General features: G+C 40.6%; 2 protein-coding genes across 6 annotated transcripts in view; both read left to right on the forward strand.

The window, feature by feature from the left end:
- Positions 1-10,101: 10,101 nt before the first annotated feature.
- spg21 (SPG21 abhydrolase domain containing, maspardin) lies at positions 10,102-40,976 on the forward strand. 3 transcript variants are annotated; one of them, XM_062391374.1, is made up of 9 exons: positions 10,102-10,287; positions 11,178-11,240; positions 14,444-14,605; positions 22,831-22,911; positions 26,082-26,227; positions 26,311-26,419; positions 34,750-34,857; positions 34,940-35,080; positions 40,385-40,976. In XM_062391374.1, the coding sequence occupies exons 2-9, from the start codon at positions 11,178-11,180 to the stop codon at positions 40,508-40,510; spliced, it is 936 nt and encodes a 311-aa protein (XP_062247358.1). In that variant the 5' UTR covers positions 10,102-10,287; the 3' UTR covers positions 40,511-40,976. The 3 variants fall into 3 exon arrangements, with proteins under 3 accessions (XP_062247358.1, XP_062247367.1, XP_062247349.1); XM_062391383.1 differs by lacking the exon at positions 22,831-22,911 and having other exon boundaries at positions 10,106-10,287; XM_062391365.1 differs by lacking the exons at positions 10,102-10,287; positions 11,178-11,240; positions 22,831-22,911; ... (3 more) ...; positions 34,940-35,080; positions 40,385-40,976 and adding an exon at positions 14,676-20,280 and having other exon boundaries at positions 14,465-14,605.
- Positions 40,977-57,872: 16,896 nt separating this feature from the next.
- The window catches only part of shcbp1 (SHC SH2-domain binding protein 1), an 18,877-nt gene continuing 4,660 nt past the window's right edge, over positions 57,873-72,089 (forward strand). The window contains exons 1-10 of one of the 3 annotated variants that reach the window (XM_062391405.1): positions 57,873-58,156; positions 59,387-59,590; positions 59,702-59,817; positions 63,352-63,560; positions 64,000-64,095; positions 64,194-64,424; positions 64,540-64,717; positions 65,146-65,188; positions 66,095-66,226; positions 71,060-71,178. In XM_062391405.1, coding sequence (XP_062247389.1) covers positions 58,024-58,156; positions 59,387-59,590; positions 59,702-59,817; positions 63,352-63,560; positions 64,000-64,095; positions 64,194-64,424; positions 64,540-64,717; positions 65,146-65,188; positions 66,095-66,226; positions 71,060-71,178 — 1,461 coding nt within the window. In that variant the 5' untranslated portion in view covers positions 57,873-58,023. The other 2 variants (XM_062391396.1, XM_062391414.1) reach the window with 2 other exon arrangements.

Consider the following 72,089-nt stretch of genomic DNA (forward strand, 5'->3'; position numbering starts at 1 on the left):
TGGCGCACTAATTAGCTCTAACTATAAGCTTTATCAAAAAGGAAGGTTTTGAGCCTACTTTTAAACGAACAGATGGTGACTGCCTCCCGAACTGAAAGTGGTAAATAAAAAAGCCACCTGTTATTTCCTGTGACAATGGTGAAGACAAAGGGGCTGTCTGAGGACATCAGAAGGGCTATTACTAGCATACACAAGACCTCCAAAGGGTATAAGGCCATCTCCAAAGACCTTGGTATCCCTGTTTCAACAGTGCGTAATGTTATAAGAAGTTTGCCAAGCATGGAACTGTCAAGAAGCTCCCTTGGCATGGGAGTAAGAGAAAAAATGAAGAGAGAAGTCTTCCGAGGTCGGTGCGAGTGGTGGGAAAAACCTCACATCAATCATCTAAAGACCTGAAGGCCAACCACGAACAGTCTGGAGTCGTGGTTTCAACAAGTACCATACGCCACACACTAAACCAAATGCGGCTTTATGGGCGAAGGCCAAGGAAGACACCATTGCTGAGGAAAAGACATAAAAAGGAATGACTGATCTTTTTATGTAAATACCAGCTGAAAAGTGCAAGAAGCTCATAGATGGCTACAAGGAACGTTTGTATGCTGTCGTTCACTGTCAAAGGGTGTTCAACCAAATGTTAAAGTGGGTTGACGTTATCTCTGCACGTGATGTTTTTTCTGTTTCTTCTTTGAAATTACAATATGCAAGTTGAAAAAACTATCTTTTTTAAAGACCTCCAATTAAAATATCCTGATGATATAAATTTGGTACATTTCCATTTATTTCTGAAGATATTGCACAGGTTATGCAAAAAATGTAAGGGTGCCAATAGTGGTGAGCAGGACTTCAACCACAATAAACGGGACGGGAGGCTGATGATTCCAGAAATAGACAATTTATACAAGTCTGACACATGATTTAAAGAGACTGATCCAACAGCATAGGATCATGTGTAAAGTATAGAGTACTGGCATGTACTTGATATAAATAACAGATTAAAGAGAAAAGTTAAAAGCGCAAGACCCAATTTAACAAAGTTAAATTATCATGTGTAAAACGAGAACAGCACACTATAAGAATCCTAACACTGGTGTGATTGCACCAGTAGATTTTCACTGGAAGCGATATTATATAATGAAATAACAGAAGAGGGCCTCTAGTTTACAGAGCCAATAAGTCCAATATTCAAGCCATTACACCAAGATTGCACAGTACCCGTCAACCATATTCTACGTTGCCCATAGAATAAAGGACAAAATAAAATAAATGAAAGAATCCAGAAATTAAACAAATAAATCAGAAATAAATTCTAAATAGAGAAAAAAAATTCAAGACAGCCCTTCAATTCATTACAATAAAGCAGAGATCCACGCCGTCCTTATTGTCTTGACAATAAGTAAAGAATTTTTCCCATTATTTTGTGTGTACACACTGACTGGAGGAGATTACAGCGTGCATTTAAAGTAACGGTGATACACACAGACACACAGCTGTACTCCGGGCTCACAGCAAACAGTTGGCGTCCACACCTGCTGTGCCCACGCTACACTTCCTTACAGGACCGGCAGTGGTGAGAGAGAAATAGGGAGAGAACTACTACAGTGTCCCTAAATAAACTTTACAGACTCCCTGCAGTTTTGGGCATCGCAGTTGTCAGGTAAATTAGAGGTATGATTTTATCGCTACAATTAAGATACATTTATTAGTCCCAAACACATGCACAGACATGCAAAGGCACACTCATGCAGGTAGGGAAATTTAATCTCTGCTTTTGACCCATCTGGTGCAGGACACACAGAGCAGTGAGCAGCCATGTACAGCGCTCGGGGAGCAGATGTTGGGGGAGTAAGGTGCCTTGCTTAGGGGCACTAGACAGGGTAGGGAGACTCTTGGATTTTTGGACAGATCAATCCAGGTTCGTCTTTTGTTGTCTCTCCGTGGAGTCGAACCAGAGACGAACCAGAGACCTTCCCTGCCCATAGTCCAAGTTTCTGCCACTAGACCACCGCCTCTCCTCTGGCATAATAACATAAGTGGTAAAGTAACGCTGCTAAAATTATCCTGTTTTAGCTAAAGCTTTTTTTAAGGATTAACGCCACACACAAACAAGCTCAGAAGACCCGTTTCTTTAGCCTGACATCTGGCCTGACCGGTGATGTCCATGTTTTTAGTATGCCACCTCAACAGGCATGACCTTCAGACCACAGCTCCCACCTGCCCTCCCTGTCTGTTTCCGCCTCACTTCCCCTCTGACCTTCGCTCACTTTACACTTTGATAATAAACACCAGCAATGAAGCAGAGTATCAAATAAAAAGTGTCATTTTAATGATAAATGTATTTAACAGGTAAATAAAATAAACAGAAAGGATCTCAAAAAGACTAAACTGAAAAAACAAAAAGCAAACAATTCATATACAAACAAACACAAAGATGTAAAAGAAACACAAGGTAATAATTAAACAAAAATCACATTTCATTAAGAGGCGGACAAATAAACACTTAAAATACAAAACCATTACAGGTTGGCGTGTCTCTGTAACACATTTTGTTAAAACATGAATAAAATATACCACTCGCAACCAAAACAAGAGATGAAATGAACTCTCTAGTCCCGTTAACAAATATAGCTCTAAAATAAATTTGTAATATTTGGCACAGCATATATGTTACCATCTCAGTAACTGTGATTGAATAATTAGATTAGTATTCCAGCTTTTCCTCTATCTAGTTTGTTTGTGTTAATTAATTGCCTCGCAGGATCAGATCAAACTGTCTTGCCAGATGTTCTCCACCCAGGCTCTAATTGAACCTTTAAAAGCCAAACACTCAATCTTGTATAGTTACTAAATTATTGGAGAAATTACCAGTTGACCCGGGGCTTTAGACCTTCACAACCCTGGTATAAGAAACTTTTAATAATAACATAAAGTAGGAACACTAACACCATTTTTAAACAAAAGACGAGCTCAAACATAAAGTTAATCTCGGAATTAAATATTTGAATTGAATAAAAATTGTTAAATGTAAGTAATCCCCAAAAGATAACCGTCCTGTAAATCATTTAGAATATGTTAATTTTCTCAGAAATTAAAGCAACAAAGGAGAACTTATTAGGCTAAAAATCCACTGACTGATTACTAGAACTCACACTTGTAACAGAAATCAAGGAAAGCAATAGGGATTTTTCTCAGGTAGAAAATGAACGGATTGCCTCACCCACATGGTGAAGTCCTGCTGTCTCCATTTCCTTCTCAGAAAGATTACTTTAAATTTACTTTTACCTATGAAATGTCTAATCAGTTTCAGGCTTTGGGTCAGGTATCACATCAGCCACACTTATATACTTGGAGGTCTGTAATCAGCCTCATATTAAATATCAATCAATCAATCAAATTTTATTTGTATAGCCCATATTCACAAATTACAATTCATCTCATAGGGCTTTAACAGGGTGTGACATCCTCTGTCCTTAACCCTCAGCAAGAGTAAGGAAAAACTACAAAAAACCCTTTTAACAGAGTAAAAATATGTAGAAACCTCAGAGAGAGCCACATGTGAGGGATCCCTCTCCCAGGACGGACAGAAGTGCAATAGATGCCACGTGCAGGAGAACATCATCAATAATCAAAGTCTCTAGCAGCATTGATGAAGCACAGTCCATGCTCAGCAACCATCTAGACCACGATCCACCATCCAGACCAGACGCCACTTCAGTCCTCAGTCACCGTCCACCGCCGCCCACCAGGAGGACCCATCACAAGCCACCACTGCGGTCCTGGTCCACCACCCGTGCCCAATGCCAACGCGACACAGGGTCCGCCACCAGCACCACGATCAGCCCACATGACTCAGAATCCGCCACACTGGATCCAACACCGCGACCCCCGGTGCGCAATCCACAAACCGTAATCCATGGTGCGGCCACAGAGGCCCTGGATCTGCGGGTGATAAAGCAAAGGGATTCCGGGGAAGGGGGATAGGGATGGAGAAGAGGAAGGAGAAGCTGGAAAGAGAAGCTCCGTGTGTCATGTGTCATAAAATAGAACAAGTAACGTTCTGGCGCACTAATTAGCTCTAACTATAAGCTTTATCAAAAAGGAAGGTTTTGAGCCTACTTTTAAACGAACAGATGGTGACTGCCTCCCGAACTGAAAGTGGTAGATTATTCCACAGCCGAGGGGCTTGATGGCTAAAAGCTCTGGCTCCTACTCTACTTTTAGAGAATTTAGGGACGACAAGTAGGCTTGAATTCTGGGAGCGGAGTGCTCTAGTGGGTTTATAAGGTATTAACAGCTCTTTAAGGTATAAAGGCGCTATATTATTAAGGGCCTTGAAGGTGAGGAGGAGAATTTTAAATTCTATTCTAGATTTAACTGGAAGCCAGTGTAGCGATGCTAATATTGGAGAAATGTGCTCTCTTCTCTTTGTTCTCGTCAGGACACGTGCTGCAGCATTTTGGACAAGCTGTAGAGTCTTTAACGACTTCCTGCTGGAGCCTGATAATAATGAATTACAATAGTCCAGTCTCGATGTAACAAAGGCGTGGACTAGTTTTTCTGCATCTTTTTGTGAAAGGACATGTCTAATTTTTGAAATATTACGCAAGTGGAAAAAAGCGGTCCTAGAAATTTGTTTTAAGTGACTATTAAAGGATAAATCAGGATCGAAGATCACTCCCAAGTTCCTGACTGTTTCATTGGAAGCAAGGGCAATGTCGTCTAGCGCAGCTATATCATTAGATAATGCATCTCTAAGGTGTTTGGGGCCAAGTATTATAACCTCTGTTTTGTCTGAGTTTAATAAGAGAAAATTGCGGGTCATCCAGGTTTTTATGTCCTTGAGACATGTTCGAAGTTTAGTTAATTGATTACTTTGTTCAGGTTTTATTGACAAATATAACTGGGTGTCATCCGCATAGCAGTGGAAATTTACCGAGTGTGTCCTGATAATGTTTCCTAGTGGAAGCATATATAATGAGAATAAAATTGGGCCGAGCACAGAGCCCTGTGGAACACCATGATTAACTTTGGTGCGCACAGATGACTCATCATTAATTTGCACAAATTGGGAGCGATCAGAAAAATACGATTTAAACCAGTTAAGGGCGGTTCCATTAATGTTAATTAACTGTTTTAGTCTTTGTAATAAAATTTGATGGTCAATTGTGTCGAATGCTGCACTGAGATCTAACAGAACGAGGACAGACACAAGTCCCTGATCTGAGGCTATTAAAAGGTCATTAGTGACTTTTGCCAAGGCTGTCTCTGTACTGTGATTGGCTCTAAACCCCGATTGAAAGTCTTCATATATATTATTTTCCTTGAGAAACTCACACAGCTGATTGGCTACCACTTTTTCTAAGATTTTAGAAATGAAGGAGAGGTTAGATATTGGTCTGTAATTGGCTAAAACCTCTGGGTCTAGGGTGGGTTTTTTGAGTAGGGGTTTGATGACAGCTATTTTAAAAGACTGTGGTACATAACCTGATGATAATGACAGATTGATAATGTTAAGTAACGAACTATCAATTAGGGGCAGAATGTCTTTAAGTAAGTTGGTAGGAATGGGATCTAAGATACAGGTTGTTGGTTTAGAACCTGAGATTAATTTGGTAAACTGATCACGGGTGATCAGAGAGAAGCTGTCTAAGTAATGGGTAGGATTCTCAGCCGTTTCTGAGATCTCTGTTGTTGGGAGGGTATTAGTGCCAATTGAGGGCAGGAGATGGTTGATTTTATTTCTAATGGTTTGAATTTTATCATTAAAAAAGGTCATAAAGATATTGCTATTTAGGGATGGAGGAATACTGGGTTCGGTGGAGGTGTGACTCTCTGTCAGCCTGGCTACAGTGCAGAAGAGAAACCTGGGGTTATTTTTATTCTCTTCTATTAGTTTTGAATAGTAGGCGGCTCTTACTTTGTGGAGAGCCTTTTTATATTCTTTAACACTATTCTTCCAGTCTATGAGGTTTTCAACATTGTTGCTGGAGCGCCACTTCCTTTCTAGTTTTCTTGATAATTGTTTTAACTCATTTGTCTGGGAATTATACCACGGAGCTAATTTACTATGTTTGACATTTTTCTTTTTTAGAGGCGCTATTGAGTCTAATGTTAATCGTAATGAGTCTGCAGAGCTATCGACGAGGTGGTCGATCTCAATGGAGCTCAGGGTTTTAAAGAATTTGTTGTTTATATCTACTGCTAATACGGGTTTAAATGTAATTGGGATTATTTCCTTAAATTTAGCTACAGCACTATCAGGTAGACATCTAGAAAATGAATTTTTTATTAGTGGCATATATTCAGTTATTGAAAAATCAAAGGTAATTAAATTATGGTCTGATAGAACTGGATTGCGCGGAAGTACTGTTAAATTTTCAATTGCGACACCGTACGATAATACAAGGTCAAGTGTGTGGTTACCACAATGAGTAGGTTTGTGCACACACTGACTGAAACCAATAGAGTCTAGTATTGAAATAAATGCTACACTAAGGCAATCTTTATTATTATCAACATGAATATTAAAGTCACCAACAATAATAATTTTATCGGTCTTTAGGACTAAGTTTGATAAAAACTCAGGGAATTCCTTTAAAAATTCAGTATAAGCCCTGGGAGCACGGTAAACTACGGCAAATATGATTGGCTGTTGGTGGTTCCTGGATTGGCGTGGAAGACTAAGAACCAGACATTCAAATGACTTGTAGCTGAGTTTAGGTTTAGGATTAATTGATAGACTGGAGTTAAAAATAGCAGCAACTCCACCTCCTCGCCCAATTTCTCTAGGAACCTGTGAATTGATATGACTGGGGGGAGTAGATGCATTTAGACTGACATAATCATCAGGATGCAGCCACGTCTCAGTGAGGGACAATAAATCTATGTTGTAATCAGAGACTATTTCATTAACTAAAAGAGCCTTTTTTTCCAGTGATCTAATGTTTAAAAGACCACATTTAAAAGTCTGGGTTTCCTGTATTGTTTCAGAGGTTGTTTTAATTTGTATTAAATTTTTGTGTGGAGTTCTCGCTCTATTATTGTTTAATTTCAATAATTTAATCGGACGGTGAACAGACACAATCTCTATGGGGTTTTGTGACTGATCCAGAGGGAGCGCAGAGAAGTGTTTAGCACTGCAGCTCTGCTTCCTGGTCCCAACTATGGGTTGTCATGTTATAGACTTAGTAATATTCCTAGATAAGAGAGCTGCTCCATCCCAAGTGGGATGAACGCCGTCTCTCCTAACAAGACCAGGTTTTCTCAAAAAAGTTAGCCAATTATCTATAAAGCCCACGCCGTTTACAGGACACCACCTCGACAGCCAGCGGTTAAAAGACAACATGCGGCTAAACATGTCATCACCTGTTGTATTAGGGAGCGGGCCAGAGAAAACTACTGTGTCCGACATCGTTTTAGCAAAAGCACACACCGACTCAACATTCAATTTAGTGACCTCCGACATACGAAGCCGGGAGTCGTTGCTGCCGACGTGAATTACGATTTTATTGTATTTACCTTTTTTAGATTTAGCCATTAACTTAAGTTTAGATTCGATGTCGCCGGCTCTGGCCCCTGGGATACAATTAACTATGGTCGCTGGTGTCGCTAACCTGACGTTTCTCAGAACCGAGTCGCCAATAATCAGAGTTTGTTTATCAGCGGGTGCTTCGCTGAGTGGAGAGAATCTATTTGAAACGTGAGCTGGTGGCTCTTTAATCGTGGGCTTTCTAAGTCTAGCACTATGCTATTCAACATTTGAGAATGCATCAAACCCATTACATTTTAACTGTTTCAGTCAAAGGGGTTTATCTGCGTGTTTATCTTTGCTCATAGGAACTCAAAAGTGCATGCCTTTAGTCAAGTCTGCTATGTTAGTCTCTCGCCCCTTTTAACCATGTCAGTGTGATTGTCATCAGTCATTCTGCTTAGCAGTTCTTTTAGCTCTTTTATTTTATTTGTTTTTACTTCGATAGTGAAGACGACTTTAGAGAAGCCTCCTTTGTGTGTGACAGTTGTCGTCGACTGTTTATTTACATCTAATGATGGCCATCAGGCACAGTCACAGAGCAGAGAGCGGACTGGAGATCACTCAAAAAATAAAAATAAATAACTATTCAAACTTTCATTTCCCAGAGTGGACGTTAGGATCAACTAATATGTGAAGTAATCGGTCCGATTGCTCTTAATATATAAATACTGTGGTTACATTTGTGCATACTGAATGGACCGGCACTGATAGAGGAGTGCGTGAACGGAGGGATTAAGAGGAAACAAGTGTTCAGCGATCACAATTTAGCTTTCTATGTAAAGCCTCTTTTTATAATTTTAAAAATATAATTCTGTTAAATTTTATAGATTGGGGAATTCACAGCTGTCTCTGAATATAATAATCCTGCAGTTTGGGATTAATAAAACACGTATAGGTGATAAAAGTTCCCTCATATTCGGTGTAGTTTTTTTGCTTTCACCTTTGAATTCTTTCTATCGTAGTCTCTGTTTTAAAAGCAGCAGCAGTGTATCAGTGTATTTTCTTGATTAGTGACACCCCTGCTGTGGCCACTAAACAATCTGTCTTCCTCTCATCGTGATTCACTGTAAAAGCACCATAATTTAATATGCATTGGCCGTTTTTTATTGACCATTTATGGATGAATTTGGGGTTGTACAGGGCAGACTTTGAGGCAGATTAACGTACAGTTGCAATCAGAAATATTCAACCCCCCAAAAAATTATTTTTGGATTTATCAATTACAGTTTTTTCAAAGAGTAAGATTCTGCTTCGGAGTGATACATAAAATCAACAAAGAAAATGCATGATTTATTATTCGTGTTTAACAGCATATTTTGTTAAGATAGCCATGCATAATTATTCAACCCCTATATAATATTGTTGTTTTTAAAGCTATTTGACAGTTTCTATGGCCTAAAGTGGAGTTGAAATATAATTAAGCCTTTGGGAACTCTATAATGATCCTTCATTTGATTCAGCTGTGATGCATATATAAACCCCACCCTTGAAGGTATTCAAGGTGAGTTGCAATCATGGGAAAGACAAATGGCTTCCTTAAAAGCTGAGAGAGGAGATTATTTCATCAAACCTGAAGGGCCTTGGGTATAAGAAGATTTCCCAAAAATGTATATTCCAAGAGATACCATTGGGAGCATTAGAAGGAAGTTTAAAACTTATGCAGCAGCATCAAACCTGCGTGGTCATCGATCACTCTCTCCACCGACCGCAAAAGGCTTCAACGTACGGGTGATCGGGCCCGTCAGTGCTACGTATCTTTCAACCACATTACTATAACGTCTTTTGAGGTGAGTGGGTTGAATATTTCTGATTGCAACTGTGTGTACGTGTCCAGGTGGACTGTGATTAACAAAGGGAAAATGACCTTCAGGTGTGCAAGCACACGGTTTTATAAATTTTACAATTTTTTTGCATACGCCATTTTAAGGTTTTAGTTAATTTTAAGTGTGAACTGGCTCAACACTGCAAACAGCTTCTGGACACGAGTCAGCATTGAAAGGCAGAAGTAGAAGGGCTGGATCCTTATACGCAAGTGACCAATCCTGCATGAGACTTCGGTTAGGCCCGCATTTCTCATGAGCATATGAACACAGAAATGTGGAAATGAAGAAATGTGGAAATATATTTAAGACATTTCTGTGTTTATTTCTGTATTTTTATATTTCTGTATTTTTGTATTTATTTCCTTATTTCCTTATTTATTTATTTCTGTATTTATTTATACGAGCCCTACTCCTAAAATACAAATAATTATAAATATAGCTGCAAGCAGCAATGAGCGGGTTCAAATGTTAATGTGTCCCTCAAAATAATTTGTTGAAATTATCCCAACATTTGGCCTTGATTTGGCTCCACAAAAAAATTGTATTTTTCCCTCATCTCTAGTCGAGTACAGTTTACATGCAATACCGGAGGCTAACCAGGTGGCGGTAATGCGCATGATTCATTGCTGTCTGTGAAGAGAATATTCACAATAACACCGTCGTTGTTGCTTTAAGGCAGGTTACACGTTGTAGTAAATGACATCGTAATGTTTAACAGATTGGCGTTCGACATCGTGTGGTCCTATTGCCACTGGCTGGAGTTAAAACGGAGGCTTCGCATCTGTTATTTAGACGGTGGATCTGTGGGCGGCGTCAGATGCTACGCGGAAGTGTGTGAAACCGAAGTCATATGACCAGGAAGCAGGAGACGGAGAATGGTACCGAGACAAGGATAAGGTCCTCTGTTCGCGGTGACTAACAGCCACAACCACCACGGTAAAAGCACGGTTAAGACATATTAATACACGGCTACTTTATTTAATCACCAAGTTCTCAACCGAGTCTCTTCGTAGCAGATGTCCACTAACGTTCTCCACACAACAACTCTAATCGTGTCAGACAGTTCATATTTGAGTGTCTCTCCTGTGTGTTTGTCTGTGACTTGATGTCTTTAACGGATTGTGTCTGACCATCTACATTTCTGTCGGTGACTTGTTTGGTTTACTGTCTTTTGTGACATGATGACACTACTGCTAATAATGATTTTTCAGCAACAACTTAAAAACCAAAGATCAAACTTTCTGGACGTCTTGAAGACCTGAAGTTACTTTGTTGAAAATTTCTCCAATTTCATATATCTTTTTTAATAGTTATTTATATGGTGTTTTATGTGGTTCTTTGAATATCGAAAGTAGCAGACTGTTCAGATATATATCTCTGTATTGAGGGAGATGTGAACAGTCAAAGTCCAGATTGCCCCCAAAAAGCTCTGACGTTGCAGCCAAAAGTGTGAGGATTTTACATGGAATTGTCTTTGTGACTTTTCCCCTTTGTTTTTCTCTGTCTCTTGCTGTATGTTGCTGACTATGCTTTCTGCTTGTTTGCGACTGTGTTTGGCTCTTAATATCTGTTTATTACCGACTTCTGTTCTTTGTTTGTCATCGCCTTTCCATTTCATCTGTTTGTGTTTGATTGTTTCTGTGACTGTCTTTTTCTCTGACTTTGTGTGTCTTACTGTCTTTTTGTCTGTCTGTCTCTGACAGTTGCGTGTCTGACTGACTGTTCCTGTTTGTCTTTAGGTTTCTGTCTCTCTCATTGATTATCTTTATGTTTCCGTCTCTCTCTGACTATGAATTTGTCTGTCCTTTCTCTGCTTTTGTCATCAGATGGAGGATATCAAAGTTTCTCCTGACTACAACTGGTTCAGAAGCACAGTGCCCTTGAGGAGAGTAAGTATCTAATGATTTATTGTGTCGAACAATAGTGATGCATGTAATCACTGAGCACACTGCAAGTACACATCAACACATGAACACTGTCCAAGTAACATACTGAGTGATTTTTAATAGATGGTGTAACCTGAAATTTTAATTAAACGAGACATGCATTAAAAAGTAGAGTACGCTCTATTCAGACTATTCTAATAGCTATGTATGAAGAATCCTTCTCATGGGGAGACTGCCAAAATCATACAACAAAGCTCTGTTATCCTTAATTGTTCAAATAGATAAAGAACCCACTAATCCAAGAAACTGATTAATAAACACATTTCTAACTATAAAACAATTTTATCCATGAGACTAGAATAGGATTCATCAAGGGAAGGCCATCTACTGACAATGTCAGATGCCTGTTACATCTTATACAACCTAATAGAGATGAAACCACAATGATAGCTACCGACTCCTTGAATGCTAAAAGAGGCATTTGATAGATTGGACTGGGGGCTTCCAATGCATGCCCTAAACATATTTGGGTTTGGAGAAGTTTTATGAAATGGATAAATGTAATATATTCAGATCCAAGGGCTGCAGTAATACAAATTCAATGATATCGCTCTTCTTTAACCCATAGCTCAAGGGACCAAACAGGACCAACCCTCTCAGCCATCATCTCTTTACTAGGGCTGCAACAACTAATCGATTCAATAAATTATAATGGATTATCAAAATAGCTGGCAACTAATGTAGTAATCGATTAGTCTGGTCTAACAATACATGGCACACACTGTGGCAGCATCTCCTGAGGTAGGGCCAGTAAACCAGCCAATCCCATGCTTTGTGTAGCCTACATGACGACGCGGTCTCATCTCAGGAGTAAAAGCTTGAAAAATGGCTAGACCACCACTGCTAACGCTGGAAACTAGTCGTCACAAGTCTGAGAACACTTTATATATAAGCCTTTAGATAAGATCGAAAACAGAAAAACGTACAAAGCTGATTTCCCATGGCACAGCATCACAACATGTTGTATAAAACTACATCATATTTGTTAAAGGCTGAATGTACAATAAATAAATATACACAAAGAGAGGCAGTTGTGCAACTTTTTTTATTCAATGCACAATATTCATATTCATATCTATTCATATTTACAATGCAAGATATGTAGCTTCTCAGTTCCACATCATGTTCTGCAGAGGAGCTGCTACTGCAGCATAAAGTTTTTACATATAGGCTTTGATTTGAATATGGCCACAAATATGATGCCATTTATGAAAGAAGTCCCTTGTACTCAAATTACTACCAGTACTACTCAGTATAAAGTTGTGCATCTTCCGCTCTAACCTTTTTAAAACAAGGGAATGAATTTCCTTAACAGATACGCTGGAGGGCTTTTATTTTGAAAAGGCATAAAGTGTTGCAAACATTTGTTCGAGACATAAATTCATCAGAAAAACATAAAAGATAATTTTCTCTGTTTATTCTGCTGTGAACCTCAATGTTTATCTGTTTGTGACATGGATGTATTTACAAAATTTTTCTGAACCCGTTTCAAAGTAAAAGCAATCCAGCATTTCAAATTCTGAATCCATTCATATGTTCCAACGGGGCTTTGATTGTTATTGACAGACTGAAAGATGCGCATTATCATACCGTAGAGTACTGACATTTAGTTTAGTACATGAACCAACTTGTTCTTGAAGGAAATGCAAGAGATAAACCTGCAACTCCACCGCCATTAACGGACACACAGCGCGTGTGAAAAACAGACAACGGACACACAGCTGATCTGCAGCACAACGACAGCAAGAGAGTTCAGAGTGTTGGGGGATTGACGGTGAAGACTGGGAGATCAACCGGTAGATCGCGATCGACGGGTTGGCGACCACTGATGGATAGGATGCAAGTCATCATTGGTAATGGAACTGGCTCACCTATCAGCCGACTGGACCATTTCCCTATCTGACTCAGTCTGTTTCTTTCCTAAAAAGACAGGTTACCAAACCATGACACCAAAGAATACACAGTCAATAAAAGCATGACAAATAGTATCAGCAGGGTTTGGTCAATATTAAAATAGGACAAAGGTACAAACACTGGTGACCATTTTTTTCACATTCACTGCTTCAAACTTAAATTTGGAGTCAAAAATAGTCCCAAGGTATTTATACGATTCTTTGATGGAAGTGTCTTCGTTTGTGGGCAAGTTTTTTCTAACATCAATGACGATATCCTTGGTTTTTGAAATGTTAAGTTGGAGGAATGACTCCTCGCACCACTCAACAACAGGTCCATGTCTGTTGTCATTTGCCTGAAGCCGACTCACAATCACCGAGTCAACTGCGTACTTTAAAATGAACCTATCTTTGACACATAGGATAAATATACGAAGGAGAGAGCGCACACCCTTGTGGTGAGCCAGTCGAATAGCAAACTTTATCTGATAAAAATCCATTCGCTCTCACGCTTTGTGGCCGTTTGTTAGAAAATCTAAAATCCAGCCCACAAGATTTAAACTTAGGTTAACACGTTTTAAAAGCCTACGGGTTAAAATGTAAGTTTGAATTGCATTAAAGGCAAATTAAAAATAAATAAAAACAGAAGGACAGCCCTTTCACTCTAAGGGTTTGAAAAGCAAATTGAGCAGAGTGAGTGAAGCATCTTCAACTCCTCTGGGAGGCCTGTAGGCCAACTTCAGCAGGTCAAAGGCGTGATCCGCGTGTCTTAAAATCGAGGACTGCACAATGTTTTCAAAATTCTTAATTAAAATAGAAGTTATGGCCACAGGTCTGGAATCATTACCTTTGTCTACCTTGTTCTACCTTCTCTGTATTTTCACTCCTGCTTCTTAGAAAGCATATTTTCTCCATTAACCAACCGTTACTATTTTAGGAAGTAGAATCCATGACCCATAATGATGCAGTCACACAACACAAAAGTCTGCTGCTTTATAAAGAACCAGGTATTGAAGGTTGTGAATTCTTTCTCTTTGGCTGTGATGAGCACAAAGGTGCAAGGGGCCTTCAATGGCATTTAAAGTTCAAATTAACAGCTCTTCTCATAAATGCATTGTGCAGCACCCTTCTTGTGGAGATGAATACTTGTTGTATGATTTGATTTTGGATGCCATCATGCTTGCAATTTGCACATTTCCAAAAAGTTGGTAAAAAAGTTCTCCACCTCACTGTTTTCTTTTCTGTCTCCTGTAGATTATTGTTGATGATGATGACAGTAAGGTGTGGTCGCTGTATGATGCAGGTCCAAAGAGCATCAGGTGTCCCATTATCTTCCTTCCTCCTGTCAGTGGGACAGCAGAGGTGTTCTTCCAGCAGTTATTGGCACTGACAGGCTGGGGCTACAGAGTAATCTCGGTGAGTTCATAACTAAAAACTCATTGCAGCGTTGGTATGGGCATGATTTCACACTTTCATTGTTTTGCAGTGCCCAAGCACTGACTGGTGCAAGGACCCTATTGTTTTGGCTTGACCACCAGGGTTCTTCTTTTTTTTTTATTGGGTAAATTTGGTGGTCTGTCCATCACTCTGCAGAGATGTTCACAACAGCAACAAATCTTGTGCATTATTCTGGGGAGAGGTGGAGCAGCAGGCAGAGGCAGAGGCAGGAAGTAACTGCCGAGATCATGTGATCATGTCTACAGCACCCCGACACCGTCATCAGTTCATATCATCACAAACTCTCTTGACATCTTGGTCGGTGTCTTCTTTGTGTACTGCTCTGCTTTTTCACCAAGAGATATGTTTTCTTTTTCTTTTTTTTGTGTCAGAAGCATTATCAACCCCCACTCGCTCCTGGTGAATCCAGCGAGGGATCCCCTTCTGTGTTGTCCGATTGAATTCTCATACATTTCTGCAGATTTATACTAGGAGTAGGGATGAAACGGTTACCGGTTTTACAATTAACCACAGTAAAATTCCAGATGGTTAGTTTAACCGTGTGGAATTTACATTATCATTATAACCGCAGGTTGATTACCACAATGTACAGCTTATGGAAAAAAACTGTCCAGCATCCTCCACACAACAGAGTCCCTTACACAGGCGCGCAGGCTCAGCATTCAAATAGTTTTTTTATTTGCATATGAAAAGTTTACTTTGGGTTTGCTTGATTCGCTCTTGAGTTTATGAGACACTATAAGACAATAAAACACACTGAAAAATAGTCCAACATTTTGCATCCATTTAGTTCAGCTTGTAGCAGATAGGAGAAAACTAAAAGGACGGAATGGCCCTTTACTACTCAACACGAAAAGGAGGGGCGAGGGAGATAATAAAGGTGACACGCCTGTGAGGTAAAAGAAGGGGGGAAAATCAAACGAAGGCAGCATGGTGTGGAAGGGTGTGAAGTGAGAGTAATTGTAGGAAGGAGATCACAAAAAGATAACCTTGTTTCTGGGCGTGGTGGCGGCGGTTACCATCACATACGTAATTTAAATGCATTTAATTGAGGCGTCATTAGAAGTGAGGCAGTGTACCTCATGCCTAGTGAGTGGCTCAGTCCTTCCTTCATTTTTCAGCATGTGGCCCTCGAGAAAATCCCTTTACCTGGAGATTAATCGACCACAAAAAATACACACATTTCCCTCACTTTAGTTTTTTTATTGGACCCTAACTCCCCTCTTCCACACACTAACACACACACACACACAATCCCTATTTTCTTATCAAACTATGAACTGAATGGAACTTCATATACAATTTTGTTTTTCTTCTGAAGACACTCACACCACACAATCTTGCACTTCATCTGAACTCTGACGGGTAATTTCTCTTATTTGGAAATGATTGAGTTTGCTATTACTTTCTGGGTATTTTGGTGAATATGAGTTATTTGTCTGTTTATTAATCATAACTCTTCGATCTGATTGTTAACTTGATTGAATAATTCAATTGAATACATAGTGATTAAAAGAATTGTTGCTTGTATTTTCCTTTTCTTTGATGCCTTTTGTAATTAGGTAAATCAGCTATCCAGGTTAAATCTCTTACAGGGAGATATTCAAATTTGACAGTTGAAGAAGCACTGTCTGGTATCAAACTCTTATTTTTGTCAATTTATAAAACCTACACTACAATCTTATAGTTAAGTCTCCCTTACGTTACCTTACGTCTTGCCACTGGTGAAATATGCAAAATAGTTGATGTTGTTGCCTCAATGTCTGGTGCATCTGAATTAGATATGAAAGTCTCTAAGCCTAACAAACTACAATATAGTTAGCACATTGATCAGCCCATCCCCACTGCTTGCTGCTCTTGACTAATCAACTGTAACAGACAACAGTGAAAACTGCAGAGGGAAAAGAGATTACATTTTAAATACTCTCTTTTAAGTAAAATAAATCTTTTTACGTATAAAATACATATGACAAATACATTTTAGTTCTCCTTTAACTCAGTTCAGTATTCTTTAATTTAGTTCACTCTTAAATTTTCACAAATAAAAATAAAAAAGTCCCCTCCTTTGGAGATTCCTGAGGAAAATGTATTCAACCCAGTTCAAAATATAAGGTGGTAAACTCTCTCAATCTCTAAATAAATCGTTTGATTCTTTACTCACTGAGCAGGATCAGTTTCTTGAGTTTCTTGGTACAGCCAGTGTCTTTTCTTAATCTACTTTCATCCCAGCTGCGCACACTATATGGTCAAGGAAGGTCACAGAAGATGTGAATAAGTGTCACTTCTTCATATTGGCATTCAGTATTTACTTGAAATGGTGTCATTCACACCATGTTTCTAGCCTAAATGTCAATGTTGACATTTGCATGCACATACAAACACATACACCGCACACAATGTCACGACTTGAGGAAAGGAGATGGACCCAGTAGCAGAGGTATATAACAAAAAGTGTATTTAATACAAAAGAGACTTCAACTTAACAAAACGCAAAACAAACACTAAAGGAAATTGAAACACTGAAAAGACATGAACTAGAACAAGAACACAAAAACACAAGAAAGTTTACTAGACTCAGGAGAACAGGACATGGCAGGAACGCAGGACAGGAAAGCACCAAAAAACACAGCAGGAAAAACAGCAACATGGAACACAGCGAGAACCGCAACATGGAACAAAGCTTGAAAAACAGACAACCCGACAGCGGACAAGGGGAAGGACAGAGGCTTAAATACACACAGGGAAGGCAGGGGTAATTGGCCACAGGTGCAACACATGAGGAGTTAGAAAGACAATCACCAAGACAGGAAGTGAAGACAGAAACAACCCACAAGGAACAGAGACTACAAAATAAAACAGGAAACAGAAAACACAGAGGCAGAAATACACAAACTAAACTGACAGAACATGACAGTATCCCCCCCTCAAGGACCAGATTCAAGACGGTCCAAAATGTGAACCGAGACGGGAGAGAGGAGGGGGGAACCGGAGGAGGGAATCCGGGAGATGCCCATGGTCTTGGGCCGATGGCTCAGTGGCCTCTCAAGGGCAGAGTTCACAGGCACGGGAGGGCGGCACCGTGGACGCTCAGGGGCAGAGTCCAGAGGCTCGGGAGGGCGGCCCGGAGGCCGGTCAGTGGCAAAGCCCGGGAGCTCCTCAGACGGGCGGCCCAGAGACCAATCAGGGACAGAGGACAAGGGCTCCGGCCTCAGCCCCGCACATGGGGCAGGAACTGGAGTCGCAGCCGGAACCAGAATAGGCGTTGTGAGGACTGCCAACGCTGGAACTTGAGTGACGCTAGCCAGGACCCTCCGGCGCGGGACAGGGACTGGAGCAGACTCCGCAGGGGCCTCTGACACCTCAACAGGAGTGTCGTCTGCAGGGACCCTCTGGCATGGGACAGGGACTGGAGCATGAACTGGAGCAGGGACTGGAGCTGGCACCGGGAGGACCTCCGACGCCGAAATACAGGGGACGTCAGCCGAGAGCCTCCGGCGCGGAGCAGGCACTGGAGCAGGGTCTGGAGGAAGGGCTGGAACTGGCACCGAGATGACCTCCGATGCCGGAACACAGGGGACGTCAGCCAAGAGCCTCCGGCGTGTAGCAGGCACTGGAGCAGGGACTGGAGCCAACGCCGGTGCGAGGTTCTCAGACACCGAAACACAGGGGACGTCAGCCGAGAACCTCCGGCGTGGAGCAGGCACTGGAGCATGGACTGGAGCCAACGCTGGTGTGAGGATCTCCGACGCCGAAACACAGGGGATGTCAGCCAAGAGCCTCCGGTGCGGAGCAGGCACTGGCGCAGGCACTGGAGCAGGCACTGGAGCAGTCACCGCAAGGACCTCCGACGCCGGAACACAGGGGACGTCAGCCAAGAGCCTCCGGCGCGGAGCAGGCACAGGAGCAGGCACTGGAGCAAGGACTGGAGCTGGCACCGCGAGGACCTCCGATGCCGGAACACAGGGGACGTCAGCCGAGAGCCTCCGGCACTGGAGCAGGCACTGGAGCAGGCACTGGAGCAAGGACTGGAGCTGGCACCGCAAGGACCTCCGACGCCTGAACACAGGGGACGTCAGCCGAGAGCCTCTGGCGCGGAGCAGGCACTGGAGCAGGGGCTGGAGCTGGCACCGCGAGGATCTCCGACGCCAGAACACAGGGGATGTCAGCCGAGAGCCTCCGGCGCGGAGCAGGCACTGGAGCAAGGACTGGAGCTGGCACCGCGAGGACCTTCGACGCCTGAACACAGGGGACGTCAGCCGAGAGCCTCTGGCGCGGAGCAGGCACTGGAGCAGGGGCTGGAGCTGGCACCGCAAGGATCTCCGACGCCAGAACACAGGGGACGTCAGCCGAGAGCCTCCGGCGCGGAGCAGGGACTGGCTGTGCCTGGGACCCAGTCGGGGCCTGGATGTGGCTTGGGCCCAATCAGGGCTGGAGGTGGCTGATGCCTCTGATTAGACTGCTGAACGGAGAGGCTCCTGCTGTGGATGCCCACCCTCCAGCGTCTACCCCCCACACCAGATTCTTTTTGGAGGCTGCGGGGTCCTCCATCGCTAGCTCCGGAAGCAGGCATTTAGGCTAAAAACATGGTGTTAAAAATACAGTTTTATAAAAAATTATTTAATATGTGTCTCTTTACAAGATTTTTTTAATGAACATAACTGTAGCCAGCCACCAGGGGACAATCAAGATACTTTCCATCAATCATCATATACAGTTTATGTTGCAGCCATTAAAAACACACCACAGTTAGATTTTCATTGGTAAATTTGTTTTTTTATATATTATTCATTCATCATCATGTCATATATTATCATTATTAGTATCATCTATTTTTATTCCTTGACCAAGACTGGAGCAGGATGTTTCAGAGTGATAAGTAGCATTGTTAATGTGCAATATCTCTGCATGACATATCTGCTGAATGACTGAATTGAATATTGCGCACAGAGGTGGAAATCATCCGCTGCAAATAAATATATGAAAGGTATCGCTATCTTACAGCTACTACAAGCAGTCTCTAAATTATGTTGCTAACTACCTGGTAACAAGCACATACTGTAAGTAAAGCACAACTTTATTTGTTTTATTAAATCACACTAATTTTGCTTGTGTTTGAAAACACTAGGAAAGTGATTGGGTTTTGTGATTTTGTTTGGATTCTTGACTTGAGCAATTTTACTGACAGTAGAGCAGATTTTTGTTTTAAATGTGAATTATACAGCAACTAAATTTCATCACCAATTTGACAGTAAAACTTATGATTTTTGTTTGATTAATATTTGTGTTAGGCAGTTGGATTGCCTCTTGAGATTCTTGTATTGGCACAATATGATATTCGTATTTTTAACAGTATAGCCTTTTATACTCTTTAATTTTGTATACCATACCTGTCTATATAATTATGCCAGTCTAATATGCATGTGTTATGTTTACCTTTTATTTCAATATCATTTGAAAGTAATGTTTAAATATAATGTAGGCACTCATCCTTTATCTCTGCAAAATAAGAACTTTTCTCCACAAACAATATTTGCATAGTTAAAGTTGTATATTATTTGCATATTTTCTGTATTTAAATTCAAATACCAACACCTTTGTTATTGTCTTGTCTATCTGCTGCTGTAACAACTCAATTTCCCGAAATGTGATCAATAAAGTCTTATCTTAATACTTACAAATGTGATGAAATACAACTGCAAAACTTTTAACTGCAATTATTTTATACCACAGGATGAGTTTACCTCAAAATATCTTCTAACTCTTAATTTTTTCAAATGGAAGAAAATACAGGCATATATACAAAAAATATATTGATAAGAAAGTTTTTATTAGCGACTGTCTTATTCTATTTCCAGGCAGCTCTGAAACATCGCCTTCAACAGATTTTCAACATGTGCTGAGGGTATTTGTGAAATCCCCCTCCACAGTGCTCAATATTCTGACATCAATCGCCATATTTTCCTACAAGATCATGCTAAAGTGGACCTACAGCTGATTGAAGTTAGCAACTATGGCCGCGAAGCAGCACTGAGTGGGCAAGAGTACTATTAAACTTGGGACCTGATGCTGCGAGTAAAGATAACAACAATGAAGTTAGAGGGAAATTGAACAAAGTAAACTGAAGTTACACCAATTTTGTGTATCATTGCGACACAAAACCACGCTTCAACACTAACACGGTGTTGAACGAAAAACCCAGTTTCCATATGACCGTATCATCAATGCCTTGAGACCCTTCTGACAAAGTTTGACATTGTTTCGGTCATGGACGAGGAGGAGTATACCAAAGAGTAAAACGTGCAAAAAACATGACGTTTTCTATTGCCACCAGGTGCAAGACTTTCATAATGTCATAAGGCCGAGACTCTTGTCGTACAGTTAGGAGTAGATTGGACGTTGTTTGTCCGAGAAAGCCCCCCCAAAGGAAATCATAATAATAACTTCAACTTCAATAGGGCCTTCACACATTCGTGCTCCGGCCCTAATAATCAGAATCAGGTTTATTGGCCAAGTAAGTTTGCACAAACAGGGAATTTGACTCGGTAAAGTGGCTCTCAGTTACTTATAAAGAATACACATCGCAAAACAAACATAACAAAAGAAAACGAAGCAAAACAAAACAAAACAGTAAAACAGTCCGAACAGTGCGACGGTCTAAGAAAAGAAGTGCAGGTGGGCATATTACAATTTTCCAGTGAGGGTGAAATAAGTAAACATGATTAAATATAATTATAATATTTATTATATATAATATCATATAATTTCGGGAGTAACTTTACAGTGGTTATTATAAGGTTCCAGAGTTATTGCACAGTGCCACAGTGGGTTGGCTGTTCAGAATTGAGACGGCGAGGGGGAAGAAACTGTTTTTGTGTCTGGTGGTTTTGGTGAACAGAGATCTGTAGCGCCTACCAGAGGGGAGGAGTTTGAAAATGTTGTGACTAGAGTGAGAGGGGTCTGCAGTGATTTTTCCTGCCCGTTTCCTGACTCTGGATGTGTACAGGTCCTGGATGGTGGGCAGGTTGGCACAGGTGATCTTTCCTGCAGACCTGACTGTCCGTTGGAGTCTGTTATTATCCAATTCAGTGGCTGATCCAAACCAGACAGTTATGGATGTGCAGAGAACAGACTCGATGACTGCAGTGTAGAACAGAATTAGCTGCTCCTGAGGCAGGTTGTGCTTGCTAAGCTGGCGCAGGAAGTACAACCTCTGCTGGGCCTTCTTGAGTATTGTGTTGATGTTTGGTTCCCACTTCAGGTTCCTTGAGATTGTGGATCCCAGAAACTTGAATGATTCCACAGCCAACACATTACTGTTGAGTATAGTGAGGTGGTGCAGTGCTGGGGGACTCCTCCTGAAGTCCACTGTCATCTCCATGGTTTTAAGTGTGTTAAGCTCTAGGTTGTTGCGACCGCACCTTAGGACCAGCTGTTCCACCTCCGGCTTATATGCAGACTCATTATTATCCTGGATGAGGCCTATGACTGATGTGTCGTCTGCAAATTTTAGGATTTTAACAGATGTGTCTCCTGAGGTGCAGTCGTTTGTGTAGAGGGAGAAGAGCAGTGGAGAGAGCATGCATCCCTGGAGTGCACATGTGCTGACTGACCGGGTGCTGGAGGTTATTTCACCAAGCCTCACCTGCTGCTTCCTGTCTATCAGAAAGTTTGTGATCCACTGACGGGTGGAGGCAGGCACAGTGAGCTGGATGAGTTTGGTGAGGAGGACTTATGGGATGATGGTGTTGAACGCCGAGCTGAAGTCCACGAACAGCATCCTTGCATAGGTCCCTGGGGAGTCGAGGTGTTGCAGGATGAAGTGCAGCCCCATGTTGACAGCATCATCCACTGACCTGTTTGCCCGGTAGGCAAACTGCATGGGGTCCAGCAGGGGGCCTGCGATGTCCTTCAGATGGGTCAACACCAGTCTTTCAAAGCATTTCATGACCACAGACGTCAGGGACTTCGCACTGACAATGCTCGGGCCCTAAAAGTACTATGAAAGGTACTTGTTGTAGGGCTTTCATCACATCAACTTTAAATTTAGTTTAGATGGAGAGATGGGGATCTAAACTTATTCAAAGATCGATTTGACATCAGTTACCATGTAAATATTCCAACAGAGTCATGGGACCTGACCAGTTTGAATTTTCCAGATGAACAAGTGTTAATTGTGTTTCCAGCTGCAGTATCCTGTCTACTGGGATCTCATGGAGTTCTGTGTAGGCTTCAGGAGGCTCCTGGATCACCTGCAACTTGATAAAGTAAGAGTGCCTTTCTCTCTGTAAGCCAGCATTTATGTGTGTTTATGTGTGTACATTAGAAGGTAAATTATACAATTAGCTGCGACGACCCTTTTAGTTTTGCTCTATTTTAATTTTAAGAATTTGTATTAGGGCCCGAGCACTGAATGGTGAGAGGCCCTATTGAAATTGTAATGATTATTAGGGCCCGGGCACCAAATGGTGAGAGGCCCTATTGAAATTGTAAGGAATACTCTTATTAGCGCCCGCTTCACATAACGGTGGAAGGCCCTATTGAAATGATTATTAGAACTAGGGCTACATTGTAGCACTATCATGCCCGAGCACAGGCAATTTCAAGCCTGTTCCGGTCGGTGGTTCAGCATCTTGCCCAAGGACACATGGGTATGCAGATGGGTGAGACTGGGGATCAAACTGCTGACCTTCAGGTTGGAGGACGACCACTCTGCCCCTCAGCCATACTTCACTTCCTGTAGCCAGCAGATAGCGCTGGGATTTTAAGTCATGATTTCTTTTTAGATGTCATCAGGTCACGAGTATTGTCTTACATGTCTAGTTTGGACTCGATTGGACCAAATATGTCTGAGATACAGAAGCTTGTGGTCTGATGGTGTGTAATCAAACTTTGACGCCACGCCACGGTCCCACGGTATGAAAAGTTGAGATTCAAATAAGTTTAGATCTCCATCTAGTTGTGATGATCAAAGTTCATCAGCTCGCATGAAATCGCTGTAACTTCGGTGTTGAGGGCTTTAACATGCTCAAAAAGTTTGTAAACTTTGCAGGAAATTAGAAAGTGGTGAATTGTACTTATTCTGGAGAATTTGGAAATGGGCGGGGGCAAAATGGCTCAACAGCGCCCCTGGAACCAACCCCCAGGTTTCCCTTTAACCGATCTTCACCAAAATCAGGACACAGGTGTATCGTGACCAGTCATGAAAAAAAGTCTCAAGGAGTATTATGAAAAACTCAACAGGAAGCCCGCCATTTTGCATTTTGTGGCCATTTTGACCATATTCACCATTTTGACTTTGACATACTTGTTCCAGGGCTTACATCAGATCCACTTCAAATTGAGATGAGTGTCATCACAACAAGATTGAGATAAGAAATGATTTAGAGATTGATTTTTCGTCACATCGTGGTGTGGCGTCAAAGTTTGATTAAACGCCATGAAAACCCGAGCTTCTGTATCTCGGACATACAATGTCCAATCGAGTCCAAAATAGACATGTAAGACAAGAGTCCCGGCCTGATGACATCTACACAGACATTTTTACTTGAAATCACAGCGCCTGATGGTGGCTACAGGAAGTGACATGTTTTATACTTTGACAAACTGCTCCTGGCTGCTTTACAACATACAGCACAAAATAACTCAGTCACATTGAGCCCTTGCGTGCCTCTTGCGTTCTTGCATACCCCTTCTGGCGCATTTGTGTGCGACGCCCAATATTTCTAACGATGCGACAAAGCTATGCAAGTCTCACGCAGCCCTCAAGGCAGTGATTCGTCTGATAACTACATCCTTTCTGGAGTCACATTACCGGCTTCATGCCCCATAAAACCGGCAGAAACCAAGGAAGATTTAGAAGGACAAATAAGGACCAAATAGAAGAGCGTTTGGCAGAAGAGATCCGAAAGTATGACCACTTGTAAAACGGAAGATATAGAACAAATTTGTCAGCCAGAAAAAGGCTATGAGGAGCAACATTGGCGATGTAAATAAACAGTCGACGACGAGTGCTCTAGCGAAATTCGCCCAAATCGCTAACGTGCTAATATCATCTTAACAGTGATATAATTTCAAGTCATTAACTAAATTATTTGTATAAGTCAAATGTTGCAACTATTGAAAAGAATATATTTAGATTTTTCATAAAAGTTTTGCTGTTATTTCTTGAAAATCTGATTCTTAGATGGCATCAGCCTTGATATGCACTTATGTACACTGTGATTTCCGTTGACCATAATAGTGCGCAGTTGTGCATTAACTTACTCTACAAGGAGAGAGCCATAAAAGGTGCGGAAATAGTCCACAGAGGTAGAGAGAGAGGCATTCAGTTGAAGAACATAGCACCCGGTCACAACATCCAACAATGGAGGAAACTGCTCTGTTCCTCCAACAAAGCAAGTCTCATCAAAGTCTTGGTCGATGAATGGAAGGGACCCAAACACAGAGAAAAACTCCAGAGCAAGACGTTGTATGTCACATGTGATGAAGTCTGCTACAAACACGACAAAGAACAATTGGAAGAGGTAACAGAGCTCAAATCTTCCCAGGAAGAAGCTGACACTCGCATGCTGTTAAATGCTCTCCATGCAGCGGAGTCTGGCTACAAAGCAGTTGTCATTCCTGCTGAGGACACAGTTTTCCTGTATCATGTGTAGTTTCATCATAATTATTGAGGCCTAGTGGCCTAGGTTGATTATATACAAACTAAGGGACTATTATTTAGTTAAATTTAACTTAATATTGTATTTGAAGAAAAAAACCACTGAATATTATTATTTGAAACTGCAAATATCACAAAAGTAGACTATATATCCTTATAAAATTGATAATGTGAACTGTTCCAGTACATAGGAGGCCATTAAAAGTATTTTTTTGTGGTTTTATTTCAATGGAGACGAGATAATAGTATAATGGTACAGTTATATTATGATGACTGGAGAATTCATGTTTCTGCGTTGGCCTGATAGGGGTCTCTCTGTTCAAGAGGCAATAACCACTAATAGACCTCTAGACCCATCTGCTCAGACCCCTTTGAGTGACACCTGCAGTAAACCATTTGCCCAGAGACACTCAAGGTTTCAGGAAGCCATAACCATTTAAGTTCCTAGAGCAACACTTGTAAAGCTTAAGTTAACTCAGAGCAACTTATCTATTCATCCATTATTCTACATACATGTCTGTTCTTCCATTAATCATTACCCGCGATCAGAATTTCCAAACTCTCACATCCAGCCCTCACCTGGAGCGTGTTTACAAACCCTCATACATTTGCTCAAAGATTTCCCTCTATCAGAAAGCACATCATAAGCTTTAAGGCTAGTTAGCTGATCTTAATGCTCCTTAGCCAAGTGCTCCACTCCCACCTTGACTCTTTCAAATAATGATAAATGTGTTGTTTGGTGATGACAACCCTGTCTTGTCATTGAACTTCAAGGTCCATCTTTTCGGGGCGTCCTTAGGAGGATTCTTGGCTCAGAAGTTTACAGAGTGCACACACAAGTCTCCCCGAGTACACTCACTGATCCTGTGTAATTCATTCAGCGACACCTCCATCTTTAACCAGATGTGGACAGCTAACAGGTGGTGCTTGATGACTACTTCACACAGAGTACTTCTGCATGTTTAGATTCATCATTAATGTCTATTTCTACATTTCTCCTCAGCTTTTGGTTGATGCCAGCTTTCATGTTGAAGAAGATTGTGCTGGGGAATTTTGCTAAAGGACCTGTTGATCCTAAAATGGCAGATGCAATTGACTTCATGGTTGACAGGGTAAGTGGAAATTAATGCCGTCTTGTGTTACTACAGTTTACAGAAACATTAAGCTATATATTAGCATGATCCATGGAAAATGATATTCAATCAGAACTGCAGAATTGTTTTATGCGAGCACACATGCCTCTGATTCAGGCTGCTTCAAGCTTTCATGAATCCTCAGAAGTATGAGTTAATGTGTATGGTGTTGTGATTATTATACCTTAAGCGTGACACCATTAAATATTGTCACGCTAACAGCCTTTGGACATTCAATTAATTCTGTTATCACAAAAATATTGAAAGGCCGGTTCGGAGCGCCCGCCATTTGCCTCAGGTGTGAAGACGGACAGTTTCCTATCAAACTACAGAAGGACAAAAAGTCACATTTATGATAGACGGATAGATAGATAGATAGATAGATAGATAGATAGATAGATAGATAGATTACTTTATTCATCCCCGAAGGGAAATTAAGTCGTCATAGCAGCCGGTATCGAGAACAAACAAATTTAAGCAGTTCTTACATATTTAAACATAAACTAGTTCTTCTCAAGCACTTTATGCTCTCTTCTTCTTTTAGCAACTTTCTCGCTAATCTCACAGTTGTTAACACGCTATTCAGATCTAAGAGTTACTTACCTCTAACCGTAATTTTGGAATTGTGCACCCGTCTTTTCTGCATCGACCCTTCCGCACTGGGCCTGCGGCTCTACTTTTCAACGCATTCATCCTCTCCTCCATGGAACAGTGTTGTGACTACTTCAGCAATTTTTTCATCGAACCACGCAAAACACAAGCCGGTGGTTTCTTGTTTGCGTGAGACAGTCGCTTCATTCACGAGGCTGTGATTGGACAAGCCCTCTAATCTGATGACGTTAACAACTGAATTGACATATTCACAAGCTGAGTGTGACGTTTTCAGAGTAAAACTTACCTTTTCACTTTTAAAGCAGCGGTTATAACAGTTTTTAATCTGTACTTTTCTTTTACATGAGATGAGTATGTGACTGAGGACTAGTTTATTCTGGCTGGTGTTAAGTTAATGTAGTGTATTTACATGATTCTTGTTGTTCTGTGTTTGGACCCTCATAGTTGAATGCATGGAATACTGGGAAAGAATAATCACAACGATAGGACAATTGTAGTGTTTACAAATTATGATGGAATTTCAGAAGAGTCAACAGCTTAGTATGCCATGGACATGTGAATATGAAGCAGAGTTTTTCCCAGCAGTTTTGGTGGACAAATGTTTAGGAATATGTCACGCGATGACACAGCTGATATGCTTTATGTGAAGCACAGTTTTTTGGTGTCAGCAGAAAGACATCTCTTAGATGTATCATCCGATGTACCCTGAAAATTGTATCACTGATAACTCTCATTATAGCATACTAACTTATATATCGCAAATCTATTCAAGCTACAATTTATGATTCTATAATTATAGTAAACCTGATGTATTTATAGGAGAGATTTTCTTAAAAGGGAGTTAATACCTGTGTAACCTCTGCACCACTGAGTGAAACTATTCTGATTTGCATTTGTAAAGATCACAGTTTTGTAACATAAGTGTGTAAGCCATCCCATACACCTAGGAGCAGGGGGGTAAACTGCAAAGCTTCTCAGGCTTGTAAAACTCCCCGAAACTGGAACCTCACGTCAATTCCCGGCCGTTCATGGAAGTTTTGGGTGCTGCCTGCAGATTCGTTAACCTGAAATGATTCACTGCCCACCAATCTCATTAGTGAGTTTAAGAAATGAAAACAATGTTTAGGCTAAAATAAATAACCCTAAAGTTTTTGCACTGGGCAGCAATACGGTGAAATCGTTATGCATACAGACGTGCACAGACATCACCTGCGCAATTTGTTATACTTAAACGATATGCTTACTCAGCCCTGCTGTTTATACTGGGAATTTCCCTGTATTCTGGTTATATTTTATTTCTTAAATTGCTATAAACTAATATAATGGCTGCATAGGGCTAACAGTGCGTGTGCATGGCTGTGCGCAACATTATATAACACATCCAGGGTTGGTGGGGGTTACCAGTCTCTGGCACCGTTATTTTGTAGGGCTCTAGCTGAAAAGTTTTAGCCTGGATGCAAGACGAACTTAGCCCCGCCCACAACATTTGAGGCGTGATATGTGTAGATGCTGCCATTTAGTCTGTTTTAGAAGACATCTACAGCGCATTCATTTTGAAAGAGGAACAGGGAACGTAGAGGCGACGCCAAAGCACTGCGCTAATCCCTATCGCACCGGCGCTTGGCTGTTCACACCGGACACTGAAGCGACGCTGAACCGCCGGGCAGCGCTAATAATATCACCCGTTGATCCAGTAGATTAAAAGCATATACTTACTTGTTGCTCCAACATTAAGCAACAGCGTCCCAACATTTGTCTTTCTTGGTGTTGTCTTTATACAACAGGTTCCGAGGATCATACAACTCACTGTACTTCTCCACTTCAATTATTAATTTAATGTCATCCATGTTGAAGAACTTCGCTGTTTGCTCCGTTAAATGTCGGGTGTCGGGAGAATACGTAGCCCCCTCTCTCTCTCTCTCTTTATCTGTATCACTGCTTGTGTGGCTGTAGTGGATGGGCAGAGGGGGACATTTAATAATGTCATTGGTCAAATTAAAACTCCAGGACAACAGAAGGGGACTTCAAAGTATGGGATGCGTATTTGATCATTTATATCATATAAAATATGTCATCAATATCGTTTTAAATCCTTTTTCAGTGTGTTTCCTGGTGTGATACGCTCGCGTCAAGCGCAAAAAATAGACTCAACGCCGAAACGATCGCTGCACGTTGCGAGGCAGCCTTGGCGCAGCGCGGCGTTTCAGCCTCCGGTGCAGTGTTAATTTTGGCAGCTATTTTTGATTTAGTCTTAGTCTTTTGACGAAAATGCATATTAGTTTTAGTCACATTTTAGTCATTTTAATCCTTCTTAGTTTTAGTCTAGTTTTAGTCGACGAAAACAAATTCCATTTTAGTCTAGTTTTAGTCGACGAAAAGAAATTACATTTTAGTCTAGTTTTAGTCGACGAAAACTAATTCCATTTTAGTCTAGTTTTAGTCACATTTAATAGCCACATTAAACTCCTTTTCTATAAAAACATATAGCTGCAGCCTAATAGCTTAAAAATATATATTTAATTTTAAATGTGAAAACAAAAAGGGAGAGCAGGTCAGACTGGAGCCAGACACAGAAACTGAACATCGGTACAAACCAACTGCAGCTTCTGCTCTGATGAAGAAGCTGAGACCAGAGAAACTCTGTGTTTTCACAGTTTCCATAGTTAAGAAGCAGTCGGTCACTGAGAGGCTGCTCCACGAGAACGCGCTCTGCTTTCACTGTGTCTCTCTGAGCGAGTGCGCGAGGCGGGGGGCGGAGCTACGGACCGGAGCGCTATCTGGGGCGCACACAAACACATACACAGACACACACAGACAGTCACTCGCCCGCTCCTTATACTTCATGACGGCCTGATACGATGATGTTTTAAAAATTATTGTGACTTAGTCAACCACCAACATTTTCGTCTCGACTCGTCTCGTCAACGAAAATTTAAATAGATTTCGTCATAGTTTTTATTTTCAAAGATTTGTTTTCGTTATGTCTTCGTCTCGTCTTCGTCATGGAAAAAAGGTCGTTAACGAATATATTTCGTCATAGTCTTCGTCAACGAAATTAACACTGCTCCGGTGTGACCCGCACAAAGTTTTAACATGGGAGTGGATGGGAGCCAGCGGTTATTTAAGGCTTGATGCTGCGCTGAAGGGTCGCTTCGGCATCGCTTCAGCGTCCAGTGTGAACCCGGCGTTAGTAAGTAACTCACAATGCGTTGCTTAACATACGTCACATACTACGTTGCTCTGATTGGTTGTAGGTCTATCCAATTGAGCGAAGAGGAATTTTATTTCCTGGTCAGTTGAAATCAGCCCCATAATCACAGCCTAATGGAGCGGTCTCAGACTCACATTCTGACTAGAATTGTGAGTCTGACAACGTCAGGCTAGAAAAGTTTGGGAACCCCTGCTTTAAACTAGCTGTAATCAAACCCCTTCTCAACGGTCATTCACTGTGAATAATAGTGTGTGGAAGTTACGTGCGGCGCTACTTGAAAGACTCTCGCTTTAAGTCCTGTCTTTTTCCCCATCATCACTCCAGCCCTGTCCCTAGACACACCAATACAGTTTTCCGAAGATAGTTCGGATACCTAAAAGGGCCGGATTACACTTTCGGACTGAAAAGGCCAAACACTGACTAAACACATGGATAGGTAGGCTATTTGAAATTATTCATGAAGGCCTACACATCAATAAGAAATTGCATTGGCACCAAAATAGCCTCACAATGAGGCCTACAATTACATAGCCTAAAGCAGGAGACAGTTACCCTCTAAAACATAACATTTTCCTATCCATGCAAGTAGCCTAAATTTACAAATTAGAAATGCTGCTGTCCTCGTAATCAAGGGAGAGTTAATTGGCGAAGTAATCTCAGCTGTAACATTCAACTCCGTCGGATAAACTGGAGGTGCTGTCTTAGCCGCCTCCATATATTATTAATAGTAAATAGACTTGCAAGCAGGTATAAGCAGGCCCTTGCCATGTGCCATCGGGGAAGTTACTCGACCGCGCCAAAATGCCCATCAAGAGGCACTTGCGTGGAACTCAAAGGGAAGGATGTTAGTGTGTCCCATTCCAGGTTATTTCATTGAAATTTGAAACAAAAGGACTACTTTCAGTTTACAGTAGGTAGCATTTATGTAGTGTCTCATTGTGCATGTCAAGTTTGAGGCAGATTGGAGCTTATGCAGTGATGTTATAACCAATCCTGTTTGTTAGCATTTCATCAAAGGTCATTCCATTGCCATTCAATGTAAAGGCTTAAGTGTCACAACTTGCCGTCAGTGTCTCAAGGCTTCCCTGACTAATTGTGAGCTGGATCAAATGAAAAAGCTAGGCGTAGCATGTCAAAGAATAAAACATGGTACTTCCTGTCGCAGATAAAGCGTGCTGGGACTATTATTGTATATTTGCAGAAAGATGTAATCAGGGTGGGACCTTTATCACACGTGGAGTTTGACAGTGATTGGAGCAAAAACATGCAAGTTACAGCAACTTGAAGTTGTATGGCAAGATATCGAATTTCTCCATCACGCCATGGACACACCCCTCATGAAAACCCACAAGTTTCATTGAGTGAAATCATCAACTTTTCTAGGCTTGACCAAATTTCACATGCATCGGATAAACGGAGAGTGGCAAGAGGATTTTTTTGTGGGTTTCCTCTAGAAACGTTAAAACTCAGATGAAAGATAATTTTCTCTGTGTATTCTGCTGTGAACCACAATGTTTATCTTTCTATGTCACAAAGGTATTTCCAACACTTCCAAAGTAGTAAAAGCATTCCAGCGTTTTACTCTCTGAATCCATTCATTTTTTCTAAAGGGGCTTTTATTGTTATTGCACAACCAGCATATGCACGTCTTCATACTGTAGTGTCCTGCTGTTTATTTTAGTCCATAACTTGACTTGTATTGAAGGAAAATGCAGTACATATACCAGCTGCTCCGCTGCCAGCAGCAGACACACTGCCAGTGTGAACAACAGACAACCGACACACGGCTGGTATGCCACGCAACCACAGAGAGTTACTGGGATGGACAGAGAAGTTGGCAACTACTGCTCTAAAGTAAATGAAGTGGAAGTCCCTCATTGAACATTTTTGTTCCCAAGAACATTAAAACAAGGACATTTTGAGTATGGTGAGTTCCCCAAACAGGCAATTCATTTATAATAATAAGAACAATCATAGCAACAATAAGAACCTTGCACTGTCATTGCTGTGGAAAGCAGGAAGTGTACACACATTTCAGGGGTGCAATTGGTACACCATTTGAAGCTCTTCGGTACATATACTTACCGAAGAGCTTCGGTTATCCATTAATAATAGTTAAAATAATTAATGAATACAATAAAATTATTAATTAAGAATTATACAAATCTGTAATCATTGCTTATTGTCGCGGGGCACCACCCTGGCTACAGGGACCAACGAGTCAATCTATAAAATATCAGTCTCAATGATATAAGTTATATTAATAATCTCAATATTTAGTATTAATGATTATATAATAAACAATGAAGGGTTTTAAGTTCGAACACAGGCTAAAGTAATCCAGCTGTATACACATACCTATGCACAAATAATCACAGAAATACAAATACTTTAATTACAAAAGTATTTATTAAAAGGGAAATAAAGTTAATGTTATTTCAATGATTCTTCATTTAACAAACTCCAATATTTCAAAGGTGGTAACAACAGCATCAGCACTTATCACAATTGTCACACATGTAATACGGAGTATCTATGTGTGTGTGTGGTCGTGTGTGTCTGCGTGTGTGTGTGTAAGAAAGAGAAAGGGGAGTGGCTATGGCGTAATGACGAGGTCACGTGGTGACGTTGTCTGACCGAATTCAAGGTGATGTTACATTCACGTACTTTCAAGATGGAGGTTGCCTAGTGAAGCCACGTTGCGAAAAGCAAAATGGCTGCCGGTCACTGTACTTAAACAAAGGGGGTCTTTCAAGACAAAGGGATTTCTTATCTCGTGGTTTGAGCGCCGAATGGCGTCGAGATGTATTAAGGCTCTTTAAGTCTAGATTTCTCCATGTAACATGAAACATGTGAAAGGAGGTCGGGACGTGTGTAAAAAACAGGTTTAGGAGAAAAGAGGGAGAGAGAGAGAGAGATCAGGAAACATCAGAAACATCGTCAGAGACAAACTTCCGGCGAAGCGGGCAGTCCAGTTACGTTAGATTTATCTTTTAACAGATGTAAATCTCCGCACAATATCTCTGACGGTAACACGTTAAAAAGAAACGCCGGCTTGTTATGCTCGCTTCTCAAAAACACAGTAAACAAAGGAACCGGATGTGACGTCTCGGCCCGCCGTGTAGCACGGCTAAAACAGATCAGCGATCTACAAACAAACATACAATCAAACAAATGACACGCTAAGTATTTAAACTAGTCTCTGCCCAGACAATAAAGCCTGTTACTGTGACCTCCGCGGTGTCGCTTGCGCGTGGGGCGCGGATTTCCCGGAAGTCCAGTGAATCTGTCGTTAAACCTCAGGATGCGTGCGAACGGGCGGATTCCTGGAAAACAAATCAGTGTCCTGGCCTCTTAAGCGGTGCTCCGGTGGGTCTCGTGGTTGCAACGGAGGTCAGCGCTAGGCCGAAATAGAGCGAACTTCTCTTGCTCTTGGAACGGGATTCAGCTTTGTCTCTTCTGCAGGGATGAACAGCGGTTGACGCAGCTGTGGATTTGGAAAGAAAGTCTCTGAGCTCGGCCAGCGAGCGAGCGAGTTCCTGTGCACGGCCTTTTCAAGTTAAAAACAAAAATAGTCTATCAAAGTAAGATCAAACTTAAGATAAAAGACAATGAAAGAAATGAAAGAAAATAACTCTGGTTGCCCCCTTTAGCAACTAAATCATCTGGAAAGACCCGGAGGGGTCTGTTGACGTCTTCAGAGCAGGGAAAATGGCAGCGATTATTGATGTCTCAGTGATTTTATTCTACCTGAGAGGTTCTGCCTCCTTGAGGTGCTGGTCATAGGATGATGCTGGCTTTAAGCCAATTGAGTGTCAGAGTTGGACCTCAGTGGGCGGGGCTTGGAACTCAGCGGGGGTCCTGAAGGCTCTTCAGGACATTTTCCAACCACCAGGGGGAGATTCTCAGGCCTGCTGGAGAATGTTTTCCCTCCAAAAGTTTTACAATCCTTTGTCCTCACCGTCGGCTCCAGTGTCTGGTGCTCAGCCTCTGGACTGTGGCCCAACATACTTTTTTTTATGAATCCTTGGCACTGTTTTATAAATGACGCCCCAGTTCAGGCAATTTGAGTGCAACAAACATTCCACATAAGGCAAGGTGTATGTATTAATCATCCGCAAGTTCTGATCATCAAATACGAGTGAATGAACAGAATTTAGCTTTTAATGTAAATTATATTGTCTGACTATTTCATAGATTATATTTAGGTGAAAGGAAGTAGCAACTTTTTGCAATGTAGTCATCAGTGAGTCCATTAGTGGGTTGGAGGACACACACATCAGCTAGATGCACCTGAGTGGGTTCAGGTTAACAGTGAAAAACAAAAAAAGTTAAGAAGTCATGACTTAGAATGCTGAATTGGATTATAAATACGTGTTGACATATACTCACATGAAAAACATGTTTGACTGTTGCATTTAGATTATTTTTTAAACACATCACATTTCAGGATCTCTGTCTTTCTCTCTGTCTCTGTGTGTTGTAGTTGGAGAGTCTGAACCAAAGTGAGTTAGCATCACGGCTAACACTCAACTGTCAAAACTCTTATGTGGAGCCTCACAAAATAAAAGAAGTTGCCGTCACCATTATAGATGTAAGTAAAATGAAGCACAAGTTCATGTCTGTTTCTATAACTATAACCTGATTTATACTTTTTCTTTGTGAATGTTGTTCAGGTGTTTGATCAGAGCGCTCTGTCTCTGGAGGCCAAGGAGGAGATGTATAAACTGTATCCCAATGCCAGACGAGCTCATCTGAAAACAGGAGGAAACTTCCCGTACCTGTGTAGGAGCGCCGAGGTCAACCTCTATATACAGGTTGAGTCAATTCCCGTTCAAAGTGTTAAGAAAGTTCCTCTCTACATATTTTTCCTTTATCAGGATGCTTGGTGTTTTATTTAAAGAATTAAAGGGCAAATATTATGAAAATTCCACTTTGTAGGGATTCTACACGCCCTGGTAGGCCCCGGGTTACCCCCTGGGCTACGACTGTCTGAGGGTTGCTTTTCCATCACTCGAAGCCTGCCTGCAAGGCTGGGGCTGTCACAGGCGGCCCGGGGGTCTCCGCCGCAGAGATACAGGGGTGGAAAAGTGATGGAAAAGTGAGGCGTAGCCCCGGCTCCATATTTTAGACATTTCATTAAGACCCCAATTAATTCCCATGTTTAGATCCAAAGTTACAGTGAATGCATTTACTAACCAAAACTGTGTGTCTACATAGCCTCATTCTGGTTTGATGCCTGAAGGGCCAGAACCTAATTGATTTAACTGCAGTTTATTTTTCCTATTATTTGGTGTCTGCTGCCTCGGCACAAATTCCTGTGAGATAGAATGAGCTAGAAAACTTGGCACAATAAGTGGATTGTGTGTTCATCAACTTTTTGTGAAACATTAGCTCAATCGGCCTTATGGTGGCGCCTCAAAAAGACACATTTTGTCAAGCCACGCACCTACACCCTAAGTTCCTTTTGATATTTAATCTTATCAATACCAAACTTAGTAGACAGCATTGTGAGACTAACTTTCACATTTCAATTACACATCTGCAGGATTTGTAAAGAATATGAATGCTATTTAGTAAAACTTTTCTTAAAGGGCATAGCTTAACAGGACATTGACTCATCAACACTTGGTCCAATCATCATTTGGTCCAATCATCATCAAACTTTGTATATAAGTAGGTAAAAATGCTCTAGGGGGAACTAAGAAATAAATCCTAAAGTGCAAAATTGATTGGCAGAAGTGGGCGTGGCCTTTCCAACGTTTGCATATTTTGCAGGATTTCTTTTACACATTTTAAACCAGAAACATACAAATTGGTACATCCATTGGGAATGATATAAAATGATTGCCCAATAAATTTGAGTTCAATCTGCTACATTGTGGCATTACTACATTTGACAGGCCACGTCCTCACATAATTTTTCCAATTGACTTGTAATTTCACTAACAAGTCCAGTTCAATGTCATCTTAAAAGATGGCTCTTGAAGCATAACTGTGCCTCATGATGGATTTTAAATAATTTGCATGAATTCAGCATAAAGCATTGTGAGACTGAAATACATTCTATTGTATTTGATCAAGAATAGTCAAAAAACAAGGCCGTTATCAATAGGGCTGAACGATTTGGGAAAATAATCTAATTGCGATTTCGCCCCCCAAATATTGCGTTTGCGATTTAATATGCGTTTTTTTAAATTTGATCCTCTTTTCCCCCCCAAAAAAAACATAATTAATGATTTAAATATGACCAACACAATATTAGATATTGAACAATATTCTTTCCCACATTTTTATTTAACTGCTCATTACAGAAACAAGAACAACAAATCAGTGTGCACTTAAGTAGTTTAATCAAAGTCATTCTAAGTATAAACACAAGGATTGCACTGTCTTACTGCTCCCAAGTCAGTAACATTTCCAGTGTTGGGAAGGATACTTTCGAAATGTATTCCGTTACAGAATACATGCCCAAAAATGTTATCTGTAACGTATTCCGTTACATTAACTGATTTGAGTAACGTATTCTGAATACTTGGATTGCGTTCCCATTGAATTGCATTTTATAAGTGTAGGAATGCGGCTTTGTCAGTGGAGCAGCAGCAGTTTAAGCTCCGTGTCCGCGGATGCAGCGGGCCAGCTGGATGCGCTGGAAGGGCAGCTTGCGGATCAGCAGCTCCGTAGATTCACGTTCGTGTCGCGGTCGTCGTGCAGCGGTATGGAGGCGCCGGGCCTCAGCAGGAACACCCCCATGCTGAACACCTCCGTCTTGCAGATGTGCATGTAGGTGACCGGGGGGCTCTGGAGCCCCGCCGCCCCAGAGCTTTTCCGGGGAACGATTTTCAGGTCACTCCCGCACCGCGGTCACCGGCGAGATGTGATCGCTCTGTGTGTCCGCCACGTCGGCCGAAGACTTTAGGACCCTGTAGGTGATGCAGGCTTGCTTGGCTATCTTTTTGATCAGAGGAGTTTTGTGGTCCCGCGGCATTTTTGCTGCGGGTGAGGACAGCAGCCCAGTGCCCTACTCTCCTTCTCACATTTCAATCGCGCAAGTTGCGATTAGAAAATCACGTTTTATCATATCGCGATTTTATCACAAATGGAATTAATCGTTCAGCCCTAGTTATCAACCATAAACTTTTCCCAAGGCGGGGCTTACCCCCAATTGGCCATAACTCTTGAAATATTTGTGATATTAATTTGTATATCTTTATATCTTATTGTAAAATAGTGCGTGTGGAAGCATTTTGAGTTTCACTCGTACGGAGCACCAAAAATACCCCCCAAAAAATCCTATTGAGCTGCTTCCTCCAATTGAGCTGCTTCTTCTTATTGAGCTGCTTATTGTCATTCAGCAGCTTGCTGTTGTCGGCTGTGGCTGAGGGGGAAGAGTTATAGTCCTCCGTCCAGATCGTCAGTTGCTCATCCCAGCCCATTTATGGGCACATCTGTGGGGTTATGGGAATAGGGCTGTGCACAAGAGATGCCCTCGCAATTTGGAGCCCTTTTGCAAAGAAGAGTCTGCAAATATTGCCAAGTCAAGATGTGCCATGGTATTAGACTCCTATTCCCCAAAAAACTGAGTGCTGTAATATAATCAAAAGGTGCTCCAACAAAGTATTATGTTAAGGGTGTGCACACTTATGCAACCAGGTTATTGTACATTTTTTATTTTTTATTTTTCCTCCTAAAGATTTCAGTTAGTTTTTCAACTTAATTGTGTACTTTATAGGTCACATTAGAGCTGGAAAAAGTTCGGACAGGATTTATCTTTGTCTCATTTGTTAACATCACAAAAACCTTGCATTTTAGCAGGGGTGTGTAGACTTTTTATATCCACTGTATAAATATATATATATAAAAACAGCTGAAGAGAAATAAAACCTGGCCGTCTTCCTGATGGAGTCTGTGGGATGGGTCCAGGTCAGGTCATCAGTGCTGTGGACCCCGAGAAACTTGAAGCTGCTGACTCGCTCCACCGTGGTCCCGTTGATGGAGAGGGGGGCGTGTTCTTCTCCTCGTCTCTTCCTGTTGTCCACGATCAGGTCCTTCGTTTTGCTGACGTTGAGATGGAGGTTGTTATCCTGGTACCAAGATGTCAGGGCCCTGACCTCTCTGTAGGCCTTCTCATCGTAGCCGGTGATCAGGCCTATAAACGATGGAGTTGGGGCTGTGGGTGGCCACGCAGTCATGCATGAACAGGGAGTACAAGAGAGGACTGAGCACGCAGCCCTGGGGGGCACCAGTGTTGAGAGTCAGAGTGGAGGATGTGGGGCTGCCGATCTGCACCGCCCGTGGTCTACCCGTCAGAAAGTTCAGGATCCACTCACAGAGGGCGATGTTGAGCCCAAGGTCTCTGAGCTTGGTAACAAGCTTCAGGGGCACGATGGTGTCGAATGCTGAACAGCATTCTCACATATGTGTCCCTCTGGTCCAGGTGGGAGAGGACAGTGTGGAGGGTGAGGGAGATGGCATCTGCAGTCGACCTATTTGACCTGTAGGCGAACTGAAGAGGGTCCAGAGAGTCAGGGAGGGAGGAGGTGATGAATGGTTGGACCAGACGCTCAAGGCACTTCATGATGATGGAAGTGAGTGCTACTGGGCGGTAGTCGTTCAAGCAGAGGATTTTTGTTTTTTTGGGAACAGGGACAATGATGCTCTTCCTAAACATGCAGGGACAACAGACTAGAGCAGTGGCAGGTTGAAGATGTCTGTGAACACATCTGCCAGCTGATCTGCACACACCATTAGAGCTCGGCCAGGGATCCCATCAGGACCATGTGCCTTTCGCGTGTTGATCCGGTTGAGAGATTTCCACACCTCTGCCCTGGATATGACGGGGGGGCAGCGGTCCTCCTGGGCCTCTTCGATCTCCGTAGCCGGCGAGTTCCTCTCAAAGCGTACATAAAAAGTGTTCAGATCCTCTGGGAGAGATGCAGACACTACATCAGCACTGCTGGTTTTAGCTTTGTAGTCTGTGATGGTTCTCAGTCCGGCCCACATGTTCCTAGTATTGAATGTCCCGTTGAAAAGCCATCCTGCTACGAAGTTCATCCAGCTTGTTGTCCAGGGACTGGACATTAGCCAGCAGAATGTCCGGTTCTCACGTTTCCTCAGCCGGAATGTGCAGCACTTTCTCTGTCTCATATCACACACTAGTGAAACTGCTTTAAGGGTAAGGTTGGGGTTCATTATCATGCTAAAAAAGGTTTAGGCATACCCGATGGAGACTGAAACCGCCACCTTTTTGGTTTGTGGATTCAATTAAATTGTATTTGTATAGCGCCAAATCATAATATACATTATCTAAAGGCTTTACATAGAAGGTCAAGACCTTAAAATGTATAGAGAAACCCAACAGTTGCCACAATGAGCAGCACTTCGGCAACTGTGGAAAGAAAAAAAACTCTAGGAGAACCAGACTCAATTATTATCTGCCTCGACCAGTTGGGGTGATCAGGGAAAATGGGGAGGAGAGGAGACATGGTTGTAAAAGAGGGGAGAGAAGAGAGAGAGATAGAGGGAATGGGGGGAAGAGAGAGATGGACCTGGAACACTTGTGTACAATCAGGCTTCCGCTCTGACTACTAACAATGAAAACAGTATGAGTGTAAAGATGTTATTAATGATATCAGCAACAATTCATATAATAATTAATTAATAATTAGTAGTATTGTTAATTATAATAATAATGATAATTGTTGTTATCGTACAGATCTGGGTACTAGTTATTAGAAATGAAATATAGTGCTCTGTCCTGATCACAGATGAGTGGAAGTTTTTCAAAGTACAGTGACAATAGTTTGTTAAAAAAAAATCACATATAATGATGGTAAAAAGATCATATAGAGAAAAAGTAACTACCTGCATCCATGTCTAGCACATGTATGCTGCAGGCTTGTCAGGTGCTGTCTTGAGCCCTGACAAACTGTTGCTAGATTATTTCCAACAAATATTAACTCTTTGAATCACTAAATTATAAGAATCTGGACTCTTAAGGTTTTCTTTTCTTACTCAAATATTCAGATTTACCCTTCATGAATCATTGATACTGTAGCACTTTCTGTCTAGTATGAGATATTGTTTTAACCTTTTAAATGATATCACTTGTTTATGTTCAGATTCACCTTCGTCAGTTCCACGGGACAAGATATGCTGCTATCAGTCCTGAAATGGTGAGCGCTGAGGAGCTGGAGGTGCAGGAGAGTCACCTCAGCAGTAACCAGGACTCTGAAGATGTCCAATGAGACATTTACCTTATAGCTTTTTCATTATAAATATTTCCAGAAATTTCTGTCTCTTTTCACAGATTGTTCTCCCGATTTTCGACAGAACTCGATATTTAACCATCAAGTCAAATAAGAATATTATTATTTGACAGATGAAGCATATTTTGATAATAAGTACTTGCCTTATATGGACTTAAACTTGTATTCATATATTGCCTGAACTGTTTGTGTGTTAAACACATACTGTGGTTAACATTGCCAGCAGTAAAACGGTTTAACAGATAAATGAACAACATTTAAAATGCAGATATTTATATCTGAAAGTCTGTTTAAATCAGTGATACTATTTTTTTCCCATTCATTTTGCACATTAACAGTTAAAATCTGAATGTCACATGTTGTGCAGTTGTTAATTTCACAGAGATGAGCTGAATTATGTTTGTCAAACTGGTTGTTATTCTGAAAATAAATAATGTGATACAGATGTAATGTTATTGATGATAGCAGCACCAGTTGGTTTTAGTGATAATGATCTAATTTTATTTGTTTAGCTCATATTCACAAATGACAGTTTGCCTCCAAGGGCATAACAAGGTGTGGCCTCCCTGTCCTTAAAGGGATAGTTTAATGGATTATTTAAATTCACCTATTTTCTAGTCACCACTATGTCAATGGAGGGGTGGATGAAGCATTTGAGACCACAAAGCAATTTTGGAGTTTCAGGGGTAAACAGCATTGCAGCAAGATCCAATACAATTTAGGTAACTTAAAAGAAGAAAATTGACTTCACTATCAATGTCTTGAGGCCCTTCTCAAAAAGTAAGACATGGTTGTGGTCAATGGACGAGGAGGGAAACATTAATGTGCTGTCATTTTCTATCTCAAATGTCACAACATTAAGAAATGTGAATAATAGGGTAAATAGAGTAACTGATCACAACTCGGTTCAGAAGCTACAACTAAATGAGAGGGAGATGTTGATTGAAGGCCAAAGCATGAGTAATTTATTTAAATAAATGACCTATGTCATAAGAAGCTCTTAAGGTCATGACAAAATGGTAGACACACCACTCTTAAATGTTAACAAAAGTATATTTATTAAGCCAACTTTGAACATAATGTGTCAGTGAATATTAACTAAAAGGTAATAATGCAAGTGAAGACAACTAAAGCTGCAGAAAAGGAGAGGGAGACTGTTAGTGAAGCCCACACTTATACACTGTCGACACCGGAGTCAGGTACCCACAGTTGGCACTGTGGCACCTAGCTCCTCCCACCATGTAATCCACATTCAAACAACACACAGGACAAACTGTAAGGGAGGAGCTGGAGTCATCACCCCCACATGTATGATATGTACAGCGGCACGCCATCCCTTCATTGCTGCTGTCGAAAAAACAAAACATGTGCTTCGCAGATAATTGTCGACGTTTTTGGGAAAACCTGATAAGAGATTTTCCATCCATCCAACTTTGGAAAGAGCAGCTCTTATATCTAGAAATATGACAACGTTTACTTAACAGTCAACGCCATGACAATCCAGAGTTGAGACCAGGAGGCTGAGCTGCAGTCTCTTCTTTAAATTTCTAATAGATCAGTCACCCTCCAAATATCCTTAAGAAACGGCATCTGCCCACCAACCACCTTAATTAATTAAATCAAAAGTAAACCGGAGAGGAGTAACACATTCAAACCTAATAAAAGTGAATACAACCAATATATCAGTTCAAACAATAGAAGTATAAAATGTGACTTATTAAATATCAGTGGTCTCATTAATTAAACAGTGCATGGGTATCATACTTAAAGTGTATGTGCACGAAAAAGCCAGAAATGGCGTACGCACAGGAAAAACTTGATTTATGAAGCTGTGCAAGCACACCTGAAGGCAATGTTCACTTTATAAATCACAATCCACGCGCCCTCTACACTCCCACTTATAAATGGTCAATCAAAGCACCTTATGAATGTGAAATTATCCTGCTGTCCAATGGGTTTCCACGGTGAGTCATGACAGTTTCACGGCATGTAGCGATAAGAAGAGGAAGCAAAACTTACTGACACTGACATTGAGGTGTTTGTTAGTGAGGTGGAGTTGAAGAGCGATCTTATGGGACAGCAGTGATGTGATTAAGAAAGAAAATACACTGATACACTGCTGCTGTGGATAATACAGTGAGTGAGAGTTAAAAATGATAGAAAGCCTGGAGGCACATAAATAATCGCTTCATGCTGTTATAATATGAGGGACGTTGTTGTATCTCATGTTCGTGCTTTAATCATCCAAAACTGAAGGATTATTACATTCAACTGTGATGTCCCCAATCTATAGAATTTACCAGAATTATTATTATGTGCTTGTGTTTCTGCTGGGATGGTTTGATTCCGTCAGTAGATCTGTGTGATACTGGACTCAGTTCAGCACAAAGATCAAAAATCTATAGAATCTATATCAGAATCAGAATTATTTTATTGGCCAAGTATATTTTCACATATAACATTCTGTTTATCTGATAAAACTGTGAATATTTTTAAAGAACTGCCTCCTTTTAGACTTACTTCACAACCATGTGTCAATACATCACAATATAGTTATCACTGCCACACTAACTGTTAACTTGTTAAAAGTACAGCAGCCTCAATAAAAACAACCCTTGATACTATCCAATCTGTGTATCGTCTGTGTTTTCATATTTAATTAGAAAACCAGAATTAAAAAAAGTTAAGCTTTTCTAAGTTTGGATATTTTGCTCAGATCGAAATAAGGAAAAGAAAAACGGGTCTCGGGCCGAACTTGAGTTTGATATTTAATTTGTATGACTTCTGTGATCTGGAAGTTAGAATACTCAGATAAATAAGTCATAAGTGAAACGTTGTTACTCCGTGATCAGATCCATATATGGGTTACGTTTTAATTCACAATTTATGTCCTGCCTATCTCGGCTCTTTTTGGCTTGACCAGAACAGTCATTTTTTTCAAGCGAGAAAGTAACCATTAGGTTTACAACACGACACCTGAAGAAATTATCCGTGCACCGTCACAAGTCAGTTTATGCTAGTTTTTTTTCAAAATAAGCACTTCCGTGGTCATGGTAAATAAAACAAAAGCAATAGCCTGTAACAAATAATTGATTAAAGCTAACTTTACACACTGTATTGGGGTCATTTACACTTAGCATTCATTTTTATCTTGATAGTTATCGTACTAAAAGGAAAATAATTAGTAAAACATAGAGAAAACACAACACAACTCTACACAACAACTGCTTTGTGCAGTTGTTGTGTACAGTACCTTGGTTACGACTACTATATGACAAGGGCTGTACAAATCAAACACTGTCCAGCCAAATACTAGGTTTTGATCGAGTCAAGTTCATGCTATTTATCTTCAATGGGAGTGCATGCAGGAGAATGTTGGGTTGGAAAAATCCTGAGATTAGGTTCATCAGCCATACAATAAAATCCAACATCACGTAACTATTATGGTAAGAATTCAGTGAAACAACAAGTATATTGTAGGCTAATATAATAATAAAACAACAATAGCCATGCTTATGTACAGCACCTAGGACTAGCTCACATATACTATAGGAATTTAACTTAAAACAACTGAAATTTTATAATTGGCCCATGCATATAATAATCTCCTTTTGGTAAAAACGTTTTTGTGAATATTGAGGACTAATGTGACAAAGATGGGAGCATGCATTAATCATAATATTTTCAATTCTCTTAAGGGTGATATGTTGTCTAAATATGTTTTTTTTATCATGCTGAATATTTGGGCCATAAACTTTACCTTGATCAAAATGAGAAGCTGTGGTCCACCATGTGAGGTGGGACCAACTCAGGGTCGACCATGGCAGGGACTTTTACATGTGCCTGTACATGCAAGACAAGCTGTCAAGACAAAAAATAACTTCAGCAGGCCACCATACCATCCAAAAATATAAATAAAGCTTTGGGTTTTAGTAATACTAAGATAAATGAAAATTAATATAATCAAACTTAAAAAAGATAGAGAAAAACTAACATTTGAGCTAACTACCCATAGAAACAGGCCCTGGTACACCTGCTGAACCAAGAAGTCATCAACATGGGGGACAATATGACTAAATTCTGCATCTCAAACTTGACATTTCAATAAGGCCAAATTTGACAAGGCAGAGTGGTGCAATCATTGAATGCACAGAGGATCCCAGGAATTCTACACTGAATATGTACAACACTTTAGAAGCAATGGTTATATGTTTGCACTCCAGCCACATTCAACCTTAAACGGCAATGCTTTGATAGTATTTTTTTACCATGTTTCATTGTTTTAGGCCATGGGCTACCCATTGAACTTGCAGCAGGGGGCTGTCGAGCAAACATTTCTAAGAGGCTGCTGCTCAGTGCCTTTGTTGTGGCAAACATGTATGAGAAAGAATTGAGATCTTGGAACTGACCCCTTTTCATCTGAGGAGGATAGATGTGCTGCAGAACAGGCCTTTGCAGAAAAATATCCTGATTTCGGTCTTCTTATTAATTATGCTGTAAACAAAGACTATACTATTTTTCAGGATGCCTTGTTGTACCTCATGAATTTAACTGAAAAATTTGTCTAAAAAAAGTGATTGAAATACTGTGGTGTTTTTTTCCCAATCTGTGGTGTTGAGTAGCTAGGTAAACAGCGATGTGTTGCTCTTAATCCTGATCGAGCTCAGACCTAAGAGAAATGTGGTCTCTTTTCAATCACTCAATCAATCAATCAAATTTTGTTTTTATATACCATATTCACAAATCACAATTTGTCTCATAGGGCTTTAACAAGGTGTGACATCATCTGCCCTTAACCCTCAACAAGAGTAAGATATTTTTTTTTTACTATGGATCCCTCTCCAGGGCGGACAGATGTGCAATAGATGTCACGTGTAAAGCCTGAAACATGCTTCTGCGACTGTGCCTGCGTCTTTTCACGCCGCTGTGGCGCAAGACTCGTTTTCATTCATGCTTCCCCAACCGTTACGCGTCTTACAAAGCAATTCCACGCCAGAACACTCGGCGGAGTAATGCTTTTTGTCGAAGACGACCTGAGAGAGGCCTTCTTTGTGGGTGTGGCAATCGTTGTTGACTGTTTATTAACCTTCTACCAGTCGTGTTCTCCATTACAAACACATGGTGAACCATGGCAGAGAGTGTATTCACGATTCCAACCGAACAACAATTGATTGAGATGGAGCTGCTGGACATTGAAGAGCAACTTCTTATAATTAGTCATCAGGAGTTCTTCCCGGTTGTCCATTCTTCTTTTTAAAATCTTCCGTTGTTTCTGCCTGTATAATGGGGCATGAAACCGGAAATGCAGCTCCAGAAGGGATGTGGAGCAGACCAATCACAGCCTTGCGGGCTGAGTGAGCTTGCGGAGCTTTGCCGTAAATTTTAGAAAAGTGGGGCGACGCCCGTCAGCACGTAAGGAGGGATACATAAGCACGTAAGGGACCCGGAAGGGCTCTTGCGCTTACGGGCCCGTGAAAACGCAGAAGCATGTTTCAGGCTTTAGACCAGAGGTCTTCAACAGGGGGTCCGCGACCCCTAGGGGGTCAGCGGAGGTACTGCAGGGGGGTCGCAAAATGTTTGGTTGATGAAATAATTTTTTATATTTTTTATTGATTTTCCAACCAATTTTTTCCCACAGATTTAAATGTCTTTAAATACAGATTAACATGCATCCAGCATATTAAGAGGCTGATTTGACCCTCTGGCTGACAACCTCCATCCGTCCAAGGTTAGATAAGTTGTGTGCTACCCATCAGGGTCCGACATATCACTAATGTGGGAGTATGTGTGCCATTCACAGATGGCTTGAGGATTCGATGTCTCTTCTACATGTATGTTTAAAATAAAAACATGAATCTGTGAATTACTTTAATAGCTCAGTGTTGTATGCAAGATATATGTTTATAAATTTGCAGCATTGATCAGACTTTAGCTCTTTGTAGCATGATGGCAGGTCATTTTCCTGGTTTTTGTCAGGACACATGCTGCAGCATTTTGGAAAAGCTGCAGAGTCTTTAGTGACATACTGCTGGAGCCTGATAATAATGCATTACAATAATCAAGTCTTGATGTAACAAAGGCATGGACAAGTGAAAGAAGGCGGCCCTAGAAATTAGTTTTAAATGAGAATTGAAGGACAAATCAGGATCAAAGATCACTCCCCAAGTCCTGTCTATTTCATTGGAAGCAAGGGCAATGTCGTCTAGCACAGTTATATCATTAGATAATGTATCTCTTATGTGTTTAGGGTCAAGCTTTAGAACATCTGTTTTATCTGAGTTTAATAAGAGAAAATTGTGGGTCATCCAAGTTTTTATGTCCTTGAGACATGCTTGGAGTTTAGTTAATAATAACTGGGTGTCATCCGCATAGCAGTGGAAATTTACCTAGTGTGTCCTGATAATGTTTCCTAGTGGAAGCATATATAATGAGAATAAAATTGGGCAGAGCACAGACCCCTGTGAAACAACATGGTTTACTTTGGTTGGCACGGATAATATTGCTGTTGTAGTAGAAAAATTAACTAAGCATGGTTGACAAACTCTTGTGTCTTTAGATAGTAAGCGTTTGAAGCCTTGTTAAGAGATTTTCATGACTTGAATTTACATAGATCAAATTGTTTATGACTTGAGCTGAATTATGGTAGGAACTGTTTATGACGTGAATACGGTGAGACCATTTGTGACTTAATTACCCATCAAAGGATGGAGTGTATGTCTTCTTATCACCTAAGGTGTTAGATACGGGTTGGGTGGACCCCAGAGCAGAGGCCAAACACTGAGCACGGAGGTGGTGCATTCAAGGGTGTTTATTGATCATAGGAAACTGCAGAATAACTGAGTGCTGATAGCTCCGGGAGTTCGTCAGCGGAGAGGAGAAGCAGGAGGGCAGGGATGCTGATAGCTCCAGGAGATCGTCAGCGGGGAGGAGGAGCAGGTGAGCAAGATGACGGGGTCCTGGAGGACAGGAGAAACAAACACGGGTGTGACTCCCACCCAAGCACAGTCAGACAGCAAATAGTTTCCTCCACAGGTTTTTAATGAAGTCTTGTTCTCCACATCAAACCGACAAAATACCGTGTTTCTTCTTCGTGTTTCTTCTCAAACAAGCAGCTCAGTGGAGGCTTCAAAATAAAAGTCTTAGCTCTGATTACACAGTAATGCTATATACAAATACAAAATAAACATTGGAAAACCTTTACAACATATTAAAGTAATATAGTGGCAACAGTTACAACGGGGGTTACGAGATATACGCGACAGGAGAAATAGACTGAGGGCCGAGATCGAGTATCTACCACGGTAGTGACAAGGACGAACTGGCGATGACTCGGCGCACAGCCAGGGTAGATATAGCAGGAGGTTGATGAGTGCAGGTGCGCTCCTTGGTAAGCCTCCGCCAAGTCATCTAATGAGATGAGCTGCACCTGAGGGAAAAGGAGAGAAGAGAGGAGCAGGGGCACTGGAGGCACAGAGAACTGTGACGTAAGGAAACACATGTGAATCAGCTGTTAATGTTTAGATTCCTCTCTTCCAACCACTTATGGAACCTCTCTGGATTGGTTCAGAAGGACAGCCCTAAGTCCTGCTATATAAGACCTGTGGTTTTGACTGTTCTTCATCATCACTATGAGATCCTTGTGGTTTATCTGTGTTGATCCTTTCTGCAGAAATCCCCTTATTAAATACACATAGATAACTTTGTTGTTTACAGCCTCTTGAATATTCAGATTTCCGTCACAACTTGGTTTCAGAAGTGGGATCGCACGACTGGACGGATCTGGACTCGGCGTCAGCGGTTGACTGATCCTCTTGGAAGAATAGGTCCAACCTCAACCTCCCCATTAGGATGGGTGAGACAGTGGGAACAAGACCCAAGTCTCGGATCGTCTCAGCGCTGCGATCTATCTGAATAGAATCTGAGATTTCAAGTGTGATTTATACCAGTAAAAACATAGTGTTACAGAGAAGTTGGTCTAAGGCAGGGGTCTTCAACATTTTTCAGGCCAAGGCCCCCGAAACTGGTGGAGAGATAGAGCGGGGACCCCTTACTATATATATTGTATAAAAGTGTGTTTTATATTAAACTGTGCCATTTAAACATAGCTACCCTGTTATTGTGCATTCAATACTAAGCTATTCAATTATTACACAGGTTCATATATTCATGTTTTTAACATGTGCAAGGTACAGATTGGCCATGCCACTGCCATTTCTAAACATATATCTTGCATACAACACTGAGCTATTAAAGTAATTCACAGATTCATTTTTTTATTTTAAACATACATGTAGAAGAGACATCGAATCCTCAAGCCATCTGTGGATGGCACACATACTCCCACATTAGTGAGATGTCGGACCCTGATGGGTAGCACACAACTTATCTAACCTTGGACGGATGGAGGTTGTCAGCCAGAGGGTCAAATCAGCCTCTTAATATGCTGGATGCATGTTAATCTGTATTTAAAGACATTTAAATCTGTGGGAAAAAATTGGTTGGAAAATAAATAAAAAATATAAAAAATTGTTTCATCAACCAAACATTTTGCGACCCCCCTGCAGTACCTCCGCTGACCCCCTAGGGGTCGCGGACCCCCTGTTGAAGACCTCTGGTCTAAAGCCTTAAACATGCTTCTGCGTTTTCACGGGCCCGTAAGCGCAAGAGCCCTTCCAGGTCCCTTACGTGCTTATGTATCCCTTCTTGCGTGCTGATGGGCGTCGCCCCACTTTTCAAAAATTTACGGCAAAGCTCTGCAAGCTCACTCAGCCCACAAGGCTGTGATTGGTCTGCTCTACATCCCTTCTGGAGCTGCATTTCCGGTTTCATGCCCCATAATACACGCAGAAACAACGAAAGATTTTAAAAAGAAGAATGGACAACCGCGAAGAACTCCTGTCGGAAGAGGTCCGAAAATATGAGCACCTTTATTACCCGTCGATGTCCGATTGATTTAATGGCCGTACAGACCACCTACGCCTCCGTCTCCTCTCCAGTCGCTTTTCCTGATGACTAATTATTAGAAGTTACTCTTCAATGTCCAGCAGCTCGATCTCAATCAATTGTTCTTCGGTTGGAATCGTGAATACACTCTCTGCCATGGTTCACCGTGTGTTTTTAATGGAGAACACGACTGGTAGAAGGTAAATAAACAGTCAACAACGATTGCCACACCCACAAAGAAGGCATCTCTCAGGTCGTCTTCGACAAAAAGCATTACTCCGCCTAGTGTTCTGGCACGGAATTGCTTTGTAAGACGTGCAACGGTTGGGGAAGCATGAATGAAAACGAGTCTTGCGCCACAGTGGAGTGAAAAGACGCAGAGGCAGTCGCAGAAGCATGTTTCAGGCTTAAGGGGATGAGATCTCCATGATGGTTGAAGACCCCGGTAAATGTTTTAACCAAGGTTAAGTGTAAACCTGGAAGGTAGACTGACGAGGTACCTTATAGAGTTTGTTAAGAGCACAACCACAGCTTAGGACATAACAATACTGAGTGTATTTGCATTGATGAAAGAAGACTTGAGACGCGCGCTATGTAGAGAGCTTCTTTATGGCACTATGATTTATGGTGGTTAGGCAGGACATTTAAAAGTGTATAAAAAAACATATAAAGAAAAAAAAGAGACGAATTGAGAAATAAATTAAGTAATTATAGGGATATTACTATTGATTAAAATATAGATATTATTACATACTACATTATTTTGAGGATATTAATATTACTGCGTTTCCTATTTTGCTCCTTACGAAAGTGTTTTTGGTGATTGATTAAAGATTTAAGATAACTAAAACTTAACATCATTTTTTTTTTTTTAATATGGGTAAAAGTAACAGTAACGAAAAATTCGATGAAACTGATCTGAGAATTCCTAATATGAATTTCATGCAAAGGAACTATCGTGACACAGCACTAAACCAGGTGAAAGTTTGGATGAATGAATGTAGGTTTCCAGAGGGGGGGAGTTTTAGCATGAAACTCCCCCCTAAGCTGAAACAGCTGAAACAGCTGAGACTAAAGCTAGAGGAGAAAGAAAGAGTAAAACATACATTTCAGTCAGAATGGAGGGGATATGGAATGTGGTTAGAAGAAGCACAATGTAGGGACAAAAAACAAACATTTTTAAAGGCAAATAAAGTGTCTCAGTGTTTCAAAATGCAGGATTCCGACCTCGACTCTGGCCCGCCAAGAAGACAACAACCTGCACAACTCCAAGCTGCACCGCAAGCGTGTGCTCCACAAGCAGGAGCCCAAGCTCCACCACCTCCTCTACCACCTCTTCCACAACCTCCTCCACCACCTCTTCCACCATTTCCACCACCATGCAACATTCCAGACCTGCAACCCCTCACTCCACCTCTCACCAGACGAGGCGGACACTACGGACCGGGACAGGATCCGGCCCACAATGTTTTGTGCCTCCCGATGGTTGAATTGGCAGGACCAGATGGGCATGCAATACTTGTGCACAGGCCTCGGACAACCAGCGATATCCAAGCAGCAACGAGTCACCTCACTTCCCCATCAAAATCAGGGGGAGTGAAGTTTGCAGAGGAGCTGCTTGTCTTATGCAGAGAATCCGCCCCACAAACTTTGAACTGAGACGAATGCTCATGGCTAAAATGGGTAATGGATGGGCAAAAATGGCAGCATTCCCAGTGCGGATGGACATGAAAAAGATTTCAGTGTGTAAGCAAGAAGAAGATGAGTCAGTTCACAACTACTTGACTCACTATACTGAACCTCACAACACTCACAGTGGGTTAACTCCACCTCCTGATGTAAACGCAGCAGAAATAATACCATGGGAGGCCCGACTGAGAAATAGTTTCATCAACGGCCTAAGACTTGATGTTGCCAGCGTGTTAAAACGCACATGCATCCAGTGGGACTCTGGACAACTCAGCTTGATAGAATCACATGCAGTGCATGCTGAGAAGCTAATCAGAGATGGAGACAAGAGGAAAATGGACAAAAGAGAGACTGATCTGCATCACGCCACATTGACCATGTTCAGGGTAATGTGAGACATTGAGTAATGTGAGACACCCCCTGTATCTAGGCAACGTTACACCTTTGTGGTCATGTGACCATTATTTTTCAAGCCCCTCCCATTCCCTCCTTGCCATGAAGAAGAAGTTGATGCTGGTGCTGTGGTAATTATGTTTTTTCACAAAAATGGCTGTGGGCTAAAGTGGTACAAATGCTGTGAAGCACAAGGAAAGTTTAGACTTAAACATATTTTAGTGTTATATTACATTATATATGTTTTATTTTGAATGTCATAAATATTGTAGAAAAGCCATCATGCCAAGAAACTATACACCAGGAAGACAACCTGGGGCCAAACACCCCCGCAGAGATGATGAGTGCAGCCGCTGAGGTCATGCAAGGAAAGAAGTCCTCAAGAAAAGCTGGAAGGGATAGAAATATTGACAAGACAACCCTCAAAAGATTCATAAAGAAAAAGAGAAAGGGAAAGTAAAATCAGTAGCCTGGGGTTGCAGTAGCTGAGGCAAAGAGAATATTCACAGATGAGATTGCCAAACACTTGAAACAACTAGCTGACCAGTTCCATGTCCTTGTCCCTGCCAATTGGAAAGAGAAACAATGTGCAGGTAAGCTAGGGTGTGCAAGAGATCACTTGAATCATAATAATCATAAATGTGCTTAATTGACCAATCCCCATGATTCTGTTACTACTCTGATATTAGTGGTTGTCAATCTAGCTGTCGGGATTTTAACTATTACAACATATGTTGTTATGGTAGTTTTAAAGTGGAAAAAGTAAGTGGACCACTTTACCCCGTAGCTGGGGTAAAGTGGCACACAAGACCCCTTTTTTTAAAACAATTATATTTTCACTGCCCACATTCTGATAATTTCCATTGCTAGAAAACATCCTGAATTAATGGGAAATGTGTAAACGTGAGTGGCCCGGACCTTCGTATTTTTTTCTATATGTGGCCCTTGGGATAAAAAGTTTGGACACCCCTGGTCTAAATTAATCTACTCCCCCCAGTCATATAAATTCACACGTTCCCAGAGAATTTGGGCGAGGAGGTGGAGTTGCTGCTATTTTTAACTCCAGTCTATCAATTAATACTAAACCTAAACTCAGCTACAAATCATTTGAATGTCTTGTTCTTAGTCTTCCACGCCAATCCAGGAAACACCAACAGCCAATCATATTTGCTGCAGTATAACGTGCTCCTGGGGCTTATACTGACTTATAACGGAATTCCGTTAGCTTTTATCAAAACCTACTCCTAAAGAATGAAAACAATTATTATTGTTGGTGACTTTAATATTCATGTTGGTAATAATAAAGATAGCGTTAGTATAGCATTTATTTCGATACCAGACTCAATTGGTTTCAGTCAGTGAGTACACTAACCTACTTATTGTTGTAACCACACACTTGAGCTTGTATTATCATATGGTGTAAAAATGTAACATCTAATAGTACTTCCGCGCAATCCAGTTCTATCAGGCCATAATTTAATAACCTTCGATTTCTCATTATCTGAATATATGCCACTATTAAAAAACTTATTTTCTAGACGTCTACCTGATAGTACTGTAGCTAAATTTAAGGAAATAATTCCGATTACATTTAAACCAAGGCGTCATGTTTTCGGCCGTAATCATGGGGAGAGAGCTGGTAGGCCCCTTCAGGGTCCCTGATGGTGTGAAAATGACCTCGGCAAAGTACGTAGAGTTTCTGACTGACCACTTTCTTCCGTGGTACAAAAAGAAGAGCCGTGCCTTTCCGAAGCAAAATCATATTCATGCATGACAATGCACCATCTCATACTGCAAAGAATACCTCACCTTCCCCTTAACCCTATTGCGAACTTCTGGAGCATTATCAAGCAAAATATCTATGTGGGTGGAAGGCAGTTCGCATCCAAGCAGGTGCTCTGGGAGGCTATTATGGCATCCTGCAAAGACATTAAAGTCGAAACTACCAAGATAGATGCAAGAATTGTGAAGGTGATATCAAAGAAGGGGTCCTATGTTAACATGTAACTTGACCTGTTAAGATGTTTTTGATTGAAACTTTTTTTGATTTCAATAAATATGAACCCCTAATGCTGCAAATTCAACAAATGATTTTACAACCTATACAATATCTTGAAACTCTGAAACTCAGAAACTCTGCATAATAATTTGGAACACTGCATTTTGAGTTTTTATCATTGGAAGGTTTGTTCAATAAAATTTGAATTTTACTCTAACAGTTGATGACTTGAAAATTATATTGACTGGCTGTGCATTACTATTTAGGAAAATCTGAGCAAAGTGTAATTTGCAAAATAATGTGGAAGGCGGTGTAAATATTAAACCAAAACCATTAAACCATCATCCGTCGATATAAACAACAAATTCATTAAAAGCCCTAACTCCACTGAGATGGACCATCATGTCCAAAGCTTTGCAGACTCATTACGATCAACATTTGACTCAATAGCGCCTCTAAAAAAGAAAATTGCGTAATATCTCAAAAATCAGACATGTCCTTTCGCAAAAAGATGCGGAAAAACTAGTCCACGCCTTTGTTACATCCAGACTGGACAATCGTTATTCATTATTATCAGGCTCCAGCAGTAAGTCGTTAAAGACTCTGCAGCTTGTCCAAAATGCAGCAGCACGTGTCCTGACGAGAACCAAGAAAAGAGACCACTTTTCTCCAGTATTAGCTTCGCTACACTGGCTTCCGGTTAAATCTAGAATAGAATGCAAATGTTCCTCCTCACCTTCAAGGCCCTTAATAATATGGCCACATTTTACCTTAAAGAGCTGTTAGTACCTTATCAACCCACTAGAGCACGCCGCTCCCAGAATTCAGGCTTACTTGTCGTCCCTAATGTCTCTAAAAGTAGAATAGGAGCCAGTGCTTTCAGCCATCAAGCCCCTCTCCTGTGGATTATCTCTCACTTTCCCATCCCTTTTTTTTCAATAGGCACGTGTTCAGAGACTTTCACCAGACGTTAGTGATAGAGGGTAAAATATTTGTTGAACATAATACAAGTTGTAAATTATGCAGGGAGACTGTGCCTTCCCCGGACATGTCCCAGGAACGGCTGGACCGAAGAACAAGTTCCGAGCTCCTCGTTTTTTTCATTTTTCTTTAACGACTCTTTAACGAAATTTTAGAGCATTTTTTTAAGGTCCACCCATGATACCTTTTTTTCATTTTATGAGATGTTGTATCGGGAAAAATAAAAGAAGAGTACATCAAATTGCCATGTATATATTTTGATGAAAAATATTTTTATCGGATATATTATACCCGACGTTAGTGATGGTGTTACTAATTGTACATTAGTGTTCTAGGGTTACGGTACCATTATTAACAATTACCATCACTGACACAATAAGTGATAACAATAGACAATTCTATAATATCGTGCTTTATTTTAGTTATTATGATCTGCTTTTAGACAAATTACACCAATATAAAAAATAAAAGGCAACTACTTACACATTTTTAATGTCTAACTGTCATTAAAAGCCACTTAAAAATAATATTTGTTGCGTATGAAGACATGTGTGGTTGTTGTTAACATCTTTAGGTTCTCTTATTCATCAATCAATAATTTAGTTGATACCCTGTGACTGCTGCATAGGTCCACAATGGTAAATCACTATTCCTCAAATTTTGAGAGACAACAAAAGACGAACCTGGATCGATCTGTCCAAAAATCCAAGAGTCTCCCTACCCTGTCTAGTGCCCCTGAGCAAGGCACCTTACTCCCCCAAAATCTGCTCCCCGAGCTCCGTACATGGTCGCTCACTGCTCTGTGTGTCCTGCGCCAGATGGGTCAAAAGCAGAGATTAAATTTCCCTACCTGCATGAGTGTGCCTTTGCATGTCTGTGCATGTGTTTGGGACTATTAAATGCATCTTAATCTTAATCTTAATCAACTTCTCATAGTCTTCTGGTTTTTGGAACTCAAAGGTGAAAAGTTCAGCATGAGAATGTTCATCCTGATCACCTTCCCAGCTTTGCAGTTCCTCTAATTACATTACATGTCATTTAGCTGACGCTTTTATCCAAAGCGACTTACATTTTTAGAACACTCATCATTTTATGAGGGGCCATCTAGGGGTTCAGTATGTTGCCAAGGACACTTAGGCATGCAGATGGGATAGAGTGGGATTCGAACCGGCAACCTTCTTGTTGCAGAGCACCCGCTCTATCCCCTAGACCACGCTCTAATGATTAGAATTGTTACTCTTCATTCATCACAAGGACAGAGGAAAGGTTACGTCGTCCTTGAAAACATGTCCTCCGGCACCAGTCAGCTCCAGCCATGGTGTCCCTTAAAATAATGCTCTCCTGCTGTAAAGGACAAAGTGTGGTCAAAGCATTTAGTCTAGATTGATCTTGCTACCAGCTAACACTTCTAACTTCTAAACATTTACAGTAACTTTTATCATCAATGCATAGATCACATTTTAAAACAGCAAATGCTGTCTTCAACACTCAAACCTTTACCATCTAATATTTATTTTCAGAAATACACAATGTGTATGTCACTGATTTTATAAAGAAATACAATAAGGGGATCAATCCAGAGCCTTCTGCATAATTGTTAACTTCTAATAACAAATGGTAAATATCTTTAGCTAGAGCTTGATAAATGAACATCATTATGTACTTCAGAATCAGAATCAAAATCAGAATTCTTTTTATTGTCATGTATATTTGCACATACAGGAAATTGCCTTGGTGTGGTTGGTGCACTTTACAAACAATAATATAAAAACAACAATATCGAACAATATAAAAAACAACAATATATACAGTTAAAGAGTTACGTGCAGTTTTAAGGTACAGAGATTGGTGATAGTGCCAGTAATATAGAGTTATAAATTATGTGCGAGGGTGGGTGGGGTGTGTGTGTGTGTGTGTGTGGGGGGGGGGGGGTCAGTGATGCAAAGTCAGTTTGATGCAGGGGGCTTGTTTGTGAGCCCCACTGCCATGGGGAAAAAACTGTTCCCCATCGAACAGTAAGTGACACTCACATTATGTATTTTGTGGATGGCTAAATTACATTTTATTATGTTCTTTATGTTTACTATTTTAATATTTCACACTGTGAACTGTTTTGGACCGCTTATCCGTGACCCAGAATTAATTGTATTATATTATTATAATATGTTGTTATATTATATGAAGTTCTGATGTTTGTTAATGATGTGCTGCTTATACCATCGGATGTTGCCTTTGAGTTACCATATACATGTACATTCTTACTCACAATTCAGAGAAATGTACTCCCTGGAAGATATACCCTTCAGAAACCCAGATTTCGCTTGGTAACAGCACATGTTCTCGCTTTGCAACCACTAAATCGAAACCTGAAAAGGAAAATTGTAAATTGGCATCTTAAACACCTATGAAGTTTCATTCTTGTGTTTTCAGTGATGTTTTCAGGGTTTTTCCTCTCCCAAAAACACAAGAAGGAAAACTTGAATGGAGTTTAAGATGCCAATTTTACAATTTGTATATATATGTTATACACTTAATTCATGCAGGCTTGAATCAAACAGCTAAAGATTACTGGTATATCGCTCATCTGAAGATTAACACCATCTCTTGCATGTTCATCAGTATTACCCTGATCAAAATTCTTCTTCTCCAAAAACTGACAGTATAATTGCTAGATAAACAGTTGACAATAACAAATTAAATATCTTTGCTTGAAATTCTTGTTTATGTCTGTTAAGCAGTTGTGTTACATAACGGAAAAACTAAAAGTTAAATGATTCTATTTCATCATTCTAATGTGTATGTGTATCACATTCCATTGTTTAGCATCATTTGACAACCTTGGATTATTTGTGGAAAAAACAACAACAAAAAGAGAATACATTACGTATCTTCATGTCAATAAATAGAGTGAAATGTTCTGTGAAATGTTTTTGAAAGTTTGGATCTAATCCTCTGTGTTACCACATATATATTCTGTTCGAGAGAACTATCCCAACTTGCAGTTTTCTTTCTAAATTCTATAATATTGGGTTTAAATTCAGATCTTCAGGTTCTACCAGCCTCAAATCGCAACTCACTTGCAGTTTCGGTGGCGACCGGAAGTGCCTGTACGAGCTGCCGCCGCCACGATTTGAGCTTGCCCCACTGCATCATCAACACACAACACTATTCTGATTGGTTTGATGCAGGAATTGTCTTACCCGTGCTCAACACCTACCTCATTGGTTCAGGCGTCTTTAACTGTCATTAAGGGCGGAACTTCCGGTGGATTTTGTGTTGTGATTGGTTTCGGTTGTGCAGACCGGGAATATTTTGAAAGAAATAGGGAGTGTGTCTTTCCGTTTGAGTTCATTTGTTAAACCTAGGCGCCGCTGCAATGTCTCAGGCATTCAATCCTTAATGATAAAAAAATTATAAAGTACTCGATAACAAGTAGCTTCTAAACTCTGCACAGAGCAAGAATCACGGGAAACGGTCTTTTTTAAGGATGGAACCCGTAAACAAGATGTCGGACGCGCTGGGCACAGATTTTCCGTCTTTCGGTCACGTTGATCTTGACGACGTGGAAAACAATAATAATGATTCTGGAGATGTGCAGTGTCTGTCAGCCTCAACTCAAGGTTTGTGTCGACAATAATCTGTCGAACTTTTAAAAATGTAAAACGCGGTGGTTAATGTAGTATGTTCACTAACGTGGTTATATTTATTCGTAAGCCTCCAAAATTTGTCGGCAACTGTCAATAATATCTGGGCCACCAGATCAGATTTTTGTTTCTTTCACAATATCCAACTGAAACAAAATTAAGAGAGGCGTAAGTGCCAATCTCCATCATGGCAGCAGCATCAGTAGAATCACTTCCTCTTCTTGAGTCCTTTGTTACGAGCTGTGTTATATGGATTTAAATCTCGAAAAGCTAAACTACCGATGGGAGATTTTATTGCTTCCTTAACAGAGCTCAGAGTTGTGGTATGAAAAAAAAATACCAGTTAAGAAGTAAATCATTCAAACTTATATAAACCATTCATGTTAACATTGACAAAATCAATTATTTGAAAATTATTGCAAAATCCGGTTGAACATGGATGCACAACGACTTCATCAAGATTAAGAAACACCAGCTTTTGTATTCAAAAGGTAAGGAAACCAGATACGATGAACATAAAGTTGCCCAGCTTCCCTCTGCTCAAAATGTCTACAAGTTACTATCTCCTGAAGTAATGTTACCCAAGTGTAATATATCCCAAGGTAACATTAACTTAAGTTTTAATGACAATTATTATGATAATTGTATTTAATTCAACCCACTAGTACAGTCACTTCATGGTAAATGGTCTGTATTTATATAATGCTTTTCCAGTCCTATGGACCACTCCAATAACTTTACAGTACAGTTTGGTACAGGTTTTGAGTAATGTTTAAAACACAACTTAATACATTTCCAACACATTAAGGTTTGTTGAATATTTACTTGAATTTTGCCAAGTTTTCTCTATGCAGGAAAAACCATGTGGCAGATTGTCAGGGTGTATCATAGAAATAACTTATTTACAAATTAACAGTGTTCAGCAGATTGTTTGAGTTTACTCCGCAGGGTAACTTTGTTTGGATAGCTATCCTATTGGAAAAAAAAAGTTACATTTTATTTAACAAATGAAAAAATATATCTGGCTTAGACTACATCTTATCTAATTCCAAATCCCTTTCCATCTTTTCTATCATATGCCCCCCCTTGTTATTTGGTTTGTTTTTTTTGGGTATTTTTTTCTCACTTTTGTTGAGACACATTGTGATTTGAGAATATAGGCTATACAAATATAATTGGATTAATTTTTTTTATTTTCCACAACAGCTCTCTTTCAGAATGATGAGGATGGTGAAGATGAGCGTGATACTGATGACAGTTGCACAGACAACTCTAATGTTGAAAAGTCGGGCACTACGCTGCAGAGACGTGAACGTCATGGAGGAGGGACTATAGGTCTGCCCGACACCTTTCAGACAAGCCACCTGCTCTTCTATGAGAGGTTTAAGGCATATCAAGACTACATGCTTGGTAACAGCACATACATATCATCATGTCTGACTTAAACACCAAATATAATTATACTCTGTAAGATTCATAAGAATGCTGCTCTTAGTTTTTTTTAATTGTATTTGTTTGCAGGAGACTGTAAACCCTCTGAGGTAAAGGTCTTCACAGCAGACTACCTAGAGAAGGTTGTGGAACCATGTGATTGGTTGGCTTTGTGGTCAACTGATGTCTTCGATGTTCTTTTGGAGGTAAGGCTCAGTTGCACAATACATGTTACAACATCAGTCCTGAGATATTCGTTCATACCACAGATTGTCTATCCAGATGGATGATGCATAAGGATGAAATTGTGACTGTACTGTAATTAGGACTTGGGGCAAAACGAATTATCAAGAAAAAAATGTCACATCAGTCGATATTGATAATTATCACAATTCCTTTCTAGAATAAAGACTGCAGGGGCTTTCCACAACCAAATTGAGTTGCAGGTTGGAAAGGTAGCCGACTTAGGGGTCCGGGAGCATTCATAGTTTTGCGTAGGTGTGTGTGTGTGAGTCGCACAGAAATTACACCGCGGAAACGCTAGTGGCGGTAGAGTTTCTATGGTGATCAACTTATTGACAAATTCTCTGTTGTCTCTGTTTACTTCAGAACAATGGCAAGTGTTACTAAGTGAATTGTGTTGGAGCTGATAGATGTTGAAGAGCAACTAGTTCTGGGTTGTCCACTTTCGATCCTTCAACTCAATTCAAAATGGTGTTGTGTCTCCCAGAACAACTTTTGCGGCCCACGTCGCATCGCTTCGTAGTTCCATTTTTGGGGAGGTGCATGTCCGGGTACGGCGCAGGCCTCTGAATTGGGTACGCATCTAGGCATTGTGTACAACATAGCTTCGACGCAGAAGCAAGATTTGGGTTTAGGTGGGGGCAGTAAACCAGCCAATCCCGTGCCTTGTTTAGCTTAGATGACAATACAGTCTTGTCAGGAGAAAACAATTTAAAAATGGCGGAGGCAAACACTGCTAATGGTGCAGCAAAGATTTGTTATCACAAGTTTGGGGAAACTTTACATTAAAGCCTTAAAAGATAGTTCGCTCCAAACGGTGTAAAGCTGATTTCACATGGAACAGCAGCACGAATTGAATAAGTTATGAACATAAAGAAAAAACATATCTCCTTCTTAACCTAGGTTCTATCTAGCTCTGTATTATTCAGCAGGTGACGCCGTTTTTAACCATAGTTAAACAAGTGTGATTATCCAGAATTGACTTCACAGATATAAGTAATATAATTTTAGGGAAAAAACTGTTCAGGTGGCGCAAGGTTTTAGTCCCGATGGCCCGGAACCTTTTTCCGGATGGGGGTCTCTGGAATTGGTGGTGACCGGGATGGGAAGGATCGGCGATGATCTTACGTTATGAGAGATTAATAAGAGAATGTATTCAACAGAATTATCCCCTTCAATTTAATGCATCAATTATTATATATTATCTATGATACTTATTATCTTCCCACTACAATCTAAAACGGCAATGTCACCAGAGAAAGGTTATAAAAAGGATATCAATGTTGTTTTATGATTTGTTATTAATATCTCATATTTATCTTAAGATTTTCCATGACACATGCATATTACATAAGGTTTCAAAGTTGTGGAACCACTTTTTACCAGCACCTTCAGACATTCAAATAAAATCAGGAAATATTAGGGGCAGCAGTTAGATACAGTGATTTTAAGCTTGCTGCATAGGGATGACTGCCCCCGCAGTGTATCTTGATGAGATTGACACCTTTTAAAGACTGGTGTGACAGTCATCTCATTTTTAAAATCAAAAAGACAAAGGAGATGCAATTCGCCCACAGGGACGTGAAAGTCAATGATCCGGTCATAATCAGTGACAGAGTATTATTGAGCATGTGAGCACTATAAGATATTTTGGCTTGCAGCTACACTGTAATTTTAAATGGGTGCCCATGTTGACTTTAACTGCTAGAAAGCATAATAAGATATAAAATAAGCACTCGAACAGTCCAGTTTAAATCTGAAATCGAGAACATGGAAAAAACATCTATTAAAGTGACACGCATAAAGGACTATCCTTCGCATCAGACCATCTACAAAGGTTCTGTGGCAAGACTAGCACACAGGATCCTAAATGACCCCTCGCCTAGAAAGTGTAAGACCATCCTCCCTAAGCTCTCATGCAAGACTTTTCCCTATCTTTTATGTGTTATATCCATTGAGTGTTTCATCTTCGTTAAGTGTTTTAGGGCAGCTGCAATAGTTACCCTGACTTTTGTTCTGCATTATTATTGTGAGTCATACATGATATGTACTTTTTTTTGTTCTTTGTTACACAATGTACTATTCTGCAGCTGCTTTGGAACTTTGGCCCAAGAGAAACTTCCCTATGGGTACTATACAGCAGTGATTTTCAACCTTTTTTGAGCTGCGGCAAATTTTTTTCATTTACAAAATCCTGGGGCACACCACCAACCAAAATGACACTCTATGGCCTAACAAAGTACATATAATACATATAGTTAGTAATATAGTTTCTAAATGTATTTACACTCACTCAGTGTGGAACCTGGGCCTGTTTAGATGAACACAAAATTGATATCCTGGCAGGAATGGAAGAAAGACATACACAAAGCTCTTCCTCAACAGCTCTCAGTGTCTCTCTGTTTTTAGTTTTTTATCGAAGTCAAGCTTGAAAAGCTCAACTCACACATATGTTGTGGAAAACAGGAGCAATGTCCAAATAGCTTTGTTGGCCAGATTGGGGAACTCCTTGTCAGCAGATAACCAAAAACTGTCCAAAGGAAGATCAGCAAAGTTTAGCTTGTTTCACTTCAATGAGTTCCTCTTGCTCCTGTAAAGTCATGTCCTTTCCAGCAACTGATGCTGAGCTGTATGGGTCCCTAGCCCAGTCAAGGCATTCTGTGATGGCTCAAGAGAAATAAAATGACGACTTCTCCTCAAGAGTTTTCAAATGTTGCACATTGCATCACTGTTGAAATCATGCCTTTTCTCAGTCAGTGGGATCATCTCAAGGTTGCCACGCTGCACATGTTGTTTCCAGAGCTGCACCTTTAAACGGAATCCATTATTTTATCAGCGCTTGTAAGCAGGTTTTCATTTCGGCCTTGCATCCGTGTGTTCAGTTCATTCAGATGATGAAATATATCAGCCAGTTATGTCAGCTTTGCACACCACTAATCAGTTGCAAGCAGCTTTGAGTAATCAGACCTCAATTGTCAGAAATACTTTCCACCCACTTGAATAAAAGAGTATTACATCATCTGCCACACTTTATTACAGCACAGACCAGGGGTGCCCACACTTTATAGGCCTGTGAGCTACTGTTGAAATGACCAACTCGGCAAGATCTACCGACCAGATAATATTGGTATCAACACTGCTCATCACATAATGATAGATTTTTTTTTAATAATGACTGAGTGATTGGGCACATGTATAAACAGACTTTATAAACTTTGAGGAGGTGGCGGGAAACGCTCCATTTGGTTTGACGCAGTCGGCGCAGCGCACAGCTCGAATGATGGAGACACAAAGGAGCAGTAAATTACTGTCAGAGGCTCTAAAAACTGAAAAAAATACTTTTCACGGTCCAGACATGTGTGAAAAGACCCAAATTAACATTGTAAGTGAACTTAGTGGAGCTGTGCATGGCTGCCTGGTGTCAGCCACGGACTTGATGGTGCTGTGACCCGGCTGGATTTCAGGTGAGAGTTCTGAAGAGCTGTTCATGATTTCAGGTGCATGATGTGGTCCTGAAGGATCTGAAGGCATGTGTTAAGCTGGTGCTGCCTATGCAGTGTGACACCAGAGGATGTGAACTCAGCGAAGAAGCCATGAATTCTCTACTAGAGGCAACCCAGCACAAAATCCCACTGCAGGAGCTGCATGTCGTCTACGAAGAGTCAGGGGACTTTGATCAGACTGCCCTTGCTATGGAGCATCTCAGGTGAGACCGCTCTACTGATGCTATACCTGGAGTTCACTTGTTTGTCCACATATTTTAAAATGCCTGCCCACATGTTCCATTTCTTAAAGCCAACAGTGTCTCTTTGGCCTCAAAAGTCAAAATTAAAGGTTGATGAGACATCGTTTTATCATTGTGAGTCTTTGCACACTTATGTTATATTTACAGTTATACAAATTCATTTGGTACCAACCTCACAATTCAGCTAACTAGAACCAATATATTCAAATACTCCTGAATGCCGCCTACCATTTCCCTCCGAAACCCCTTTGAGGTAGTTATTTGCATAGTTATAATTAGTTGTTTTTCTCTTTCTATAATATGATTGTGTGTTTTGTATTACCTTGTCGTTCTTTTGCCTTGTGTTGTATATGTGCTAATTCTATGCATCCCACTGCTGCATTACCAAATGCCCCTTCAGGTTTTTCTATAACCACATCTGGAGGCAGTGGGATGAGGAAGATGAAGATGATGACTTTGACTACTTTGTTCGTTGTGTGGAGCCCCGTCTCAGGCTGTGAGTACACCATGTGGTTCTGTGATTTCTGTCATTGTAATCAGTGTTTTGTGTTTGTTCATTCCTATGAATCTTGCTTGAAATGTGTCTTGTGTCAGGTACTACGATATCTTAGAGGATAGAGTCCCAGCAGGCCTGGTGGCAGAATACCAGTCCTTATTGGAGAAATGCTCCCAGTGCTTCCAGCAGTTCTCTGTTCTGCGCAGTGTCCTTAGCCCCGACTCGGACTCTGAGCTTGACAGTGTGTCAATGGTGGAGGGTCTGAAGCTCTACGACGAACTTGAGAAGTTCAAACGTAAACTGCACATAATTGAGAACCCTTTGTTGAGGTAGATCTGTGTCTCCACACTACATCTCACAAATACTTTGCAACATCACCACTACTGTCTCTTTGTCTCTCTCATCCAGCCTTTTTTACATTTGCACAAATCACCTCTTGTATAGGTACGTGTTGGGCTATAAAGGTAATCCGAGGCAGCATTGTGTGCAGAGTCGCGGACCCAGAGCCTCCGGTGTAAAGGTGATCCATGTTGTCACAGCCTCCTGCAGCAGCGTCCAGCTTCAGTCCCTCCTCACTGCCAGACTACTGCCCCTGTGCTCCTGTGGGGACACTGAGATCCAGGTCACAGCAAATAATTTCTCGCAGATACTCTCCCATACCGCGTTTCTTTCAGTTGTATTAGTATTTCTTTGCTGTAGCTCATCAACATGTTTATCTTCCACTAACACTTCCAATTCCATTGCATTAAATTTAGCTTTGCGCTTCTATTGACTCTGCTCTCTGTATTGCTCCATGGCGGAAACCAGTAACATACGCAAAACACTCATCTAAATACTAATCCTTGTACCATGTTTTCACCTGTTCATTTACGCGATTATTTTTAGTAGATCACCAGCAAAACACCCACCTACCAAATGTGGAATCTATTATAATGCATATGCAATTTAGCACTCATTATTCTTTATCAATAGTGCTAAGCTGTACTGTTTATAAGATGGTGGGTAAGTTCTTGTTGTGAAGCTGTCCTAACCTCTGAATTATGTGTTTAGTTCCACAGAGAGCCAGGATCAGCGCTGGACTCATGTCATCAGGGTGATGTGGTCATTGTTCTCCCAGGGATCTACTATGTCAATAAATCCATGTTCATACCAGACTCCATAACTGTAGAAGGTTGGAAAAAAACTACTTAAAAAAAGCGTATATTTCCAATTGGATCATATCATCTTGTTTGTTCTTTTATTTAGTTAGTTCTCATGTTTATTTTCTCACACAGTTAGGATACTCAGGAACATGACTAATGCCAAATAACGTATTCTTATCCATAAATAAAATGCAATTATAATTTTTTTTTCTTCTGTTTTGATGTCCTCAAACAGCTTAATCAAAATATGGCCAAACCTAGTTTTAATTCTGTTTTAAGGAGTGAGATGAGGATGAGACATCATCCCAAATTCTGCAACATTACAATAATTTTTGACCAAAAGTTTGTCCGCCTGTTATCAGATTTTAATGTATGCTCAGGTAATTGTGCAAAATAGTTTATCAGGATGCTGTACAGCATTTTGAGTTATGAGGAAATATGTAATATGCTATGCCCAATGAATACAGCAACTACGATTTTGGTTAAACTGATGGGAACCTGGAGTGGTCTTAAAAGAAACAGTTTATATTGAAGCCACATTTTACTCCATTTGAGCGCTTGAAATTATATTGTGTGTATCAGAGCAGTATGAAAATTTGCATCGTAGTCCTAAGGTTACGGTGAAGAGAAGGAAAGTTTTGTTAATCGCAAAATGTTTAATTATTCTGTTCAGGTTCAGACGCCGTCTGTGCCTTGTGACAGTGTTGTACAAATTACTTTCTGTTCCATTATTTCAACTTGACAAATATGTTTCGCTCACCGTTCAAGAAACAACAGTAAATGACAGAAAATGTGTGGATTTACCAACCTTTGCCATATACTGATTTATTTGTTCCTGTCTTGAATGTGTGTGCCAGGCTTTGGTTTTCCTGACGATGTGGTGATTGAGAAGAAAAACAAAGGCGACTCATTTGTCGAAACCTCAGGAGCGGATGTCAGACTGTCCAACATTAAGTTTATCCAACATGACGCTATCGAGGGCATTCTTTGTGAGTATAGATGAAAGTTAACGCACATCCATCAATACGATGGTACCTCACTGAAAACCGGTGTAGAACACTGATTCAATAGTCCGATCAAAACCCCAGTGTAATCTGAATCATTACATGGAAGTGACTACCAATGCTTGAAAAGGCGCATTCTAAAGTCACTCCTAGGGAGCAGAAACCTTATCTCAGAATTGAGGAGATAAGTCCAGTGAATTGTTTATTTCCCTGTGACGTTTTCCTGGAGCTGCCGGTCTTGACAGAGTGGAAGGCTGACACCTTATGCCAATATGTCTGACTGATTGACCGTCAACGGTACAATGAGTGCCCTGCTGGTATTTAACTGCAAAACGAGGGATTTTATTTCTGTTGAATATCCTGATTTGTTTTCTTAAGATCCACGGTAAAATCCGGAGCTGACTTTTGTTGTTTGTTTTGTTTTGATTTTGAACTGAATTGGTGCACCAAGGTGTTAGTGACCCCAGTCATGCAAACAATAGATCCCCTGCATGATAATGTGTGGAAATTGTCACAGGAAATAGTAACAATGAAACAAACACTGAACATATCTGCACTTCTCACTATCCCTGTTCAGGCTGCCCCAAAGCTTGATGAGCTGGGGGAGGCTCAGAGGCAGTGCCAGAGGCGGTGGTCTAGTTGAGAGGCGGTGGTCTAGTGGCAGAAACTTGGACTATGGGCAGAGAAGGTCTCTGGTTCGCCTCTGGTTCGACTCCACGGAGAGACAACAAAAGACGAACCTGGATTGATCTGTCCAAAAATCCAAGAGTCTCCCTACCCTGTCTAGTGCCCCTAAGCAAGGCACCTTACTCCCCCAACATCTGCTCCCCGAGCGCCGTACATGGTCGCTCACTGCTCTGTGTGTCCTGCACCAGATGGGTAAAAAGCAGAGATTAAATTTCCCTACCTGCATGAGTGTGCCTCTGCATGTCTGTGCATGTGTTTGGGATGAATAAATGGATCTTAATCTCTTAATCTTAATCTTCAATCTACAGTAATGGTGGATATGGAAGCTGTGTTACAGTGCCCTCATGATCCTCCTGATCTGCACTGTCATCGTTGGCCACCCAAACTTCAATGCTCCTTCTGTTGTCTTAACTGACACCAGTGAGATGGGGCTTAGTCATTGCTTTTGCCGGCACCAAAGCTAAATACAGTTTAGAGAAATTTAGCATCCACTGAGTTGGAATGCCTGTCAGTGGTGTGTGTAAAAGTGGAGGACCTTTCTAGATTGTTGACCTTTCTCTGCGGTGACCGATCATGCTTCTCGTTTTGGGCTGTTTAAGACCACCAAATCCAGCATTTGGCTTATCAGGTGGGCCCCTGGGAGATAGCCTGGATGCCAGACAAAGTTGGCCCCGCCCACAATATTTGACGTCGGGAAGTTTGGTCTGGATTCGCTCCGTTGGGGAGAAATTATGCCCGAACAGAAAACGGTTCGGACCAATCAGATTCTCAGGGCGGGCTTTATATGATGATGGACAGATGATCAACAGTAACGTAATCAGCCGCTGGAGAGCTGAGATGTGTAGATGCTGCCATTGAGTCTGTTTTATAAGACATCGACAGCGCATTCATTTTGAAAGAGGAACAGTGAATGCGGAGGCCACGCCAAAGCGCCGGCGCTATCCCTATCGCGCCGGCGCTTAGCTGTTCACACCGGACGCTGAAGCGTCGCTGAACCACTGGGTAGCGCTACTAATATCACCCGTTGATCCAGTAGTATTCAACCATATACTTACTTAGTAAAAGTCGGGTGTCGAGGGTAAATTACGTATTCTCCACTCAAGCCTATGTGGAGAATACGTAGCGTGTGTTTAGTTTATTACATTCCTGTTTAAACCTGCTTCTTTCTTAAATTTGTAGATGTTTCATTGTGTTAACCCCCCCCCCCCCCCCCCCCCTCTCTCTTTTTATCTTCATCACTGCTTGTGTGGCTGTAGTGGATGGGCAGAGGGGGACATTTAATAATGTCATTAATAAAATTAAAACTCCAGGACAACAGAAGGGGAATTCAAAGTATGGGATGCATATTTGATAATTGATATCATATAAAATATTTCATCAATATCGTTTTTAAATCATTTTTCAGTATTTTTCCTTGCGCGATACGCTCGCGTCAAGCGCAAAAAATAGATTTGACGCCAAAACGATCACTGCACGGCGCTAGGCAGCCTTGGCGCAGCGCGGCGCTTCAGCCTCCGGTGTGACCCACACAAAGGTTTAACATGGGAATGGGTGGGAGCCAGCTGTTATTTAAGGCTTGGCGCGTTGCTTTGGCGTTGCTTCGGCGTCCAGTGTGAACCCGGCGTTGGTAAATAACTCACAATGCGTTGCTTATCATACGTCACAAACTACGTTGCTCTGATTGGTTGTAGGTCTATCCAATTGAGACAAGAGGCATTTTTTTTCTGGTTCAGTTGAAACACACCCCTTAATCACAGCCCAATGGAGCGGTATCAGACTCACATTCTGACTAGAATTGTGAGTATGACAACGATGTTTTGGATTGATTGGATTTTTTTATTTTTTTTTACTCTTGGTGGGTGGAACTGTTCCCCTTGATAAATGCCATTGCAAAACCACAAAATTTGTATCTCCAGTCTACGAAACCATGTGCCAAACCTGGAAGGTGGGTCACAAATTGACATGCGCCCATCACCCCCAGAATAACTTCACAGAAGCAGTTTTCAGACATGACCTATGGGTAAAATACAGAGAATTGGCTACAGAGTGTACCGGTAGTCAGGGACGTGCACAGCCATTTTGGGGGGCAGGGGCTCAAGTGAGAAAAAGGCCCCTTCTCATACCTGACCTCAACATCTCTGATTTACTCTACTTTACTACTTTGTTTTTTTACCCTCATACGCAATTGTTAAATACTCGGGATTAGAAAGATACTTATTTTTATTTAACTTTAAATTCAAGTTCAATTTACTTCAATTTTAAGTATTTTGAGTAGTGCAATCCCTAAGACTTCGCCTTTGCTGTTATATTGAATAATAAAGAACAATTGTTGTAGTAAATTCTGTGCAGGACATGGTCATTATTCAAAAGCAACGTGTGTTGGGATTTGTATCGTACCGTGGCTTCTGTATCGTGATACGTATCGTATCGTGAGGTTGTAGGCAATACCCAGCCCTACAACACAGGAGGGTCCCTGGGCCTGAGAAGGGAAGAAAGGAGTTTAAGGTGGCTATAAAATGTGACTAAAGCTAGACTAAAATGTAATTAGTTTTTTGTCGACGAAAAATAGACTAAAACTAAGAAGGATAAAAATGACTGTAACTAAAACTAACATTCATTTTCGTCTAAAGACTAAGACTAAAGCAAAAATAGCTGCCAAAATTAACACTGGTCCCAGCCCCGAGATTGTTCATATTTGAAATGTATTTGAGAAAAAATGAGAAAAGGGGAAACTCAAACTACTATTCTTAAATTAATGACTTTCTTTAAAGATGCCTTTTTCAAAAGCTCTTTATATTGTTTTTAAATGCAAACCTTATTTTACTTAAAACAAAAAAAGAACATGTTATTATTAGTCAATATTTGAATTGAACTTTATTAGTTTTTGACTTCATACAGACATTGATACAACTACTAGGCTACGTTAAATGGCATTAAGTCATAAGTAATTTAGACATGATGTTTCAGACCTTTGCTTGAGGAAATTCTCTAACTGAACCTCTTTGAATTTTAATTGATTACCTCTGATTTAAAGTAATTTTTTCGTCAGAGACCGGTTTTCATTTTCTATTTGTTGTTGAACAGCTTAATCTAGATTAATGTATTCATTTTACTTAATGGAAAAATGTCTTGCACTCATTTTGTATGGAACTGTAAAATGCAGATTAGAAATTCAGACTGGACTATCTGTTTGTGAAATAATTTAATAATACATTTTTTATTTTACCCCCCCCCCATAAAAAAAACATAATGAATGATTTAAATATGACCAACACAATATTAGAAATATATTTACTGTAAAATATTCTTTCCCACATTTTTATTTAACTGCTCATTACAGAAAAAAGGACACACATCTTTTTGCATTTAAGTTATTATAATCAAAGTCATGCAAGTATAAACTCAAGGCATGCACTTTTTATAACCTGTGTGTAATGATTTTTATAATTTTCATCAGAACCACTCATCCAAAAAACTGCGTCAATGCTCTTGCTTGTGTGTTCAGCAATACTCCTGCTAAGTACTTTGGCTCAAATGAGTTAAAATATGGACGATTCCTTAATTGGTAAATCATGAATCCATGGTAAATGAATTTAATATCATATAATATAAATATCTTTATCCATCAGGAATTTTTATCTTCCCAAATTTGACTTTTGAAAATGAAGGTACTCTGTTTGATATTGACTGTGTGAGTATGGAAATTAATCTTTCTCATAAACTTTTGATTCGGCAAAAGGAGGATTGAACCTCAGAATAGCTGCCAGCAAGCAGGTTATATTCCTAGTAAGTTACCATAGTAACTGTCATGGTAACTGAGTTAAAGTATTCTCAGTGTCCCACCTTTCATGTTTGGCACATTTAACCTGTAAAACCTACACTTTGGAACAGGCCTTAGATAAGTGTTTAGAAACTGCATAACTTTCACAAAGACTTCTTTCGTCTTTTTACTGCGATCAACACAAACATTTTCTGCTGGCACTGTAGTTGGAAATGTGCTCAATTTGTGGCAGCACAAGTGATACAGCAGGAACTACCTTGCAGTTCTGTTTCTTCGTCTTACAGTTTAAATAAGCAGTTAAACAGTTTCTTAATTTGGTTAATAACTTGTTTTTGTTTTATAACTGCCAGGTGTCCGACAGGGATCTCTGAACATGGAAAACTGTGTGCTGCAGTGTGAGACTACTGGAGTGACTGTCCGAACATCAGCCCATCTAAACATGAACATGTGTGACCTGTATGGATCCAAGGTATAATGCTGATTACAAGTACAAACTTTTCTGAGGTTCAACCTAATTGTCTTTTAACATCTTACAGCTCATTTTGTAACTGTTCAGACCATGATTTCACTCCTCTAGTTAAGTTACCAATAGGGCTCCTGTGAAACCTTAAATAGTCTTAAATTAAAATCAAAAGAATTGTCCTGAATTGTCTTTAATTTACCATAAGGTGGCTGCAAAGTATTAAATTAGCAGGTTGTGTATTTAAGAGTGACGGGACTATCTTACAACAAAAATGTCTTTGGTCATAAAACTGCTAGTTTCATGTTTTTACTATCATAACATCGATGGGTGTTGATTTCTTCTACACTGAATGTTTAGTTTCCTTGTGGGCAGAGCTGGACACAGTGCCACACAATTCTTAGTTTAGCAAATCAGTTGTCAGCTATGGACCTGCAATGAGCCCTTTAATGCCTGACAGTTATGTGTCTCGATGTTGTTTGTAGTGTGTACCATTTAACTGTATAGTTTAACACAATGAAACATCTACAAATTTAAGAAAGAAGCAGGGTTAAACAGGAATGTAATAAACTAATAAACTGACCTATAATAATATAATATATGCAACAACATTAATGGTTATAACAATAATAAGTGTAAATGAACAGGATATCAACAAAAGAAAAACTTCTGTGAATATGTATATATATATATATATATATATATATATATATATATATATATATATATTGTGTTGTGAATATTATACCATAAGCATTAAATGTTGGGCCTTTGGCCATTCAGGTTAAAAGTTGATTATAGATTATTCATATTAGAATTATTAATATTGAATATCAGTTTATATGATTAATGTTAACTCGGGGCACCATTCCTTAAAAGGAAAGGACAAGATAGGAAGGTCAAGTTATTTTTTTAATATA

The sequence above is a fragment of the Platichthys flesus genome, chromosome 1 (genome assembly GCF_949316205.1).
Source record: "Platichthys flesus chromosome 1, fPlaFle2.1, whole genome shotgun sequence".
NCBI lineage: Eukaryota > Metazoa > Chordata > Actinopteri > Pleuronectiformes > Pleuronectidae > Platichthys > Platichthys flesus.

What these genes read in the sequence shown, in the direction of transcription:
- spg21 (XM_062391365.1), top strand. Translation starts at nt 18,061, where the DNA reads ATGAACTGGAGCAGGGACTGGAGCTGGCACCGGGAGGACCTCCGACGC.